A 65,636-nucleotide genomic window follows, 5' to 3' on the forward strand; every position below is an offset into this window, starting at 1 on the left:
TTTTTTGTTCGTGTTTTAAATTTTTACTTTCGGTGTTTACAGAGAATATTGTAAAGATTTTGATGAAGTTAAAGGTAATGGTTTTGTGAATTGAATAACGAATTAACAATGAGGAGGCAACAAAAAATAGTAATAAATTTAAATTTGGGTTGAGAAGATAAAGATTAATGTTATCCAATGAAAAATTAAGTAGTCTTTGTATTTAATTAATTACTTATATATTTATTTTTTCTTACATATTTGGATTTTAGAAAATTAGAATACTTATTAGTCATTTTGCACTTGGGTAATATAGTCTTTCAATAAATCAAATGTTTGTATGGTGAACTAAGAAAATAGTAGGGTGGTAATAGCCGTACCCTAAAAACAATTCGTTTAGTGAAATTTCTTCAAATTTTCATTTGATTCTTTGAAATTTTCAAAGGTACTTATTTTTCTAAGATATATGAATAGATTGAATTTTGCATGATCCAATATAAAATCATTCAAACAAGTAAAGTTCATTGCTACATAAACCCCCCAAAAAAAAAATCCTAATTTTCATGAATGACATTGGCCCTAATTTTGTTGATTTAAATGGTCTACATTTAAATAACATTCGATCGGAACTCTAGAATAAAAAAATTAGAACTAGATGCAAGATCTAAAGAGAAAAAGGAAAATACCTATAAATTGAAGGCTGATATTTGGCTTGGGATTAGAGTGAAACAAGCATGTTAGCATGAGTAATCAAATAAAATAAAGCAGCTCGATGAGAAAGACCATGACTAGTCCGATGCGAAAAGAAGATAAGATTTTTTTTTTTTTTTTTTTTTTGATTTTTGGATTTTGTGGTTGAGAAATGTTTTTATGACAGTTACAGGATAGATGAATGATGATTGGCTTATTTGTTTGTTGGTCAAAACAAAATACATTAGGACGTGATGGGCTCTGGTACAAGATGAAAGTGGGTTTAACCAAAACAAAACTGCATGGAATATAGTCCAAGCTGCCGGCATCACTTCGTCTTTCTCTGGGTCGCCATCGCCATCTCCATCTCCATGTAAACACTGGAATCTAAAATCCTAAAATATAAACCATGTATAACAATATTCTTGGGCTTGTTGGGACTAATTTGAGAAACAAAAATTAGATTGTTTGGATAGATAAAATATATACATATAATTTGCTTAGGTACGCTTTTTTTGTTTTTTGGTTTTTTTTTTGTACCGGCATTTTCATGCAGAAAAAGTTCTTGTATTTTGGGACCGAAATCCATTCATATTGATGCTCTTAAGCCCCGTTTGAGATTGTTTTGCTTTTAAAAAAATCAAATTTTTTTTTTAAATTTTAGATTTTATTGTGTTTGATACCAAATAAATAAAAAGAAGCTTTAATTGAAAGTTACAGGTCACTGACAGCGGATTTTAGAAGCAGCCCAGAGGTTGCTTTTAGAAGCTGATGTGGATCAAAACACACTCTGGAGTTGTTTTATGTACTGACAACACTTTTAAAAATATTATTTACCAAACATGAAACTGTTTTAATTCACAGCTGATTATTCTCACAACATAACAGCAGCTGTAAAAGTAAAAATGGATTGGAGTGGTCTACTCATTTCATTTCATAACCCCTTTATATAGGGAGAGAATTACAATGGAAAGAACAATTACAATGATGACATTAACTACTGATTGGTTCGTAATCCATGCTGATTGATGTTAATCTGTAATTGCTTGATTCTCTCTCCGTCAATCACTTTGACGAAGGCACACAATATGTTTTTCCTTTAACACTCCCCCTTGTGCCAAGTCAAAGACGAAATGGTGCATGAGTTGTTGCCTCACTAAAAACCTTGCCAAGTAACAATAAAAACCCTGTGGGACAAAAATACACCTTGGTCCAAGGAAAAGAGCACAACGCACCTTTTACATTTGAGTATGACATGTGTATGTTAGACTTCCCCTGACGTCTACACCTCCCCCTGATACTTACATTAATCTAGGGAGCCTGGAAAGTCTTCGCATTCCTATGCTTTTCACATGTTTCTCAAATATGTCCTTAGGCAATGATTTGGTGAACAAATCTGCCACATTCTCCTCAGACTTTACTTGATTCATTTGAATCTTGAGGAGAGTCTGTTGTTGCTGATTGTAGGACAACTTTGGCGATATGTGTTTTGTGTTATCACCCTTAATATAACCTAGCTTCATCTGTTCGATGCAAGCTGCATTGTGTTCGTAAATGCAAGTAGGCTCTTCAGTGGTAGAACTCAAACCACTAGTCCCTCGAATATGTGCAATGATAGTTCTTAACCATACACACTCAAGAACCGCCTCATGTAGAACAATGATCTCTGAGTGGTTCGAGGAGGTAGCCACAAAGGTTTGCATGGTTGATCTCCAAGATATCGCTGTGTTCCCATTGGTAAATACATAACCAGTTTGGGAACGATATGTGGGTCAGATACGTATCCAGCATCAGCAAAACTGACCAAAACGTCATTTGGCGTTTTAGTGTAGTGAGTGGCGTTTTCGCCATCAACATTTCCTTTAGGGATTGCAGTTCCATCTGCGGTCCCTCTTGTCTCTCTGTAGGGAAAGAACAGTCCCAAGTCAATGGTTCATTTTAGGTATCGAAAATGTTCTTGATACCATTCCAGTGACACTGCGTTGGCGCTGAGCTAAATCTAGCTAACAAGTTCACTGAGAATGCAATGTCTGGTCGAGTAAATTGGACTAAGTACAATAATGCGCCTATTGCAGTTAGATAGGGAATTTCAGCTCCCAATACTTGTTCGTCATCTTCCTTTGGACGAAATGGATCTTTCCTTGCATCCAAACTTCGACCGATCATGGGAGTGCTAGCAGGATGTGCTTTGTCCATGTTATATCGCCTGACTTTTGGACATATGCAGACTGGTGGATTAATATTCCACAAACTCGGTGTTCTAGTTCAAGACCTAGATAGAATCGAGTTTTCCCAAAATCCTTCATCTCAAATTCGGATTTCAAGTAGCTCGCGGTTTCTCTTACTTCATCAAGAGTACCAGTTATGACATATACTACTACAATTTGCAAATCCAGAACTTGTTTTCTTTATGAATACGCAGGGGCATAATTCATCGTTCTTATATCCCTTCCCAATCAAGTAGTCACTTAGACGGGTATACCACATCCGTCTGGATTGTTTCAATCCGTAAAGTGAGCGTTTCAACTTAATTGCAAACGCACTCTGTGGTTTAGAGTCACTTGACTTGGGTAATGTAAGGCCATTAGGCACTTTTCATATATATCTCTGAATCTAGATCCCCATAGAGATATGCAGTAACCACATCTATGAGCTGCATTTCCAGTCCTTTGAAAAACTACTAAGCTAACTAAGCAGCGGAACGTTATAACGTCCATTACGGGAAAGTATGTCCCCTCGTAGTCAATTCCAGGGCGTTGTGAGAAATCTTGCGCCACAAGGCGAGCCTTGTACCTCAGGACTTCATTCTTCTCATTACGCTTTCTGACAAAGACTCATTTCTGTCCTACAGGCTTTACACTTGGTGGGGTTAGCACTACCAGACCAAATACCTGTCTCTTTGTCAGAGAATCTAATTCTACCTGGATTGATTCTTTCCATTTAGGCCAATCTGCTCTTTGTTGACATTTTTCAACAGAGCGTGGTTCGATATCATCGTGCTCTATGATTCCTTGAGCAACAGTATATATCATCAATGTGTATGGAAGATCTTTCTATCAACTCATACGTACTCTCGTAATCCTTCGAGATTTCTTTGTTCTCTGGAATCATTTCAAACATCGGAGCGTCCTCCAGTATTGATTCATGGACAAAAATATAATCAGAGACAATCTCATGAGAGGGATTCTATACATTGATGATTGGTTTGTGCCTTACTCACCCTCTTCTTCCTTGGGTGAGTGTCAATCGAACCAAGTGACCTCCCCCTTTTCCTTGGGGAGCCACGGCCTCAACCACACCTCCACTAAGTGCGGTTGCAGTGCCTCTATCTGTGGCACCGTGCCCCTTGTTGGGGACTTCTAACCTTGCAGGCACATTTGCAGCTGGTATACGTGATCTCGTCACTTTTACGATATCAGTAAACGTATCAGGCATCGAATCTGCTACGTTCTGAAGATCGATTATTCTTTTCACTTCACTTTCACTTTATGAAGTGCGGGGATCAAGATGAGACAGAGTGGGGACAAACCACGACAATTCTTGTCGTTCCCTTGGAAAATCCGTTTTCCTATCTCCCCCTAACGACGGGAAGACTGTCTCATCAAAGTGACAATCCGCAAATCTAGCGGTAGAGAGATCGCCTGTCAAGGGTTCCAAATAGCGGATAATTGTTGGGGATTCGTATCCAACATAAATACTTAATCGTCTCTGAGGACCCATTTTGGTGCGCTGTGGGGGCGCAATAGGCACATATACTGCTCAACCAAATATGCATAAGTTTGAAGTGTCAGGCTCATATCCAGTTACCAACTGGTACGCAGAAAATGGTTGGCTAGCTGTGGGTCTTAAACGAATAAGTAAAGCTGCGTGCAATATTGCATAACCCCATGCAGATATAGGCAGGTTGGTGCGCATAACCAATGCCCTAGCCACCATCTGCAGCCTTTTGGATGGTGGCTTCTGCGAGACCATTTTGTGTATGCACATGGGTACATGATGCTCTACATCGATCCAAATAGATATGCAATAATCATCAAATGCTTTTGATGTAAACTCTCCAGCATTATCAAGCCTTATAGACTTGATAGGGTGATCAGGGTGGTGAGCCCTTAAATGTATAATCTGTGCTAGGAGTATTGCAGCATTTCTTGTGGACAATAAAACGACATGTGACCAGATTGTCGAAGTATCCACCAGAACCATAAAGTACTTGAATGGTCCGCATTCTGGATGGATAGGTCCACAGACATCTCTTTGTATCCTTTGTAAGAATGGAATGTTTTGTTTTATATCTTTAGCATAGGAAGGTCTCGATCCTGTTTTTGCTAAAGAGCAGGCTTTGCAAAACAAGTGATGTGCCTTTGAAATAGTCTATGAGGTATAATGGGAGGGAGGTAGTGCTTCTGGTACTTCATAAAGCGATGACTGCATTTGAGCAATCCTAGAATCGACACCTTGCAGTGTGGCGGATTTTTCTCCCATTTTCACTCGAAAGAAGGGATGTCCGTGTGAGTTCTTGAAAAATACGGATCATCATGTCACGACCTCGGTGCCATAAGAGGTCATGCAAAAGCCTGTATGAGTCAGTGTCCCACATTTCATTGTTGGTGACAGTATAGGATTCAATTATCCAAATCGTAGTGAGGTACAGTCCACTAAATTGACTCATAAGTTTCTCTAAGATGTGTTTCCTTCCACAGTCATTAGATGTAATATCAAGGTATTCAGTTCCATTATCACGGTGTGGTGGTGATGGCAGAGGGTGGGGCTGCTGCACGAGGAAGAATTTATTTTATTTTATTATTATTATTATTTTTTTGTGTTTACAGCTGCGGCAGAAAAGAAAAGAAAAAATTTCCTTCTTCTAGGGTTTTGGTTGTTTTTTTTTTTTTCGACGGAAAGAAACTAGAAAATTAGGATTTTTTTTTTTGGCTACTTGCTCTGAGCGTGCTGATAACGTGTAAAAGTAAAAATGGATTGGAATGGTCTACTCATTTAATTTCATAACCCCTTTATATAGGGAGAAAATTACAATGGAAAGAACAATTACAATGATGACATTAACTACTGATTGGTTCGTAATCCATGCTGATTGATGTTAATCGGTAATTGCTTGATTCCCTCTCCGTCAATCACTTTGACGAAGGCACACAATATGTTTTTCCTTTAACAGCAGCAACAATTTTTTTTTTTTTAAATCACAGCAATCCCAAACTAATGCTTAATGCCTCATCACTCATGCAGTCATGCAATTACTTTTCAAAAGCTTTTCATAACAAATATGTTAGGTAACAATCACACATATTTTGCAACTCTGGGAATGAATGGTTTATGTTATCAAAAGTTATAATGACAAATTAACAATAAATTTTAACGAGGAGTTTATTTCCAAATGAGTGTTCAGTCGATAAAGTTTAATAATTTTTTCATATATATCTTGATACACCTAGTTCAAACATGCAACTCTTTTCAACTCATTCACTGTTTTATAACGCTTAAAATATTGGTGGAAACTAAAGAGATTAACATATAAAAGTTGTTATGCTGTATTCGGATTGCATAGTATGGAGAATTACTCTCAAAGTTAAAACAAGATATACAAATCCATTCCATACTCGTTGTCAATATGCACCTCAATCAATCTTGGCTTTTGTCCTGTCATTGTCATTCTCATGTCATTGCCACCTAACCTTAACGCTATTCTTATGGCAAAGGAGGAACAAACAAAATACTTAAAACTTTGCGCTAGCTAACCATCGAGCTTTAGGGGAGGTGAGCCTATGTGTAATGTTCCAGATATTGTGTATTCATACAAACTTTGAATGTCAAAGTTATTATTAGCATGAAATCCATATTCTTCTGCCAATAACAAAGCTGATGTTTCTTCGTCTACCATGCAATTTCTGAGAGTTCTCTTGCTTTCATTGCCATGCGACAATCACTCTAAGTGTTCCATGACCACTCCCTCTACCAGATCTTCTTGGCACGAATTCAACAATTTCAATTTTGTATTTACCGTTTTCATGTGATTTTGGTTTTTGACCACCATAGTCATGCACCTTAAGTGTTCCATGACCACTCTCTCCACCGGATCTTCTTGGCACGAATTTAACAATTACAATTTTGTATCTACCACTTTCATGTGACTTTGGTTTGTGGGCATCTCCAACAGAGTAGCTAAACTCAATTTTTAGCTATATATAACTATTTCTAATGCAAAATTCAGCTCCAACAGACTAGCTATAGGTAAGTTAAATTTAACTATAGCTAAAATGGTTAGCTATATTTAGCTAGAGTATCCTACATAGCTAAAGCAAAACTTATATTTCTCTCTCTTCTTTTGTCCACATGTCAGTTTACGATTTGGTAAAATATAGTTATTATTTACAAATAGCTATCATTGCTAAAGCAACATTGCTAAATCAATACCTATATTTCACAACTTTAGCTAAATTTAACTAAGAAACAATTTCTACTGTTGGAGATGCTCTGACCACCACAATCACCGTAAGTGTTCCATGAGCACCCCCTCCACCAGATATTCTTGGCACGAAATTAACAATCTCAATATTATAGCTACCACTTTCATGTGACTGTTGCAGGGCGTAATTAGCTAAAAATATCGTATGTAATTATTTCATTAGTTTCAACAGTGCACAACATTTCCAATTAGCCTACCTACTTAATGAAAGTGATAAAGGATCCAATTAGTACTGACCATGCATTTCATTAGGCTCATCAAAAGAAATAGTGTAAACGCAAAACCATCAACCATTTTTCTTTTCCAATCCTTAAAAAGCTCACACTAGCTATCAATATAATTTAAGATGAGTGTGCAAGTAGTCTCAACAAACTACGTACTGTAAAAGTTGAATGAAATTTGAGTCATATACCATACTCTTTTTGGATCACATTGCTACTAAGTACTAATAACAGCTTTTGGATTTATTGTCAATAGATAGATCGATGGCAGAGGGGCACGAATGATTAAATTAGAATTGAAATTTTCATTCATAAGAGTTTGCAGCCATACTTACTAACTCTGATTACATCCAGAAATTTCGGGGTTTGTCAATTTATTGGGGTACCCAAATCTAGCCTCTGGGAGAATTATTGCACAAGTTGAAAAATATGAGGTTTAGGACACAAGATTAGCAAATGCTGATCTCGATAAGGTTATTCTCTTCTGATCCTTTTACTTATCCAACATTGTAAGGAACAATACCATTAAATCCATAACAAATTGTGTGAACGGTCAGAGATTTAACTTTCATGCCAAAACACACATGATAATGTATTACATGTCACATCAATATGGACTCACCATATTAATTGCATTCTGGAAGGTTAAGGCTCTTATATGTAGATATCCAAAGGGAAAATTACCGGTTACATGAGTTTTGGTGCCCATAATATAAGTTGATGAAGCTTCTCTGCTTTTTCGACATGAACAAGTGACTAGTTGCCCACACACTACGCTAGTATATGTCCTAGTGAAAAGTCCCAAAGTCCCACAAGCAACGCCTTACTTCGAATGGCTAATACAGTCCAACTTAGAACTGCTGCTAGTCTGCTACTAATTATGAGGCTTAGCCATCTCTTTCATTACTTCGACCTAAAGGAATTGCAAGCATCGCAATTTGGCTTTCCATATTGTCACAAAACTTTTTCTGCCTCTGGCATTACTCACATAATTGCGACCCATTATCCTTGACTCCTTGTCAGAAGCAAATATAAGAGAAACTCTTCAATAAAGCGTCATTGTCACGTGACATGTTCACCCCACCGATCTGGCTCTAAAAACACAATACTTCATACCTAAAACATCATGATTTGTACATGAATAAATCGTAACACACTTGCTTTCTATTTACTTAATACGTAGTGATTTTCTATTAGACAATCAGACAAATATGTTGAATAGGCCGCCTTACAGAATACCCATTTTAATTAACTATGTGACAAACTCAAAACTGAAAACTTTTTTATGGCCAACAAACACAAAAATGGCGTATATTTGAGAAAAAGGAGTTAATTTGAGTCACAAATGTCAGTACGTATACTCAGGTCACTTGCAGGGTTTCAGTTAAAGATGAAAGCAGTTACCAACTTCTCACCACTTTATTAAATCACTTGCGAAAAATCGTGGCTAAAAGGCTCCATCTACGCCACAAGCTTCGTCATCTTCCTCTACACTCTTTCATGCCATAACGTGTTGGATATGTAATCCAGAAAGCTCAATGAAAATAACCCCCCACAATCTCTAACTGCTAAAAATACCACGCTCTCTTTTCTTTTACTAAAAGTTTCAAGCCATGTATGAACTCAACTTACTAATCTAAAGGCATATATTGCTTGTGTAACAAAACCAAAACCCATTTCCCACACATCTTCTTCGGTTCTTCCCCAGTCCAGTCACCACAGATGACAGACCATATCAGATATCTGCCTCCATGATTTGAAGTTGTTCATATCCACAAGGAAACCCTGTGACTTACTCAATTTATTGTTCTTGTTTTGTTCATATCCCTCATCATCACTACCCTTCTCCTCCATACATTGACACTATATAAAGCAGCAATGGGGCCTCGTTATTCTCATCGAATTGTGTTCAACAGTACTAAACCTAGAGAAATGGAAATGAAGAAGTTTCTATTGGTTGCTGCTCTTTCACTTGCTTTGGTGATTGGGGTGGCTGAGAGCTTTGATTACCATGAGAGAGACTTGGCCTCCGAGGACAGCTTGTGGGATCTGTACGAGAGGTGGAGGAGCCACCACACGGTTTCTAGGAGCATCGATGAGAAGCACAAGCGGTTCAATGTGTTCAAGGAGAATGTCAGGCATGTCCACAACACCAACAAAGAAGACAGGCCTTATAAGCTGAAGCTGAACAAGTTTGCTGACATGACCAACCATGAGTTCAGGAGCGCTTATGCTGGTTCCAAGGTTAAGCATCATAGGATGCTCCGAGGGCAGCGAAGCGGTGATGGGGCCTTCAGGTACGCGAACGTTGACAGTATCCCGCCGTCTGTTGACTGGAGAAAGAACGGTGCTGTCACGCCGGTTAAGGATCAAGGCCAATGTGGTAAGCAATATTTCCGCGTAACCGTGACAAGCTTTACTGCACTTTCCCCCTTTTTTCTTCTTTTATTCAACTTTGTTTCTTTTTACCAGTAGTAAAATCGGACTAGCCTGTTGGACAGACAACCCCGAAAGGCTGGCAGACAACCCCGAAAGGCTGGCTTAAATCATGCCTTATATTAGGAATATTGCTTTTTGTAATAATAGAGTTTTTTGTAGATATGTATATATATGCTCTGTTAGTAGAGATCAAATACAACATTCCCAAAACATTCTCGTTCAGTTTGATATGGTATCAGAGCAGAGATCCAATTTGGAATCTGTTCCGCTGTGTTTTTTCTTTTGTTTCTCGGGTTCTTTTGAGTTCTTTTGGGTTCTTTTGTTTAATACAGATTGGTTAATACTGACACTCTAGCCAATTCTTTTCTTCTGATCAAACACACTATCTGAAACCCATAAACCCATAACCTTTTTTTTTTCTCAAGAAAAGCACAAAGCATACCTGTTGATCTCCGAGCCTCCAGTGCTACGACGTCCGTACTTCATCCTCCTGGGCTCGTATCCCAGCAGCCATCCTGGGCTCGTTTTGCACCAGCTAACTCCAGTCCTTGAGTCCTTGGTATCTCATCTGATCACCTCTGATCGCATGATCACCTCTGATCACCTCTGATCGCATCCATCCTGCCCAGATCGGCGTCATCCATCCCAGATCGGCGTCATCCATCAGAGCGGCCCCTGCAAGCCAGCAACGCACGCCACCGCAGCCTCCAACGCAAGCCAGCAACGCACGCCAGCTCCACCGCAGCCTCCAGCTCCACCGCACGCCAGCTCCACCGCAGCCTCCAGTCTCCACCCACTGTCGCTGTTACAACACCCAAGTCGGCAAAACTGCACCTGCCCACGAGCGCAGTCCACTCGGCCCCGCCTGCGCAGATCCCGGCCCCGCGCGGCTCCAAGCCTCCTGTCACCCTCCGCCTCACGCCTAGCACCTGCAAGAGAAAAAAGAGGGAGACAGAACGAAAGGGAGAAATTTATCACTGGTCTAGTGATTCTGCTTGAATTTATTTATTAAAAAAAAAAAAAAAAAAAAAAGGTAAGTAAAAAAAAAAAAAAAAAAAAAAAAAAAAAAAAAAAGGTAAGTAAGTAAGATGGTGGATTTGATCGTAAGTGATCCTCAGGCTACAGGAGCTACATCTACATCTGTGGCTCGTGAAGTTGTGATTGTTCAAAATGTAACAGATAACTCAAGCTTTGGCGTCAAGCTTGATGGCACAAATTATCAGTTATGGCACAGGCTTATGAAGATCCATATTCAAGGGATTGGAAAGTGGAGTTATGTTATTGGTAGCACTGCAAGACCTGCTGCAGGACCAAAAGCTGATGAATGGGACACAGCAAATACTAACGTGATGGGAATTCTTCTAAAAGCAATGACTCCAGAGGTAATGCAGTTATTTGCTAATTTTGATTCTCCCAGAGCAATTTGGGACTCTGTTGCTGCTACTTATTATGATGGAAGTGACTTTGCCCGTGTTCATGAATTAAATGTCAAAGCTTTCAAAATAACTCAAAGTGGACAGCCTGTTGCAACATTTTTTGCAAATTTGAAGACAATCTGGCAGGAGCTTGATCAGAGAAATCCTAATCCTATGACTTGTGAAGCAGACATCACTACCTACAGGAGTGAGCAAGATAAGATGCGTGTTCATGTCTTTCTTGCTGGTCTCGATCCTCATTTCGAAGGGGCAAAGAATGAGTTATTGCGTCTTGCAACTCCTCCAACGTTGGAGCAAGCCTTTGCTTATATTCGAAAAGATGAAGCCAACAAAGTTGCTGCCAAGGGACTTCATACTGACATTTCAGTTTTAGCAGTCCAGGCTAGATCACCTCAATCTTCGTCTCCTCAGTATGGGAGTTCATCTCATATCCCATCTCTAAATCACTATCGACCTCGGAGCCAGGTGTACCAACAGAATCAGAATTATAGCCGAGGGCTGGTTCCGGTTAATAACCAAATGACTTGCAACTATTGTAAGGAAGTTGGTCATTTCAAGAATGAATGCCCTAAGCTGCGAAGGTTTAATTCAAACAATTCCGGTTGGAGAGGAGGAAGTAATACTGGAGGAAGTAGAGGTCAGAGAGGCAAAGCAGCAATCCAAATGGTGCCAGAACCTGATTTCTATGGTGTCGAAGGGCGAGACCCCTCTAAGGGTAATGTTTCCTTGACTAAGGAAACTCGAGGTAAAATTGGTATTGCTTTACATATTTCTGACTTTACTGGTAGTGATACATGGATAATTGATTCTGGTGCGTCCGATCATATGACCTACGACAAGTCTTTATTTGTGTCTATGTCATCTCCTTCTATATCTCATGTCTCTAATGCAAATGGTGTGTCTTTTCCGGTCTTAGGTATTGGGTCTATTCAAGTTACACCATCCATTATTTTACATGATGTCCTTTATGTGCCCTCGTTGTCTCATCATCTGTTATCTGTATCTCAATTGAATTCACAGAATAAGTGCTCAGTAACCTTTTATCCAATGTATGTTGTTTTTCAGAATCTATGCAATCGGGTGATCATGGGCAAGGGAGACCTGAGGGGGAGACTGTTTCATTTGGATTGCATGTACGCAGGACAAACACAAGAACCAGAACAACCTTTAGCCCTGACATCGAGTTCTGATCGACTGAGTGAGTTATGGTTGTGGCACAGGCGTTTGGGTCACCCATCTTTTGGAGTTATGAAGAAGTCCATGCCTTCGTTATTTTTGGGAATAAGTGATTCTAGCTTGCATTGTGAAACTTGTGCTTTGGCTAAGAGTCATAGGTCTAGTTATCCTTCGAGCTTTCATTCTAGTACTATGCCTTTTGAGTTAATTCATTCAGACTTGTGGGGTCCTTCTAAACATTCTACCCTTTCTGGAATGCGATATTTTGTGTTATTCATCGATGACTTTACCCGATTATCTTGGGTGGTTCTACTTAAGTCCAAAGATTCTGTCTTCTCTGCCTTTACAGCATTTCATAGTCTTGTTCGTACTCAATATGATGCTCATGTTAAGGTTTTTCGTTCCGATAATGGGGGTGAGTTTATTAATCATTCTTTTCATGAATATTTCCAACACCATGGCATAATCCATCAAACTTCCTGTCCACAGACACCAGAGCAAAATGGGGTGTCTGAACGGAAAAATCGTCACCTTTTGGATATGGCTCGATCTCTTTTGCTTAGTGCTAACATGCCTAAGTACCTCTGGGGAGAAGCTGTTTTGTGTGCTTCTCATCTTATCAATCGCCTTCCATCTGCTCCTCTTCAAGGTTGTGTCCCACTTGAGGTCTTGTCTAACTATGTTTCTATCCCATCATCTAATACCCTTCCTGCTCGTGTCTTTGGTTGTGTTGCCTATGTTCATTTGTATAAAAATCAAAGGACAAAATTGGATGCTAGAGCCCTTAAGTGTGTGTTTGTTGGGTATGGGTCTCATCAGAAAGGTTACAAATGTTATCACCCTCAATCCCAGAAGTTTTATGTCACCATGGATGTTACTTTCAGTGAAGATGTTTGTTATTTCTTGCCTCCTGTGACTCCTAGTAAGGGGGAGAAGTCTTGTTATTATGAAGATTTGTCTAATAGGCAAAATGAGTGTCTAGCATATGAGTTCTCAGAGTTGGAGGACCCATCGTCTAATATTGAGAAGGAAAATAGGGAAAACAGGGGTTCATCCAGAGAAGAAGCTTTGAGCAATGTATTACCAACTGGTCAACCGGATCAGTCTGACCAGTCGGCTGGGGAGACAATTTTTGATCAAGTGGAGGATGAGGTTCTACCGTCTTCAGATGGTGTTTTAGACAATGCTTCAGTCTCTCCCTCCTCTTCAGCGGTCTCACCTGCTCAATCATCACCCGAGGTATGTCCCAATCCTTCCTTGTCTAAAAGTCCTTTTGTGTCAGGTAGTGTTCCTACCAAAACCTTACCCAGTCGTTCAACCCGTGGTCAACCTCCGAAACACTATGAACCTACTCTAAGTGCTAAGACTAAATACCCTGTTGCTAATTATGTGTCGACCCATAGGTTATCTAAACCATATGTAGCCTTTGTGAATCAATTATCTTCTGTGTCTCTTCCTAGTAAAGTGCAGGATGCCATGAAGGATGAGAAGTGGATGAAAGCAATGACAGTCGAGATGGATGCTCTTGAGAAGAATTGTACGTGGGAGTTGGTGTCATTACCACCAGGGAAGAAGACAGTTGGTTGTCGGTGGGTGTATACAGTGAAACATAATTCGGATGGTTCAGTGGATCGGTACAAGGCGAGATTAGTGGCTAAAGGGTATACTCAGAAGTATGGAGTGGATTATGATGAGACATTTGCACCAGTGGCCAAAATTAACACAATTCGGGTACTTCTCTCATTAGCTGCTAATCTTAATTGGCCTTTGCAACAGTTTGATGTTAAGAATGCATTCTTGCATGGTGATCTGCATGAAGAAGTTTATATGGATTTGCCTCCTGGATATGGTACTTCCACTGGAGAGCAGGTGGTGTGCAAATTGAAGAAGTCGCTTTATGGCTTGAAGCAGTCTCCCAGAGCCTGGTTTGGCCGGTTCACCAAGTTCATGAAGAAAATTGGGTATCGACAAAGCAATTCAGATCATACCTTGTTTCTTAAACATCGGTGTGGTAAAGTGACTGCCTTGATTATCTATGTTGATGACATGGTTGTGACAGGTGATGACATTGAGGAAATTCAAAGGTTACAAGGTCAGTTGTCCTCTGAATTTGAGATGAAAGATTTGGGTAATTTGAAATATTTCTTAGGAATTGAAGTTGCTCGTGGCAAGGATTGTATTGTGTTGAGTCAGAGAAAGTATGTCCTAGACTTGCTGGCAGAAACAGGTATGCTTGATTGTAAACCGGCTGCTACTCCTATCGAGCAGAACCATCGGTTAGCAGAGTATATAGATCAAGTACCTACAAATAAAGGGAGATACCAGAGGTTAGTTGGACGGTTGATTTATTTATCCCACACTAGACCAGATTTAGCTTATGCAGTTAGTGTGGTGAGTCAGTTTATGCATAATCCCAGTGAAGCCCATATGGATGCTGTATTTCGTATTTTGCAGTATTTAAAGTCTGCTCCAGGGAAGGGATTAATTTTTTCAAAATACAGTCACTTGGATGTTTCCGGATATACAGATGCAGACTGGGCAGGTAATATTACAGATCGCAGGTCTACTTCGGGCTACTTCACATTTGTGGGTGGTAATTTGGTTACTTGGAAGAGCAAGAAACAAAAGGTGGTGGCTCGCTCCAGTGCAGAAGCAGAATATAGAGGAATGGCCCGAGGACTTTGTGAGATGTTGTGGTTGAGAAATTTGTTGAGAGATTTGGGGTTCATGCAAAAAAAGGCTATGCCGCTTTATTGTGATAATAAGGCTGCAATTGAAATTGCTCATAATCCAGTTCAACATGATCGTACGAAACATGTAGAGGTAGATCGACACTTCATTAAAGAGAAGCTGGATGCACAGGTCATTTTGTTTCCCTTCGTTCCTACTGAAGAGCAATTGGCGGATATTCTTACAAAGGCTCTATCGAGTAAAGCTTTTTATGACTCACTTGACAAGTTGGGCATCCGTGATCTGTATGCACCAACTTGAGGGGGAGTGTTGGACAGACAAAGGTGGCAGACAACCCCGAAAGGCTGGCAGACAACCCCGAAAGGCTGGCAGACAACCCCGAAAGGCTGGCTTAAATCATGCCTTATATTAGGAATATTGCTTTTTGTAATAATAGAGTTTTTTGTAGATATGTATATATATGCTCTGTTAGTAGAGATCAAATACAACATTCCCAAAACATTCTCGTTCAGTTTGATATAGCCTTCACCAATAACGTGAATATGAAATGATTAATCTAATGCTTTTCTGTTACTTTTGATGATATTATACAGGTAGTTGCTGGGCGTTTTCAACGGTTGTAGCTGTTGAGGGCATCAACCAGATTAAGACAAAGAACCTTGTTTCATTGTCAGAGCAAGAGTTGGTTGACTGTGACACTCAACAGAATCAAGGATGCAGTGGGGGGCTGATGGAGTTGGCGTTCGAGTTCATCAAACAAAAGGGTGGCCTAACAACCGAGACAAACTACCCTTACAGAGCAACTGATTCAACATGCAATGCTGCAAAGGTAAAATAGATTTCATGCATGTACTTTTCAGGAAATATCTATTCAACACTTTAGGGACGACCCTTCGCAGAAGAAAATGAAATGACAAGGATTAACCTATTATGTTTTTGCAGGAAAACAGTCCAGTAGTGTCAATTGATGGTCATGAGTCGGTGCCTGCTAATAATGAAGATGCATTGCTCAAAGCAGCTGCAAACCAACCTATCGCTGTTGCCATAGACGCCGGAGGTTCTGATTTTCAATTCTACTCGGAGGTAAACTTACTAATAACAAACTATATTCACTTTAACAAATCGGATAAAAAATTAAAAAGTAGGGAAACTACTTATAAGTCAGACATCTGAATGTGGCCGACTATGATTTGCAGGGAGTATATGATGGAAAATGTGGCACCGAGCTGGATCATGGAGTTGCGGTTGTGGGATATGGAACAACACTCGATGGAACCAATTACTGGACAGTCAAGAATTCTTGGGGCGACCAGTGGGGAGAAAAGGGTTACATAAGGATGGCTCGTGGTATTGCTGAGAAGGAGGGGAAATGTGGAATAGCAATGGAGGCCTCATACCCCATCAAAAACTCTTCAACTAATCCTACAGGAGCACCTACATCCTACCCAAAGGATGAACTCTAAAACGATACACAATTTATTTTAGCTTTTCTGATGTTGCTTCTGTTATAGCATAAGGTTTCATGACTCCTGGCCTCATGACCAAATAATATGTGTCTTTCACTTCGCAGAATTGGTTTTATCTCTAAGATCTGTAGTCTGTGACTGATTTATGAAACAACTTTGTCGAATTAATTTGTTGGACAAGTCTATCACATCCTGTTCCTACTTACTTCCTACCAAGGATAACTGAAATATGATGAAAGAGAAGCAACTAAACCAGAAAACTCATACAAAGTAACTTGACAAGAACTTTTTGATATATAAAAACACGTTGCATCATTTGCATATATGATATGAGCACTGCATACACTAAAACAAATAACAGATTCTGGATCCCAATTATGATGACAATGTTTCATTCGTCCATATCCAGTCGAGTTTCAACCTCGTTTATTTGTAACAAGTACAATATTGCCAATATAATTCAAGTAAACAGTTTGGTCACTTTGGTGCCTTTAGCATAATTGAACTGACATAGGTTTTTTTCAAATAGTAAGTAAACCAGCAAAGAGTTTTAATCATGCACGATGCATTAGCTTCTCAACCATAGCATCGAATAGGATCATTGCAACCCTTTTGAGCAGATTGTTTGTTGCCATTACCTCCTCCTTTTTCCAGATATTGCTGATGGTATTCCTCTGCCCTGTAAAACCTCTTTGCTGGAAGAATCTCTGTCACCACCCTCTTGTCCTTAAACTCCTTTTGCTTTGCTTCCTTCGATTCCTCGGCTAGACGAGCCTGCGTTTCGTTGTAGTAGTATATTCCAGATCGATATTGAGTTCCCACATCTCCACCCTAACACATAATTCATCCCATCAATCATAATATATCAATACACAACTGTGACAAGCCTTCAGACATTACACATTTGTTCTTAATTCTAAATGTTCCAAAATAGTTTCTTCCCAAGATCACTTGCACAGTAAAAGCATCCTTTTGATTCACCAATATGATTAAGAACCCATATGCAAATATTGAAAGTGCTTCTTCAACTCCAGAGAACACCCTTTCACAACGCCAAAGATCCCACAAATTTTAAATGTCACTCTATATTTTCTACCCATGATCACTTGCACACCAAAAGCATCCTCCTTTCATCGACTAACATTATTGGGATTCATTAACATGCATAACCCATATGAAAACAGTGAAAGTGCTTCTTCTTCAACCCCACAAAATCACTTTTTCCAACTACTATTGAAAAAAAAAAAAAAAAAAAACTTTTGGTGTAATGTGAAAAAGATTGAAACTTTAAGCAACAAAATTCAAATAGGGACAACAAAAAAGAAAGAGAACCAAGTCTCTAGTACCTGGCGATTGAGGGTAGTTGGATCATGACGAGACCAAAAGACGGAAAGCAGGTCCGAATATGGGCAGACTTGCGGGTCGAACTGGACCCGAACCACCTCGGAGTGGTTAGTGGTTCCGGAGCAGACCAGCTTGTAATTCGGGTCGTGGATGTGGCCCTGGGAGTACCCAACCTCGGTCTTGACCACGCCGACGACCCGCTGAAACCTGAGCTCGGCTCCCCAGAAGCAACCCGACCCGAATTGAGCAAACTCGTGACCCGGGTTATCCGGAGTGTCCGAATCGGGGTCGAGAGCTGGGTTGGTAGTGGAAGCCATTCTGAGTTTGACTTCGGCAAGAGTGTTTCGGGCTTTATATGCAGAAATGTGATTGGTCTCGGAGATTGAATCTGCCCGCCAAAGCTAGTCAGATACAGACTGGTTGGAACGACGTGTCGTAGCATATCTGAAACGAATCTTCCTGGATTTTGCCGTCAGCATTAACAGTGAAGTGGACGTGCCGGAGTGGTTATCGGGCATGACTAGAAATCATGTGGGCTCTGCCCGCGCAGGTTCGAATCCTGCCGTCCACGTTTTTTTTAAAGCCCAATCCTCTTTTCCATTTTTGTAAGATTGGGTTTTGGGTAATGTACCGTATATATGTTAGGAAGTTTTGCTACCTTTTGTTTTCCAGATCAATTATTTAACAACAGGAGCTTTCTTTCACACATAACCAGCTGTTTTTTATGCAAACATAAGCTGATTCTAGCATTAAAGTAAATTTGTAGAAATAACATGTTGTCACGCATGTGGTTAAGTGACTTGTGTCGAAATTTAAAGTAGTTCATAATTAACAGTGACTATGTAATATAGATTTATAATTTGAATATATGCTCAAAATTGTAAAGAATGGGTAGGACACATGCACAACAAATTTTCGAACCTGCACATATTCCTAAGATTTAGGAAAGACGATGAAATTTTTTATAAAAGTTGGATGTATTCATTGAGAAGAAAAATTATTCAATACTTTGTAGGCTTTCGGGTTTGTGCATACCTCCAAGTCTTCCAACAAATGAGTAAACTGGCTACTTGAATTGAAGATGATATTAATATAAATATAAATTGAACAACAGGAGGCCAAAGGTACATCAACGTGGTCGTGCCGGAGTGGTTATCGGGCATGACTAGAAATCATGTGGGCTTTGCCCGCGCAGGTTCGAATCCTGCCGACCACGTTTTTTGGATTTTTGAATATCTTTTGCTTAAATGGGCTACACTTTGTACCAAGTACCAAACTTTAGCCTAATCCTGCTGGGCTTGGCCTAGGGCTAGGGCTAAATCATCTCGATCTCTACGTTTTTCTTGTTCTTGATGGTGAATTCATTTTTAAATTTTTTTTTTTTTATAAGAATTCAAAATGGTTTTGATTCAAAGAAAAAGGAGGTTCCTCTACGGCTCTACACCTCTTCAGTCAAAAATGTTTCAGGTCCCACGCATGGTATATCTTTCACGATAAAAAGTCTCAAGTTGCAAGGCCTAGCCTTTTGAATAATATTTGGACTAGTGGTGTTTGCACTATTGTGTTTGATACTTTTCTACTCCAAGAATCCAACCACTTTCTACTCCAGAATCCAACCACAGAGGTCCATGAGATGATTCCTTGTTGCCTAAGTGCTTATGACATAAATATTCCTTGTTGCATAAGTGCTTACATCTGTATATGATATCAAACCTTTGCATATCTGTTTCGCCCAAATTAACTTCCCCAAGTAGGATTCCAATTGACCCAGATGAATGCTTTGGAATTAATCATGGTGTATTGCAAATATGAAACACCAATAATTATAAATAGTCCTGTTAGAAATTTTGTTCCACAGTTGCCCCAATACTTTTCTTCAAAGTCTAACAAGGCAACAAATAATAATAAAGATGTCTTCAGTCTTTGACGCTGAATTATTAAATCATCAAGCATCTAAGTCATGGCTGCTGCTGCTTAGTACAGAGCATCTAGTCACTAAGTTCATTTCCATACACAACTTATGGTTTCAATTTTTGTAAACCTGACCTTGAAGGGGAATGGAGCACAGGTAATGGAAAATATAGAGTTCATTGAAGGCGACTTTGATTCTAGTTGCAGTAGTGTTTAACAACTTCATGTGTTTTGCTCTTTTCTGTTATGATTGTAGAGAACAGCAAATAGGGTACTCAACTAGGCATGAACAAGATTTAAGACACGTTATAGGGACTTGACATGCATAGTTTTTTGACAAATGTGTCTCGAAACAAAAGTCTTTGAATCCGCCTGCCGCTAGGGTCACCATTGATAACTCCTTTTCCAGCCAGAGAGCTCTGTAGACTCTCTAGTCATGATGTTACAACAACCTCGTTTCCTAGTGTTAGATGCGTAATTCTCCAGCACCTAAATTGGATGAAAAGATTATACGGCTTTAGAAATGTGGAAAAGACAGCAGCAGCAACAATGAGACCAAATAAAGAAAATATCCCAAGTAGATTACAAAGGAAATAATTCTTGGTTGGGTCAGAGTTAATGTTCTTTCACTCCTATAATTACGTAGAACACTATATATTTTGTCAGTCTGCTTAGTGCTTAACATTAGAGTCCTACTCCTACTTTGCAATTTGCTAAAATGAAAGGGAAATATCGTCGGCCTCCCAATAACTTTCAATCAATTTATGTTCTGTTGGCGAGGTGTACTTAGACCTTTTAACTTTTAATCACTATATCAAACTTAGGGGCTAATAGATGAAATCGGTGGAATATTTGAATTTTGTTTATGAGTTTCTTGTTTTAAAACGAGGAGTCAATTTACCTGTGATGGTTTGTTTTCACCCATTTATTGTTGAATTAGATTGTCGTAAAACAGTTCATTATTATTTTTGTAACATGCAATGCTTACTTTAGAGTGTTATTGTATAAAAAGGTAAATTGTTAGTGACCGAAATGAACGCGAGTAAATAATTTACATGCTTAGAGAGTGCATCCAAATGGCACATAAAATTGAGAGGAGTCTATTCTATCACAACAATTGAACTCAGTTTGACAATTCTAGAACCTCTGATTTTTTTCCTATCTATAATTGTGGAATATCTGTTTAAACTAGCTAAGGTGTGTATGCGAGTAACACATGTGGTCCCATATTGAACAACGGGTTATCTCCCATATTTAGTATTCCATTAAATGTATTTTTTAACCCCTTCATATAGCAAGGAAAAATAAAAGCTTATGAAAGAAAACAATAAAACAAAGAAGATTTCCAATCACCAACATTTGAATTCGATTGAGAAAACAGTCCTGGCTACTTGTGGTAGTTGAGGCTTCGACGTCAGAGCATAATACACGTTTTCAAGGTTTCTTCCTTATCGAGGTATAGAAAATGTTTTTATATATCCTACTGTTTTTTAGGTTCAAAAATATAATAGTCAGTTTCATAATGTACACGATAAAAATCATTCTCTAATAAAAAAAGAGAAAATTTTTATTTAGTTTCTCTATAAAAAATTAGAAACCACACAATATACCTTTATTGATAAAATATGTTAATAATTTATCGTTAAATCACTCTTCTAGAATTATCTTCACAAAAAATCAACTACATTGAAAATCATTGACTCTTCCAATATTTGGTATCAGTCCATATATATATATATATATATATATATATATATATATATATAAGATGACGATGGTAGTATCCGTAAAACTAAACGAATTCTGGTTTAACTAGTCCCTTTGAAGGATTACCTACATTAGCAGTTCGGATCATCGGACTACATGCCTCTGGTGAGGTTGATTGTGCTTTTCTCGTTTGCAGTAACCTTACTAGAGATTAGAGAAGCCATGGTTAAAGAAGACAAAGATGAGATGAGTGCTTCACCAAACTAATAGAATCTTTATTGCCAACAAATTACTAATATACATATCAAAAGATGACACCAACTGGACATACAATACTGCCCCAATCTTGGCAACAAAACAAAGTTCAACCCCATTCTCAAATTGGGGTTGATTTCCCTCCTCACCTTTACCCTCATTGATAAAAAGGGGGTGTGACATATTGGGACAACACTAACCAAAACTCCCACCTCAATATACAACAGACCAGAGAGACATATTGGCATTTGGGGTAAAATCGAAATGCTGTAACAATCCATTTTTCATCATCATCATCACTAACTTGTGGCGAGACCCTAATTAATTTAATCACAGTCTGAAGCTTCCAATTCCATGATCACCGCAGTGGCTTCTGGTTTCGCCGAGTTGATCCTCCTCTCTCTTCCTCTTAGCCAGAGCCAGAGAAGATATGGCTTTGGCTGATACAACCTTCCTCACCAGCAGTTTCCACCTTGCATCATCTCTCTTCTTCTCGTGTATCAATTTCAACTTGAACTGTCTGTCATATTCCGAAAACAAAAACCGAATAAATAAATATCAATGCTAGCTGGTAAATAGTAGATGCTCATAATTGACTTGATGTGCACTACCGTCTATTGCTGCAAAAGAAAGTGACAACTAGAAGAACCTTAACCCCACATTCCATGATATTTATGCAGGCAATGGGTTAAAGAGTCTAAGAAAAAAAATCAAAATCCGAATCTTTCTCGACGGCCAACATTCCTCTAAATTTTCACGTCTTAAGATATTTCTTCACTTGATGGAATCCTTTCACCAATAAAACAAAAGGGTTTGGAAGGGGAAGGGAAAATGCTCACGTTCATTTTCAACTTGAGGTGAACCTAATTTTTGGCTTCATAAGCCCACCTCCTGTCACCTTCCTTCCGATTAAAGTGTGATGTACGGGCTGTCACATATACATCATTCATTCATTGAATCTAATGAGATGACAGGAACACCGTATAAAGATGTCGACGAGAAAATTATGTTGATTCTAACGATTGATCTACTAATATCATAACATGCCAAGTAACCTAATACGAGAACATGCCATATATAGTATAGAGCTTGAGCAATTATGACATACCACCCTGCACTAAATATAGAGTCCATTTTTCACATGGAGAACACAGTACGTGGGTATGGGTTGGCATGAGTTGGGGTTCCACCACCACCATTCCCAGAAGATACCTCAGTCATTGAAGTAGGTCTCAATGATTTTATTCCCACTTTATGAGATTCCAAACCAGAAAATAGCCAACTACTCTAAGAAGTGAGGTTTTATAATTAGTCTAACTTCAGGTCATGCACCACATTTAAACAAATACTTAAGCAAACCAAATCAATTAATTTAATTAGCACATAAAATCACTCGACATCATACCTACTATTTCTTTTTGCTTCTTTACTCAAATATAGCAACTTGATGGTTAAATTACTGAAAAAGAAATAAAGTTAATACCTGCAAAGGGGAACTCGGCAAGAATCCGATTGGTCACACATCGACGAGTGAAGCCTAAGAAGCTGCCACATCCGCTTGCAACGCAAGCAACCTCCGTTCACTCTCCTCTTGCAAGTGGCGAAGTGCTGAAACAGGTGCTGCAGCCCTTGACATGTGCCGAACTTGCTACACGGGCCTCTCTTCTGACCCGGCTCCATGTCATACGGCCCGACACTAGTGCACCCTTCAGTACATATGTGCTCCAAGCACTCCATTGCCTCACTTAGCTGTAGATACAACCTCTGTTCCTCCCTATGCCTCCTTGTCCTCTTCTTCCTCTGTTTACGACAATAATTTTGGTCATTAGTGATCACAATTGACTATAAGATTAGTAAGGTAACTACTATACCAACAAATCAAGACAACTCTTATTGACGTTTTTAACTCGTGGCTATTGGGGAGTATTGGCAAACCAAGTCTTGGCACTACTCATGATAGTAACTTTATTTGGAAATGTCCGCTAAACAATCTAATGGGTTATATGTTTTGGTCAGCTATAACACTAGAAAATGTAATGTATGCTCATCATACCCCGGTGTATGGTAAAATATCCCACACCAACAAACTCAAATTACAAATACTAAAGTTAACACGTACTATAACACTACATCAAAAAACACCAGCAGATGCTACGATAGTGAGATTGACACATCAACAGTTGATAATAGTTACCGAACCAACAAGTAGTATAGAGTAAATTACCGATTCAGTTTCATCGATGAACTGCAAAATGTCGAGTTCGAGGTAAGGATCATGGTCTTGAACAAATTTCCAGCCTTCAGTTTCCTCCACAGCCTTGAAGTGATTGGCGACCAACTTCATGCACTTGAGGTAGAGATCCGCTGCGTCGCAGAGCCTGGCCAGTTGGAGCACGTCGACGACATTGTCAACGCTCAAACGTTGACCCAGCTCCTTGGTGCATCTCTGCTTCAGCTGGGGAACCAAGTACACGTGGGACAACGCCAGTAGGTGGATCGCGTACTTCTCCATGTGCTCTTCCGGGCACCTGCACCGGAGGGGCATTTCCGTCAATAAACATGATGCGTGCTAGCCGCTTATATAATCCTACGGGATTATGCTAAATCGTGCCACGTGTAGTTTGGTGGTGAGACGTACGGCAGTGGTAATATAATTTAAAACAGTTGAAAAGAAAAAGAAAAACGTGTTGGATTGTAGAAAGCGGGAAAGGGCGAGCCGGCGACAGACCTTGAGGAGTAGAGGAAGCGGGTGAAGGCGACGACGGCGTCGTTTGGGACGCCGAGGATGGGGATGACTCTTTCGGAGCTGCGGTGCTTACGTGGTCGATCTATTATGTTTTCCAGCACCGGCGACACGGAGGCCTGAAAATTTGGAAATTTTGAGAAACGAAATCAGGTTTTTGTTTGAGGATAAAAAATGAATTGATGTTGCGGAAATGATGAGAAGGATTGAGGACTTACCAGAATGCTAGCGTGTGCTGGAATGCGAACAGCATCGCGGGTGAGGATGTGGATATCGGGTTCAGGTAGCTCTCGAGGTCCGGATTTGGTTGGTGAGGTTGCCGGAAAGAGGCCGTAGAGGTCGTCGGAGATGTTGGTTGTTGCGGTATGATGATTGGTTTCCATTTGGAGAGAGCGAGGGAGAGATGTAGTCGCAGAGAGACGGAGATACAAAGAGAAATGGAGAAAGAGAGAGAATCGAGAGATTGAGAGAGACGGAGATACGAGGAGTCTTTTTGAGAGAACGAACGATGAAGAGGTTTGTGGTCTCCACGGAGTTTTATAGACGAACGAGGTGCTTGCCTATCACTAAAATAAATAAATAAATAAAAACGAGTGTGACTGATGTCTGTCCTCACCCTCACGCGCGCTGAAAGAGATGCGTATACACCTCACGGTCTCAGCTTGTTTTTTTTTTTTGGGAAAAAATCTTCATCTCTTCGATTTTGTTTTTTGTTATCTCCGGACCAAAATTATCATTATCATAAAATTAAGATATAAAGATTGTAAATTATACTTTTTATTTTATAATTTAAATTATTATCAGGTGATTGTTAGATTTAAAAGAAGGGTCGTTACAAGTAAGAAACACATTGCACATTTTAACACATTGCACATTGGATACGACATCGACGGTGGCTGGTTCACCGACGAAAGCTAGGTAGCTTGTGGTGGTAATATTGGATGGTAGCTCGGGCGCACGATAGGGAAGGCCTTGCGGCAGTGCGGGCTTACGGTGGGTGAGGCTAGTGGCCTGAAAGCTCTTCGAGGAGGTTGTGGGGTGTCCATAACGTTTTCAACAACTTAGGCTTCATGCTCTTATCCTGGGCTTAGTGTTTGGGCTGTAAGGGCTGCTAGGGCTTCTCTGGATTGGATTTTTGCCCACGTTTGGAGCTTTTAGGCTGGACTTTGGATGCTAGGCTACCTGTGGATTAGCAATTGGGTTGACATTGATTGGAGCTTATTATTTCCGCAGTTCTGATGAATGAAGATGGAGTGGAGGGTTTTATATCATTCTCTACTCCTTATGTTATTTGATTTTGATGTTTGGTGGCAAAGACCAATAGCTTTGAGGGTTTTTTATTCCTGCTTCAGAGTTCATAGATTTTTGTTTAGAATAATGGTGTGTGAACTTTCTAAAATGTGGGTGTACTGGGAGTATGTTCGGTTCTTGTTCTTGTTTAGAATAGAAGTCTTAGGGTATTCTGAGGAACGATTATTTTCGTCGACCTCATATGTGTGTTTTATTTTTATACTGCCTGCTGAATTTATATAATAGATTGATCTCTTTTAATAAAACAAAAAAACAAATAGTCTATCCCTGTATCAAAAATATTGGGAATCTCTTCTCGTTCTCGTAGAAGAACAATTTAACTTCGTAAAGAGGAAAGTACTGAAACCATTACCGACACCTCATCATTTTATTTGTTTACTTTTACCATGATAGTTTCACTTTATGCTGTTACTTTGTTTGACCGAGTTGTCCAACTGCGCGTGGGGAACATCCATGATTTGCAACCCTAATCACTGTACTTCCATGTTTACCCCACATAGCATGCCATCCAGGAGCAACTTGCCTTGTTTAAATTAAATTGTTATCCAAAAAGATTGTAATGGATGATCTGACGTGGAAGGGTAAGACCCGCCATTGGTCTCCAACTCCCCAGCCAACTCAGGTAAGGCCATTTTTATAATAAACGCCTCTTCAGACCGAAAGGCCGCTTAGCTTAACTCACTCTGACCTGTACAGCCCGTTCTAATCCTCACCACCTCATTTCGTCCCCATCGCTAACCATTATCCACGTCTACTCATACGTGTCAAAAGCTGCCTTCACTGCCAAAAGCTCCCCAATTATACGCCACAATAATACCAACAATACCCGTTCGTGGACCAACCACAAAGGACTAAACTTTGGAATTCTCGGTATAATACCGAAAAAGGTACATACGTATTGGGGTTGGAACCGCCTACCGCCACAAACGACACGTAAATTTTGGTGAGCCGCGGTGCCAGTAAGGCATGTGCGCATTGTCGTTGTAGGCGTATATTGGTTTGCGTTTTTATTTGAAATAAAATAAAAATATGGTTCTTTCTTTGGAATTTGGATAATTTCAGTCTTCTAGGTTAACTAAAATCAATGTTTATGTTATGGTTGGGAAATGAATAATTTTACTAATTTCATTGATTTTTTTATTCAAATGAATAATCTAAATTGATTTACTATGTGTCACATGTATATTGATGTACATGAGCTGTGGAATAGCAGATCTATTTTGCCGCGTGACTTATGATGACCGGTGTCTTTCTTAGAAGCTCCCAAAAACCGGGGGGGGGGGGGGGGGGGGTGGTTAGGGGAGTTGGGAGACAGTTATGTTCTGGCAAATGGGAATTACAAGGAGACTAGGAAGCGATCAATCAATGAAAGGCGGCTGGGTTGAAGGAGCTTTTTGCAATATTTTAGACAGACTTTTTACATCAAATTGTAGGTTAATTCATATACTACTAATACATAATGACGTTTATCTATAATAATAGTAAAATGTTTGCCTTGACTATAGGATTTATGGAACATATGGAAGGGGTGGTCAAAATGGAAAAAGATGGTAATACTAAAATTTATAAACTCGAACATGTTAGATATAAATCCATATGTACGAGTAGATTGAATATTTATTTGAAATGTAATATACTAGAGTGTGATATGTGTTGAGTGTTTTTCATATTTTGAGTTTTGTTGAGTACGTGGACTTTTTGCATGAAAATACTAATTAACTCAAGTAGCCTATTTAGTACGTATACAACGAAGGTGTATGCAAGAAAAGTAAAAGTTTCTTACCTTATAAAAGAATTTGTGGAATACATTATGAGGAAGTTCATATAGAATGATGGTCATGAGATTGAGTCACATGTCAAACTTTTATATATGTAACTCAATCTCTAAGAAGAAAAAGAATGAGAGATAGAAAAAAGGAAAATGATAAACTAACATTGTAGGCCATTGGATTCATTAAAGCCACGTGTCCTTATCTAGAGAAAAGCTTAGGAAGCTCAAGTAAAAAATGAGCTCAGGAGAGGATCCTCTCTCTTCAAACACATCTTAAAGATTCAAAGTTAAGCCATTTCTTTTAAGATGATTAGCATTAATGGTTAAGCCTAGTAGAGTCTGCCCTCCTCGACACCATTTTTCTTAAATCAAGATAATGTCAAGGAAAATATTTCAAGCATTGATCACGTGTAATTGTCGTAAATAAAATTTCTTTCTTTTAATTCCAGCAAAACTTATACTTAAATTTAGTCACATATATAAAAGTTTGTGTGCGTGAAAGCTAGAGTTCTACCTATAATTTGCCATGTGACTCAAGTAGAACAAAGCTAGAGTTCTACCTATAATTCTATTAACGCATCTTTCACGCACACAAACTTTTATATATGTGACTAAATTTAAGTATAAGTTTTGCTGGAATTAAAAGAAAGAAATTTTATTTACGACAATTGCACGTGATCAATGCTTGACATATTTTTCTTGACATTATCTTGATTTAAGAAAAATGGTGTTGAGGGCAGACTCTACTAGGCTTAACCATTAATGCTAATCATCTTAAAAGAAATGGCTTAACTTTGAATCTTTAAGATGTATTTGAAGAGAGAAGATCCTCTCCTGATCTCATTTTTTACCTGAGCTTCCTAAGTTTTTCTCTAGATAAGGACACGTGGCTTTAATGAATCCAATGGTCTACAATGTTAGTTTATCATTTTGTTTTTTTCTATCTCTCATTCTTTTTATTCTTAGAGAGAGGGATTGACATAGTCGATCTGCTTCAGTCAATCAATAGGGATATAGGATCATTCTCTCTTTTTGGGTCTAGCTCTATGATCCCCGATCTTCAAGAAGTATAATCATTTTCTGGGTTCGCGTCTGTTTGAGATCTGGTGGAGTATTGGATCAATTCAAGAGGGTTGAATTGGGTTTTATGGATTTGAAGAACTGACCTTTTAGATGAAATCACATATATTTCTTTGATTGGGTCTGCTCTCTTTTTGCTTCATCTTTATCTCTTATATTGTCTTGGGAAGCTTGCATAACTAGATGAGATAAGATATCTTCTCATTACCCCTCTCTCCTTTCTATACTGCTACATTTCCTTTAACATCGAAGAATGAGAGAATACATGCAATTGATAAGACTGAAATTAAATCTTACCATTATCAAATCAAGATTTTCATAAATTGAATTAAATTGGCAAATTAGCACAACCAATTACCATTGCGTTTTCTCTAAAACCTCATCTAAGTTCAATCTGGTCATATGTAAATGCTTATTTTCATATTGGATATCAAACCCATCTTCTTTTGTCCATCCTCTCCAGCCTTCGTACCCATCTTGAACTCAATCTTTGATATTTTTTTGTTTTGTTTTGAATTTTTGCTTAGATCCTCAAATTATTGCTGAAGTGTAGTTGGCGTGAATCAGTCTCCATAATTGTAAGAATTTTTGTATAATTAGGATTGTATAGTTAAGGAGAATATTATGTAGTTAAGGGAGAGAATATCACGGTGTAATTAGTTTCCTATTAGGAATGTGTATACTTCGTATATATACTTCATCTTTGGAGAAGATCAATACATCAGGAATTCCCAAACTTTCTCTTTGCCTTTGTTCTGTTTGACTTGGTATCAGAGCAGAGATCCTTTGGACTCTGTTTCATTTGTTTCCACTGCAAATTTATCTTTGTACTCCTTGAGAGTTTGTCCTTTGTCTTTGTCCTCTTTTCCTTTGGCCCTAAAACCCTAAAATTCCCATACCTCGCCATCAACCTCTCCTCCTTTTTTGTTTGTCAAAATTTGCTAGTTGAAGAAGGAAAAATGGAAGGAGAATTGACCCTTAATTCGTTGTTCAATGAAGAAGGAAACGAAGGCTCCTCTTCAACTTCTCGTGCTGTCGTTGTTGTTCAAAACGTGACTGATAACTCCTGTTTTGGTGTTACGCTTGATGGCACTAATTTTCAGCTATGGCAAAGGCTTATGAAGATCCATATTCAATGGATTGGCAAGTGGGGATATGTTACTGGCAGCATCACAAAGGCATTAGAAGGAACAAAAGCATAAGCATGGGATACGGCAAACACCAATGTGATGGGGATTCTTCAGAAAGCTATGACTCTAGAAGTGATGCAATTGTTTTCACATTATGATTCTCCCAAGGATATATGGGTGTCAGTTGCTGCTACTTATTATGATGGGAGTGATTTTGCCCGTATTCATGGATTGAACTACAAAGCCTTCAAGATGACTCAGAGTGGACAATTTGTTGCAACTTTCTATGCAAGCTTGAAGACCATTTGGCAAGAACTTGATCATAGACACCCTAATCCTATGACGTGTGAAGCTGATATCAAAACATACCAAGCAGAGCAAGATAAGATGCGTGTCCATATCTTTCTTGATGGTTTGGATTCACACTTGGAGGGTGCAAAGAATGAGTTGCTCCGCCTTACCACTCCACCAACCTTGGAGCAAGCCTTTGCCTACATATGAAAAGATGAATCCAACAAGGCAACCACAAAGAATCTACACACTAAAATTTCTGGTTTGACAGTTCAGGCCACACCTTCCCCACTCATGACTTTGTCTCCTCAAGGGGGATTTCCTCAATATCAGTCCAACAAACAAGGTTACCAATTGGGTCAGAACTATAATAGGGGAGCAGCTTCATTCAACAATCAAGTGATTTGCAACTATTGTAAACATCCTGGTCACTACAAGAATCAATGTCCCCAGCTTATGAGATGCAACTCCAATAACTCTGGGTGGAAAAGTGGTAATAATGGTCAGAAGGGCAAGGCTGCAATTCAATCGGTACTAGAGAAAGAACCGGAGTTCTATGGTATGGAGGGCTAGGATCTCACCAAGGATAATATTTCCTTAACTCAGGAAAAACGAGGTAAAATTAGTGTTGTTTTACATGTTTCTGGCTTTACTGGTAGTAATACATGGATAATTGATTCTGGTGCATCTGATCATATGATATATGATAAGTCTTTCTTTGTTAAGTTGTCATCCCCATCCATAGCACATGTCTATAATGCCAATGGTGAGTCTTTTTCAGTCTTAGGAATTGGGACTGTCCAGGTTACACCTTCCATTACTCTGCATAATGTTTTCTTTGTACCATCTTTGTCTCATTATCTCTTATCTGTGTCTCAGCTGTGTCTCAGTTGAATAGACAAAATAAATGTTCTGTAACCTTTTATCCTATGTATGTCATCTTTTAGGATCTCTGCACTCGGGTGATAATTGACAAGGGAGACCTAAGGGAGAGACTGTTTCACTTGGATTGCATGTACGCAGGACAGACACAAGCACTGCTAAGTCTGCAAAATCTTGTTGCCCTGACACTAAGTTCTGATCTGTTGGATGAGTTGTGGTTGTGGCATTGTTGTTTAGGCCATCCATCCTTTGGAATTATAAAGAAGTCTATGCCCTCTCTATTTTTGGGAATAAAGGAGTCTAGCTTGCATTGTGAGACTTGTGCTGTAGCTAAGAGTCATAGGTCTAGCTATCCTTCCAATTTTCATTCTAGTACAATGCCATTTGAATGGATTCATTCAGATTTATGGGGACCTTCTGCTCTGCTAAAAATAGCACACAATTTAAAACCCTTTTTGTTGTCAAGTTGTAGTAGTGAAAGTAAGGGATCGTTCTACTCCAAGGATCAAGGGTTCACCTTCAATTTATGTAACCTAGAAAACAAAGAAAACTGGAAACTATAATAAAACAAATTTAAAAACACGATTGGGGGGATTGTTGATTAATTTTACTGAACATAAAGTAAGACCAAAAGATGAAACTAAAGTAAAGTTTGTGAATATGATGATGAGCAGTTAGGAGTTCGTTATCCACCACTAAACACAATCCAAGTTCCAATTTTTCTTCCTATGTTTATTACTAAGTCTTGAGAGAGAGATTGACCAAGTTACAAAGCTAGAAGCAAGCTAAGTACCTTATATTACTTCCCTATAATGTTCTAACAAGAACAAGCGCCGTTATTAGAACCTTTTGAAAACATGCAACATAGAGATCACAAGCGGCTCCTACATTTAGCAAGTTCTAAAGCATTAAGCACATATGGAAGGATGTCAATCTAAGTGTACAAACTAGTACAACAAGCGTGTCTAGTTGCATTCCTCATCTTTGGTACACACCTAGGCGAGAGGTTTTACTACTTCGGTTAAAATCACAAAACTATTAGGTGAATTGCTATTTAACCTAGCACCAATTACATGCATATCCTATATGTTTGCAACCACATAAAACATACATATAAAAGACTCATCTAATCCAGAACCAAAGAACAATCTCATCGACAAAGTAACTAAAACATAGAAATTTATTATGAAACTTGAACCATAGTTTAGGGCTTCAAACTAGCCCCTAACACAAAAGTATTTAGCTACTCATTGTTCTAAGGTAAACACACAGTAACATATTGAAAATAAAAGAGCAAAGTCGCAGAAAAAGAGAGTGAAGAGGCACGGTGGATGTTGCTTGAAGATGGATGGTCACGGTGGTGGAAGATGGCGACTTTGGTGGCTTTTTTTCCTTATGCTTGTATGGGGCTTCGAAAATCAGAGAGCTAGGGTTCTTTTGAGGCGTGAAATCTGTATGGTATCGTCTCTTTTTGACGCCAAGAAGCCTCCTCTTTTATTGTTTACAAACTCCTAACTTTTCTCCTCAAAACCGGGTTGAGTTCTCCTTATTCTTCTCCAATTCCACTTGCTTGGCTGCCCCACAATCTTCTGAACCTTCCTTAAGTCTTTCTAATAGTCTCTTGATAAGTATAATGCAGCAAAAATCCAATAAAATTCGTCCCAAAATCTGCCAAGAATATCTTCAGAAAATATAGCCTTTAATTCACTTTCCTTTCTCAACTAGGACTGATTTCCCTCTCCAAGTTTGACAAGGGTTCCCAGCAGATTCGAAGGTAATATTCTGCCACATAATACTTCTGATGTCACCCTTCAAAACCGTGCAAAAACCTTCTAGAAAGCTTCTTGAAACGTGGCCCAACAACGGTCTTGAAAATGCTTCGCATAAAGACTTGTCAGAAATTCCAGATTTTCCTTATCCTCTGATCATCTTTGCAGCATCGTAACTTCTTCATTACACCACCTTTCTGGATGATTCTTGATTCTATACTGCTCTACAACATATATTCTTAAATTTTGGGTGGAGAAATTCATGATTATCATCCCTTAAGTCCAGTATAAAAGTCATTGCAAAAGCTTCCTGAAAAGCTGATGGAAACAGTCTTCTCGAGGAACCAACTTTGAGCACAGCCTCCAGCTTCCTCCTTATCATTCTGGACCAACTATTTGCCTTCAGTTATAGTAGAACATGTGATCTTCAAATGGTACCAGGCCTTTCTTCATAATTCCACTCGAAGGTTCTTCAAAACAGCTTCCCAAAACAGAAGAAAATAAGGAAGACTCTTGTACTCTGTTTTCTGCTTCTCTGCAACGGTTTTTAGCGCCAACTCTCTCCATCTTCTCTTGAGTTCTAGGACCAAATGAATCATCATAATCCATCCTTTGCATCACTAGTTCATGTGAAGTGCCTTGATTGTCCCACAATAGCTCTCTTTTCTCCTTAACTGCTTCTCAAAGTACCTAAGAAAATAACTAAGTTAAATTGATCTTTTTAAGGAATAAACTAAGCAAAAGTATAGAGGTTTGAACTATAAATTCATAGCATTTTATGCTCCTATCACCTTCCAAACATTCAACCCTTTCTGGAATGCATTATTTTGTTTTATTCATTGATGATTTCATAAGATTGACTTGGGTTGTTTTGTTTAAGTCAAAAGATGCAGTCTTCTCTGCCTTTACAACTTTTCATAATCTTGTCCGTACCCAATATGATACAAGTATTAAGATATTTAGGTTTGATAATGGGGATGGGGGGGGGGAGAGTTTGTTAATCATTCATTTTGTGATTACTTCCAATCTCATGGAATTGTTCACCAAACCACTTGCCCACAAACACTAGAATAGAATGGGGTCTCTGAGCAGAAGAATTGTCATTTGTTAGACATGGGTCGCGCCTTTCTTCTTAGTGCCAATATGCTGAAATGCCTTTGGGGAGAGGCAGTGTTGTGTACCTCCCATCTTCCTCTCTTCAATGTCGTATTCCATTTGAGATATTATCTAGTTATGTCTCTATCTCATCTCTTAATACCCTTCCTACTCGTGTCTTTGGTTGTGTAGCCTATGTCCATCTTCATAAGAACCAACGTTCCAAATTAGATGCAAGGCCTCTCAAGTTTGTCTTTGTCAGGTATGGAACTTAGCAGAAAGGATACAAGTGTTATCATCCTCCCTTTCAACGATTTTATGTCACCATAGATGTGACATTCAGTGAGGATACATGTTATTTTCCACCTTCTGCAGCTCATAGTCAGGGGGAGGAGGGTGTTTTTGATGAAGGACAATACCAAACGGGCCCAACGATCGATCGTTTAGTGAATAGGAAATGTCCATTGGCCCAGAAACCAATGACACTCCTGCAGAAACAGAAAAGGCAATTGCCGAACAGAGGATTGCGAGTTCTGAAACAGAAAAGGCAATTGCTAAATCTTCTACCCTTCGCCATGCAACTGCCGAATAGAGTATTGAGAATTCCGAAACAGAAAAGGCAATTGCTGAATCGTCTACCCTTCACCATGAAACTGCCGAACAGAGCATTGTGAATTCTGAAACAGAAAAGACAATTGCCAAATCGTCTACCTTTCAAGAAGAAGCTCCTACTCATTCAGTCTCTCCCTCTCCATCAGTGGTTTCCCCTGTTTAATCTTCATCTGAGGTACATAGTAGTTTGCCTTTGTCCCATAACCCACCTTTGGCTAATAGTGTTACTCCTTTAACTGATTCTACATATGTTCAAACATGAGTCTTACCATAACGGTCTGATCATGGCTAACCTGCCAAGAAATATGAACCAAGTTTGTGTGCTAAGACCAAATATCTTGTAGCTAATTATGTGTCTACTCATAGGTTGTCTAAACCATATGTAGCCTTTGTGAATCAATTATCTTATGTGTCACTTCCTAGTAAAGTGCAGGATGCAATGAAGGACGAGAAGTGGGCAAAAGAAATGGCTGTGGAGATGGATGCACTTGAAAAAAATCAAACGTGGGAGTTAGTATCACTGACTCCTGGAAAGAAAACAGTTGGGTGTCGATGGGTGTATATAGTGAAGCACAATTCAGATGGTTCAGTGGACAAATATAAGGCAAGGCTAGTAGCGAAGGGTTATACCCGGAAGTATGGTGTGGACTATGATGAAATTTTTGCACCAGTGGCAAAGATCAATACAATCCGGGTACTTCTGTCTCTAACAGCTAATCTTGATTGTCCTCTGCAACAATTTGATGTAAAAAATGTCTTCTTGCAGGTTGATTAATTTGAATGAAGAAGTATACATGGACTTTGCCTCCGAGATATGGTACTTCCATTGGAGTCAAGGTGGTGTGTCTTTTAAGGAAGTCCCTATATGGTCTCAAACAATGTCCAAGAGCTTGGTTTGGCCGATTCACGACATTCATGAGGAGGATTGGGTACAGGCAGAGCAATTCAGATCATACCTTATTCCTTAAGCATCAGAAGGGTAAAGTTACAGATTTAATTATTTATATGGATGACATGGTGGTGACAGGTAATGGTCTTGAGGAGATTAAGAAGTTGCAGAGTGCATTGTCAGCATAATTTGAAATGAAAGACTTGGGGAGTTTGAAATATTTCTTGGAATTGAAGTTGCTAGAGAAAAAGATTGTATTATGTTGAGCCAGAGAAAGTATGTCCTTGACTTATTAGCAGAGACGGTTATGCTCGATTGCCAACCAGCTGACACACCCATTAAGCAGAAACATCGATTAGCCGAGTATCCAGATCAAGTACCCACGAATAAGGCAAGATATCAGAGGTTAGTTGGAAGATTAATTTATTTGTCGCACACTATACCAGATTTAGCTTATGCATTTAGTGTTGTCTGTCAGTTCATGCATAATCCTAGTAAGGCTCATATGGAAGCTGAAGTTCGGATCTTGAGGCACTTGAAGTCTGCTCCTGGAAGGGGGTTGGTGTTTTCTAAGCATAGGCATTTGGATGTTTTAGAGTATACTGATAGCTAAATTTATAAAATATTGATTTTCCTTATTCACACTTAAGATTGTCAATTGTAGCAAGGGTAAACAAGGGTCTTTCCCACAGAAGACTAAGGTTCTAACTACTCAAAACAATGTCACAAAAGTGACCACTGTTCCCAGCGAACAAAAAACCTAATCTAAACTACTCAGAAAATTACAAAAATTTATAGAGATGTACTAGACACACAGGGAGTCCAGTACACAAAATTTGGTGATTTTTGGATATCATTTACTATTCAAAACAAATACAAAGAGATAGAGGACAGAAAGTAACGAAAACATATTTTAAGATGGTTTGAAAACAATATGATGAAGATAGTTAGGGAAGATGCATCCACCCCGGACAATCACACACAAGATAATTTGTTCAATCCTAATTCAATTAATCTAGCTGAAGATGCTCAGGTTGGCTCGGTACGCTTGAACACAACCTATTACCCTTTCTTACTTCGTACACTAGGCAGGAAGTGCTCTACACCTAAACTATTCCCTAACAATGCAATCTAAAGGTACGTGATAGGAGTATTTTAATGCGACGTTTTAACTGCATTTCCCTACATTTCTTACGTTATTTCCTTATTAAAATCCTGTTTAGGAAAGTTTCCATTCTTTGATTGGGAAAGTTCCTATTTGTAGAAAGTTTATATTTTTGTAGTTTCTATTTATCATTTTTAGTAAGTTTCCATTTTTCATTTTAGGAAAGTTTCTATTTTTCTTATTAGTTTCTATTTTTAGGACCTCCAAGCAAGTGGAAAATCTTGAGGAGGAAAATCAAAGTTGCAACCAAGTGGAAAATCTTGAGGAGGAAAATCAATTCAAGTTGAACAAGTGATAAACAAGTGGGAAGATATTTTTACAAATTTGTCTAACATATCTAGCCCTTCATTTATGTTCATCTCCACCCTCCATTCATCATTTTTTGGGCTATAAATACACTTCTCCTCTCACTCTCAAAATATCTTCCTTCATCCATTCCATCTTCTTTGTCTCACCATTTCCTTTCCATTTTCCTAAATCTTCCTTCATCCATTCCATCTTCTTTGTCTCACCATTTCCTTTCCATTTTCCCAAATCTTCCTTCATCCATTCCATCTTCTTTGTCTCACCATTTCCTTTCCATTTTCCCAACCAATTCCTTCATCCATCTCATCTTCTTTGTCTCTCCATTTCCTTTCCATTTTCCTTCTCCATTCTCTAGTTGCAAAGTCATGCGTTTTCAAGCAAGGAGAGGAAGAAGAAGAAGGAGCCGTGAAGATCATATCCTCCATCATCCACCTTGAAGGCTTGCTTCCAAGATTCAAGATCCAACCATCTAGCTCTCCATCTCCATCTCCACTCACGGTGTAATTCGTTCCTTTTCCTTGTAACCTTTTTGGTTTCCTTGTTTGATTTCGTATGAACTTGTTTCTAGTTAACCTAACGTTTAGGGCAAAGTTTAAGCCCAATTTCTATGTTTAAATAAAGTTTTCGAATTCCATAATTGTGATTCTAAGTTGCTTATGTGAGTTTGTTCGATTGAATTTGCTTGGTAGAAAACTTTTATATGTTTATCTTATTTGGGTCGACACTTATAGGATTTGCATGTAATTGGTGCTAGGTTTAAGAACATGAAATCGACTTTTCGTTTTGTGTAAACTTGAATCAAAGTAGTAAAGGTTTTGGACAAAAATCGAATTCAATTAAAGAGGATTGCAATTAGGTGAACTTATTCATACTAAGTTGTACACTTGAGTTGATAGCCTTTCTCTATGTGTAATGCGTTAAACATGGCATGATTGACTAGCTTTCTAGGGTTTGATTGCATGTTTGATAGGATTAATCTAGGTGCTTTCGCTTAGGTTAATTAGCATTGAAAAGTAAAATATGGGAAATCATTTGCTTTCGAATGTTTCACATGATCAACTCCTCTCTCATGACTTGGAAGAACAATTATAGGGTTTGAATCGAATTTGATTACATGGAATTGATTTTGATCTTTGTTCCTTGCGTTCCACCCTTGTATATATGTTTTTACATTTTCTTTATTTTATTTATCTTAATTTTCAATTCTATAATTCTTAAACCCCCCTCCCTTTTTATTTTGTTACTTGTATATATTTCTATTCTTTATTTTATTTTTGTAAATAATACTTTATTATTTTAATTCTTTATTTGTTTATACAATTGTATATATTTATATTCTTTATTTTATTTTTGTAAATAATACTTTTCTTTATTTGTTTAACAATTACAAGTGTACCCTCAATCCCCGGATAGAACGATCCCTATTTGCTTATACTACTAACGATATTTCAGGGTTAAATTATGCGCTTGCTTTGAGTGCATCAGTACGCTTATTAGATTTAACATACAGAGATCATTAAGATCTGAAAGAGTTTGAGACATCACTAGGCATCGCAATAATCTTAGTGCTTTGCGAAACCTAGGACTTAGTTTACTTGATAGTGAAAACTAACAATTGCTTCTCTAGAAGGTTTGAGGAGTCCAACTATATTGACACAGACATCAAACAATCAAAGCATTAGAATCCTAACATGCATACTAAGCGTACACTTAAAGCATACAAACAATCATTCATCAATGAAAAAAGTAGTAAACAAAAGTCTCATCTTGAATTAAAAGAAAATAAAATCAAAAGTCAAATCATCTTGTAGTTCATGTACAGGGGCTTCAAGCAGCCCCCTAACTAATAAAAACTTGTTAAACATAGAAGCACTACTAGAATTATAGCCCCAGACATCGGTCAAAAACCGATGAGAAAAAAAATTCCAACCGATGTCTTTGTGGGTGATGAGAAAGATCCGGAAAATGCAGACATCGGTTTTTAGCCGATGTCTAATATTCGGGTAGACATCGGTTCCTTATAATAAACCGATGTCTGGGGCTATAAATGATAACAAACTTGCATGCTTTACTATTGTTAAAATCACATTTTATTGTATTTAAAGCTTAAAGAAATATAGATTATATAACACAAGTTTGAGTTTTAACATCGTTATTGATTTAAGAACCGATGAGTAATACTGTTGTAGACATCGTTTCTAATAATAAACCGATGAGTAATACTGTTGTAGACATCGTTTCTAATAATGAACCGATGTGTCGATATGTTAGTAACATCAGTGTTCATTTCGGAACTGATGTCTGGGACTCGGTGGTATATCGTTTCTGATAATGAACCGATGTCTGGATGTTTTAGTAACATCGGTTTTCATTTCGGAACTGATGTCTGGCACTCGGTGGTATATCGTTTCTGATAATGAACCGATGTCTGGATGTTTTAGTAACATCGGTTTTCATTTCGGAACTGATGTCTGGCACTCGGTGGTATATCGTTTCTGATAATGAACCGATGTCTGGATGTTTTAGTAACATCGGTTTTCATTTCGGAACTGATGTCTGGCACTCGGTAGTATATCGTTTTTAACAATAAACCGATGTCTGGATATATTAGTAACATCGATTTTCATTTTAGAACTGATGTATCTGTATTTCTGGACATCAGTTTTTATGGCTAAAACTGATTTCAACTTTATATCTAAACATCACATTCTATAAAGAGGATTCTGTCCACAAAATAGAACTGTAATTATAAATTGCAAATTGGGGTATTATATCCGACATTCATCATCCTTAACAATTTACAAAATGGGCAAAATAAAACCCCAATTCATGCACCAATATACTACAAGACTAGCCTAGCAATTAGTATTCTTGTTTGTTCATAATTGCTACAAAAAGTTAGTTAAAAGCTAGCCTAACTCAAAATCAAGAAACTGGTCAGAACCTACAGCAGAGTCTGTAAGTAGTCGGCTACTTCAATGCGGACCTCGTCAAGTTGTTGTTGGGTATACCCTTTCCGATCCTTTACCGCCCACTACAAATACATATAACAATGTATGTCATAATGATACACCAATATTAAAAACATAGTTTTTTGTCAAATTACAATGCTTATACCTTGGTTGAAAACGAAAGCGTGTCATCATTAATAATATCCTTCATGTACCGCATAACATAATAACCACACTCAACTCCACCCGGCTGCTTAGGTGCGCCCTATTTATTCATGTTATTGAATTAGAAAGAGAATTATCATAGTAAAACATATATTGTAACTCGATCAACCACAAATACTATGCTTACCGGAAGTAATTTTAACTTAGGCACTTTGGTAACCCTCCCCTTTTCAGCATTGTAAGTTTTAACTGCACTGCATACATCACCACCAAGGAAATATTCAGCAATAATATCACTTGGTGCACAAAGACAGTGAATTAACATCAAAGACAGCAATAATATCACTTGGTGCACAAAGATAGCAATAATATCAAGCTTACTTTATCACTGCATTTTCCCATGGTTTGTAATGCACTGGTTTTGGCAAAGGGTCGACGATATAAATCTCATCTTCCCAAATGATTGTCAATATCCAATGTTCCCTACATTAATACATAACCCACATGATAATCGGTTAACTAAGCACCATGCTATCCATGACTAAAAGTATAAAATGAAAACTTACCCCGGATTGTAGGCCATTAAAAATATACGATCACCCTTACCCTCTTTCAACCGATTCACCAAGTAAGGGACAAATTCCGATCTCTCACACATATATGTGGCTGCCGGATCAATGAAGCCAAAAGTATCCAACTCATCTCTCTCACGGAGAGTCTCATGTAGGTTCCTGTGTCAAGATATATAATAAGCATGAAATTGCTGAAACTTGGGAAAGGAGAAAAAAAAATTCAAGCTTTTGGTGTCGAGTAAGGTGTTTACGCCATATATGCTGCTATCACTCCTTGGCCAATCTTATTCATTTCTAAGAGATCAATGACATTCTCAGTCAATATGAAGAGCTGTTTCTGTACCCCAAAGACACTATCATCCAACATTGTCCTTATCGACTCATTGGTTTGGCTCATAATAGTCTTGGCATGCTTGTACAACAACTTACAACGCTTGGGCACAAACGGGTTTAGCTCAGCTTTGTCAAACAGTTGTTTGACAAAATCCATCTTTCTTTTCTTTTTCTGTCAGCATAGAAATTAAACACTCACTTCAAACAACAATATATATGCAAATCAGATTTAAGTCTTTACTTTATTCACTGTTCAATTAACAAAGTCCTACTAAATAAACACATTCAATAACTCAACACTCACTTCAAACCACAATATGCAAATCACATCTTTCTTTAATCAAAACTGACTTCAATTTGCACATCCTACAGTGGCAATATCAAACTGATCCTACTAAATCAAACTCAACACTCATGCACATCCTACAGTGGCAATATCAAACTGATCCTACTAAATCAAACTCAACACTCATGCACATACAGTGGCAATATCAACCCAATTCCTACTAAATCAAACTCAACAGTCATGCAAATACAGTGGCAATATCAAACCAATTCCTACTAAATCAAACTCAACACTCATGCACATCCTACAGTGGCAATATCAAACTGATCCTACTAAATCAAACTCAACACTCATGCAAATACAGTGGCAATATCAACCCAATTCCTACTAAATCAAACTCAACACTCATGCACATCCTACAGTGGCAAAATCAAACTGATCCGATTTAGATCTTTACCTTATTCACTCTTCGAATAACAAGCTCTTCAGGCCAAGCCACATGACTTCCAACAGCTTGGCCAACCAATTCCATCTCATCACCCACTGGGAAAGGAAGTCGTGCTTCCTCTTGAATGGCACCATCCACAGACACCCTAACACACCCCTCCTTCATTGGAACTCCATGTATCACCCTACTGACATCCTCTTCATCAAAAACAGTACCAAAAGCAACTATGTTGCTAATGGTGTCCACTGCTAACTCACATGTGCCACCCTACATGAAGAACCATATGCCAAAAATACCCAATTAAAATATATTACAGAAATTCAATAAGATGTAAAATACTGGAATTGCATCAGAAAATATATTTTTACCATTTCAGTAGGGGGAGGAACAACCTCGCAGTCGTCAACCTCTTGTTTCACCTTCGGTTCATCAAGAATATTGGAGGTATTTCTTCTTATATCTTGGAAACTCCCTTTATCCGATATAGGAGAAATTGTATTCTCTCCTACAACATGCACATTCAAAGGTGAAGTGTAAGGTGTCTTCCCTGTTATTAGTGCTTCTAATTGAGCAATCTTTTTATGTAAAAGCTCTTCTGTCCTTGCTTGTTGTGCAGCGAGCATTTTCTTTGTCTCTTCCAATTCACGATCACGCTCTCTATCACGTGCTAGTAATTCTGCCTTGGTAATTCTAATCCTTTTCTGCTTCGGCATCTTAAAGTAGGTTGAGGGATTGACAAAGCCTCCAACGCCTCTCACTCTACCCGAATGTTCAGGAGTTTCTAATGCTTGAGAAAGAACATCACTATTCCCTGAGATCTCAAGCTCACCCTTACTTTTCTTTTCCAACAAATCATCCTAATAGGATACCACAAAAAATATAAGCTTCACAAGGTAATAAACAAAAAATTTGAACAACTTACTAGAATTCATTCTAATAATCAGCAGCTATGTTAAAAAAATCATGGAGGAAAATACTTACTATCTTTGTGGCCACACCTCTAGCCTCCTCATCTATGTCCCCATCTTTTCGTTGACGGGCTTTCTTCCACATAATTGCACGATCAATGACCTCTCCTTCGGGCAACGTCTTTCTCTGTGAAAAGATTAAAACTATTAGCTAGTAAATACACTATACAATTCAGTTTAACAAATTTCATTATGCTCATCAAAAATAGGAAAAAAACTTTAAAAAATGGCACAAGATTACAACCAGCTCCTCCTCTAGTCCAATATATCCTTTTCTTGATAATCGATGATGATATTTTCTCTTCTTAACTCGTTCACTTTGTTCATTATGAAGTTGCTGCAGTAAAAAAAATAAAAAAAAAAATATTACCCAACTGAGTTTCTTTGTCACATAGAAACCATAAATGCATAAGATGCTTATACATATATTCTATCATACCAGAAATTTTTCGGTAGTCCTCTCTTTTACAAAATCCTTCCATGGCTCCCTCCCAACAAAATTATATTGACTCGGTGGCTTTCTCAACTTCTTCTTCTTTCCCAAGTATGGGAGCACATATTTTCGTGTTAACATGGTCTTGAATGCTCTCCATTTAGTGCCAGCAGATGTCAATACCAGTTTCTTGCTTTCAGGGGCTACCTTGAATGTTTCCTATGCAAATATCATAAAAGCATGAAATGACTTCAGCTTAGTGTATCAAATGAAGTACAATAAATAGACTAAACTATCCATCAGCAGCATTTCAAATACAATAGGACACCGGTTTAAATGAACAAACTAATCATACGTAGCATCTCAATTAAAGAAGCTCATCAGCATCTAGATAGCACATCAAGATAACTGAACTAAACTCATAGTTCAGTTTCTGAACAGCAGCATTTCAGTGACAAGACCTTACTCATAAGCAGTTCAATGACAAAGAATACCATACAAATTTACCTGAACATCGAGCCAAAGTTTATCCTTCAAGTCACCATCCACTTCGGGCCAGCTTACAATATTGATGGGCACCTTGGTCCGCGCCAACATTCCTATGTAAGACTGCAGAGTGTGTCTGATTCTTCCATTTGGATTGCCCGTCTCGGTGTATGATACTTTAAACTTTTTTCCCAAAGCTTTCTTGACCAAGACCTTGTACAGTGCTACCACATTACGCTTCCCTCTGGTTTTGACTGATTCGGTGCTCGTGATAGTGTTGGCTGATACAGATTCTTCTTTTTCTTCAAGCACTTCATCAGTCTCAGGATGAGAAGTCTCCAGATCAGCTTTTCTCTTTAATTTTTTGCCTCTTGGTGATTTTCGAATTCCCTTCTTGGAACCCATTGCTACCTGAAATATACCGAAAATTGATAAATAAAATGTTATATAAGGGAAACAAAGGAGGAAAGTATAGTATGATAGAACAAAGTGTTCAGCAACAAATACCATCAAATACCATATATATATATATATATATATATATCACATATTTGTCCAAATTCATATAAAAAAGAATAAACCTTTGATGCTTCAGCATCAAATACCATCAAATACCATATATATATATATATATATATATATATATATATCACATATTTGTCCAAATTCATATAAAAAAGAAATAACAAAGTGTTTAGCAGCAAATACCATACAAATTTTTCACATCTTACTCTCTTGGAGCGGTGAACTGGTCAACCCAAAGCCCCTCAACATTGTCTCTTATGTAAGCAGAATCATCCTCATTTTCATCTTCATCACAATATGGAATTTCGGCACAGAATGGTTGATGTTCCATGGTGGTGTCCCCTAGATCATCGTCATAGAAAGAATCATGATAATCTCTATTTGGGGTAGTTAACACAACTGACCAGTTGGCATCAAGGGGATCTTCAACATAGAAAACTTGCTTCACTTGACCAGCAGAAGCAAATTTATCTTTTTTCTGACCTTGTCGATTAAGGTTGACCAATGTGAAACCAAACTCATCTTGTTTAATTCCTTTTTCATTTTCTGCCCATCGACACAAAAACAAAGGGGCTTTGAAATCATGATAATCGAGCTCCAAAATCTCTTCAATAAACCCATAAAAAGTCATATCACTCTCCACCGGATTTTTATCCTTGGCACTCGATAGCTGCATTGTCTTAGCCACCAAGGACACCCCACTATTTTGGACAGCTCTAGCGTTGTCCCGGTGCTTTGTGAAGTATTTAACTCCATTATATCGATAGGCTTCATAAGTAAAAACTGTAAAACTAGGTTTTCCAGCAAGCCACCTCACTGTTTGAGTAACATTGTTAGGTTTTTCCTTAAGTTCTGCGGACACCTTGGATTGAAACCAATCGGCAAAGGTACGATTGTGCTCACTTTGTAGCCACTTTTTGCTCTTCTTCTTCCCTCCCCAAAGCTGCTCCACAATCTCCTTATGTGCCCTACAACAAGAGTTATAAAATCAAAAATGTGCTTATAAAAATATTCGAACATGCGAGAGAAATCATACTTGGCTGAAAGTACTTACTTTCTATATGGATCCACCTCAGCATTATTGAACAACACATGAAGATGTGCCTGGTCTCTGACTTCTTCATCTATTGACTTCAGCTTCGCACCCGAAAGTGGGCCAGAGAGCTTAGATGGACCCTTAGGAACACCAACTGAACTACATTGTTGTAAAAACTCCGAGCAAAACTCAACAGATTCTTCTCCAAGATAGCTCTCAGCTATGCAACCCTCAGGATGAAAACGATTGCGAACATAGCCCTTTAGTACTTTCATAAATCGTTCAAATGGGTACATCCATCTATAATAAACAGGGCCACATAATCGAACTTCTCTAACTAGGTGCACAGTTAGATGTACCATTATATCGAAAAAGGACGGAGGAAATATCTTCTCCAGCTCACACAACGTCAACACCAAATCAGATTGCAGCTTATCCAACTTGGACACATCGACCACCTTGGTGCACAAAGCATTAAAGAAGAAGCACAGCCTCATTATAGAAATTCTGACATGTTTGGGAAGCACCGAACGAATGGCCACGGGAAGCAATTGTTGCATCAACATATGGCAATCATGAGACTTCAATCCATACAATTTCAAATCATCCATGGAAACCAGATTTTTGATATTTGATGAATGACCATCAGGGACCTTCATAAACAATAGGGAAGTGCAAATTTTTATCTTCTCCGCCCTCGACAAAGTATATGGGGCAGCAGGTAAATATGTTCTTTTCTCCCCAATTTTCGGACCCAAATCAACTCTTACACCCATTTGAACCATATCTAAGCGGGCAGCAACACTATCTTTTGTTTTAAAAGGCATGTTTAACAGAGTACCAATCAAACTTTCGCAAACATTCTTCTCAATATGCATGACATCAAGAACATGGCGAACATGAAGCGACTTCCAATACTCCAAGTTAAAGAAAATTGACTTTTTCTTCCAACAAGAAGGACCAGCTCCATTTGCAGCCGAGCTCTTCTTTTTTCCCTTCCCGAACTCATAGTTTAGATGCTCAAGTCTCTTCAACACTTGCTCTCCGGATAGTGGTGCTGGTGCAACTTCAAATTCTTGCTCATTATTAAATGCCTTCTTTTGTCTCCTATATGGATGATGGCGTGGCAAATACTTACGGTGGCTGCCATAAGACATTTTTCTACTATGGCCCAAATGCACGGCAGAAGTTTTGTCCCCGCATATTGGACATGCTTTGTACCCTTTTGTGGTGCACCCCGATAAGTTTCCATATGCGGGAAAATCATTTATGGTCCACAATAAAACAGCTCTAAGAGTGAAGTATTCTTTCTTATGTGCATCATAGACATCACTAACCCCATCCCACAAAGATCGCAAATCATCAATCAATGGATCTAAGTAGATATCTATGTCATTGCCTGGCTGTTTTGGACCAGAAATTAATAAAGATAACATCATAAACTTCCTCTTCATGCATAACCAGGGAGGAAGATTATACGTCACCAATATTACAGGCCAGCAACTATATCTACTACTCATAGAGCTATGTGGATTAATACCATCAGCTGATAATGCTAACCTTAGATTTCTTGATTCAGAAGCGAAATCGGGCCACTTATAATCAACCAACTTCCAAGCAGGAGAATCGGCTGGATGGCGCATGTATCCATCTTGAGTTCGCTTGTCTTCATGCCAGATAAGCATTTCAGCCACTGAAGCAGATTTATACAAGCGCTTAAATCTGGGAATTATAGGAAAGTACCACAAGACTTTGGCTGGTTGCCCCACTTTTACAGATTTATCCTTCTTCAGCTTCCAACGAGAGAGACCACACTTGGGACAAATAGTTGCATCCGAAAACTCTTTCCTAAACAATATGCAGTCATTAGGACATGCATGTATTTTCTCATATTGCAGGCCCAAATTGGAGAGAGTCTTCTTTGCCTCATACAGAGTTTGAGGCAATACATTATCTTTCGGAAGCAAAGACCCAACAGTGGCGAGTAACTCAGAAAAACAAGTATCACTCATACCAAACCTAGCTTTCAAATTGTGAAGTTGCACTAATGCTTCTAACTTGGTGTGTTCACTATTGTGAAATAATGGTCTTTCTGCTTCCTCGACAAACCTACTGAACTCATACGACTCCTTATCATAATCACCTTCATTGAAGGCAGCTTCACACATATTAACAGTTTCGGAACAAAATTGAGGGTTTGGAGGGCCGCCAATAGGTATACTGGCACAGGAGGACAAAGTAGGTTCTCCATGCCAAATCCAATTTGTGTAGCTCAAACTAAAGCCATAATCAAACAGGTGTCCCCTAATGACTTTAATCGACTTCATTTTAAAGTTTACACATCTTGAGCAAGGGCATGGAATTCTTTTTGGGTCAATGGCATTATCTTCGGCAAATATCAAGAAAGTTTCAACACCCATTTCATACTTTAAAGTGTTCCTATCTTCATTAATCCAAGATTTATCCATGACTGAAACATTTAAAAAAAAAATTAAAAAGAAAACACTCGATCAATCAAGTCATGACATCAAACAACAAACTGGAAATCAATAATTCATATAAACAATACCGAAGAGCAATGCGAAAATAATGAAAATCTAACCTGACTATGGAAGCGTCAACAAGGATTAGCCCTTCCCAAAACTGCTGCTGCCAACTACCTCTCCTTGCTATTCAGCTGACCTGAAATGTCATAATAAAACTTTAGTTTATGATATAGGGTAGCCCCTCAACCCTCATAAATTCTGGAAATTCCAAAATGTGATTGGCCTTTTCGGCTGCTTTATGTGTGAAATAATTTGACCATGCAAAACCACATACTAACATGTATTAGACATGCTTATTTCAAAGAGGTGGTTAACTCCTTAACAGAAAAGAAGTCATTCTGGGTTCAACTCCCTTAAACCTTAAAGTCTGAAATTTTTACATTGGGCAATTGTAACTCTACTGCACAGTATTTGAAATAGTACAAAACCCAGATTTATCCAATACATTCTGGAAAGAAAAAATTATAATGGTGCATGCTTCTCTCTCAACTAAACAAATGGTGCCTAGAACTGAAAATTTAAATGAAACTTTTTAAAGGTATAAATCTGAGTATACATAAATATATACCAAAGAGGGTGGTATATATCAGTTTGACCCCTTGCAGGAACATCAGACTTTATTTAGGTAACGTGCTCTCTCCTATGAAATTTATATTATCATGAAAGCTCCATATTTACGACTTATTTCAGTTTGGTTGAATTTAACCATTTGGATTACATTCTCATGAAGTCTATTATGAACACTATAATCCAGACTCATTGAAACCAACAAAGGAAAACAATGCTAATGAGTATATTTTTTGGTTTTGATGAGGTAAAGCCTGCAATTGCTATAAACCAAAAAAGAGGTTTTCATAAACCACAGATATTTTAACTAACCCAACATTCCAGCTGCCCCAACACAAAGCAAGATATACACGACAATACTAAAATTAAGAACTAAGTGAGAAGTGGTGACAACAAAAATTGATCTCAATCCTTTCCTAAAAAAGAAAGCAAAAATAGCAATCAAACTTAATTTCATGTTACCTTTAGTAAGCCATGTTTAAGGGCTAATGGAGGATCATAACTGAAACCTTTACTGCAGAGATAAAAATAAAAAATAAAAATTAAAATATTATCAAACTGAATTTGTATCAGAAGCATAAGTCTTCTTCCAAGATTTAGAACAGGTACATTTAACAAACATAAGATGGACCTGTAATCTTATTTGATATTAATAAATGTATGTACATGTAATCTAACAGTAAGCATTACTATTCTAAAATGAAATAACTTACATATATATTCTCAGACAGTCAAATAAGAACAAAGACAATGCATGTGTTACGTTGTATTGATTAGAGAGAAAAGGAAGCAGAAGCAGGACACTATTCACATTTTTCATAGTAAATGAAAACAAACAAATAGTTGAACAATTAACTTCAAAATTCACTTATCCATAGTTCCATACTGAAATAATAATCTTTACTTTACTGGGATTGCTATTATTCTACTCAAATGGAGATGCCAACTACCAAATTGAGTTATGCGGCCCCAGAAATGTTTGAAAAATGTTCATGAGGTCATTAAGTGTCAATGGAAGAGAAAAAGACACCAACAATTAAAATACAAAGCTGTGAATTCCAGGTTCCAAGTTTGTTTTTTGTTTTTTGTTCACTGTTTTTTGTTCCAAGCTGTAAGTTCACTGTTTTTTGTTTGGTTTTGTTTCTTTGTCTTATTTTTGTTTTTGCGTAGCAAACAGAAAAGATATCAATCAAGGGAAAGAGGACATCCATCTCCCCTGTTTCTTCATGATGCAATTTTGAATTATCTGTACTGTTTCCATCACAGTGCGAGGTCCAGATTGTGCAATGTGTTTGGTTCTAAAGCCTGTAGAGAGAAAATGCGGAGGGACAGACTGAATGACAAGTATGCTCCAGTTTCATCCTTAATGTTCATGCTCTCTCTTTGTTCGGAACATTTTATCTAAATAGCAAGGATTCTTTAGCTTTCATGAAAATGTTCATCTCTTTTTGATTTGTATACAAGCTTCTAGGCCAAAGTTGAGTTATTTTGTAGTTCAAGTGAGCGAATATTGAGGATGCCAATATAGTTCTATTATTTCATAGGATTTTCAAAGCCTTGGAGAACCTATTAACATTACAATTTTAATGACAAGTTAACAAATTAAAAGATGACAATATAAACAGTGGCCAAAACTTAGCTTTGCGACATATGCAGCATGCAACATGATCATTTAGTTTGTTAAGTTTGCCAAAACAAAGCCAGCTATTAACTGATTTTCAGAAACAGGGTTTTCTTTTGTTTGTTTTCGGTTGTGTATAGTTTTGTGGAATTTGTACTTAATTTCTTAAAATATTCTTCATGGTCTTTGATTGTGGATATGTTTATCAAGCATTAATAGCTGTTTCTTACATGTTTGGTTTACGGATTTGTTTTTGAAATTTCAATAGTTTTCAATAGTAAAGTCAGTTAAAATATTGTACTATGTATTTCTGGTTTATCAGTTTGTTCCCTTTACTATATTCGTTTATTTCATTCGAGCAATTTCTGGGTATGTATTGCTGTTTCAATGCATTCAAACTGTGACTCTTTGTTCCCTTTTGCCGAAATTTACTGATCCTCTCTTTGAAAATGGGTTGATCTCAAATTGGGTTTCTGTGGCTTGCACTTTTTCATTGATATTGATGTAAAGGTTTGTAATTTCTTGCAGAAAGTCACAGACTCATGTTTAGTTTTTGACTTGGAATCAGTTTGTATAGTATCTGAAACAGCTAAACATAAAATCTATACAAAGTGATTGCATTGAAACAAAGAGTATAGCTGTTTCAAATACTATAGAAACTAATAGATTTGATAGATTTTATGTTTAGCTGTTTCAAACTGTTTAGGGTTTAGGACTTTGGAATGAGTTTGTATAGATTTGATCTGTTTGCTTTGTTGTTTTTCAAAATAAATGCAACATCCAACATGTTTTATGTACATCTCAGAAATGGAAATCATATGAAAATACGGTTACGATTCAATGAAATAAAGATTTTGATTCTAAGTGTGACCCTTGCATCTTTGAACAAATGATGGTACAAGTATGGGAAGACCAAGTCTGTCTTCTTCTAATCTCCTATCTTTCTTTGATTTTCTTCTCTCATTTTTTATGATTATTACGATGTTCCAATTTTTTAGATGTTCTTCCGAATATTGTTATTGAAAGTTGGCCTAAGTTTGGATTAAATTTTCTTTAGCAAGATCCAGAAAATAATAGCTATATAAAAGATGAATATGTGCAATGTGTTATGTGTAAAGATATGGATGTTAGTAATGGAGACCGAAATTGAAAACAAGAACTTTCGTGTGTACTAATCTGTAGGTGATCAGAATTAGGATTTTGTAAAGTAAATACTTGGTTTCACTCTGTGGTGATGTTTGCTTGATACTTAACTAATTTGCAGAGAACATTTGTGGGGGTGGACTTCTTTAGCGTATATCAAAAGGTTTGTCTTCAAACAAAGGATCAGCGTGTATCTAATATTGTAGAGTTCTCTGATGCAGTAGGTGAGCTGAAAGTAGAGGTATGACTTTGCTCTCCCCAACTGCTTAATACTTTTCATTTGGGTTTTATAAAAAATTTGGTAGTTTGTTCTTCTCCTTTATATTCGAATCTTTTGTTTTTGCTTCTTTCTTTAACTTCCTGCAGTCTTATGTGTTTTGTGATGTCTGTATTGATGGTTATTATTTGTTGGACAGAAAAAGAGGGTTTCTCTACTAATGGCGGCTGCAACCTTTCAAGTGGCTACAGCTGGTTCTCTCATTGATCTGGCCACTACCCAAGGTATCTACTGTTATTAGGTTTTTTCTGTGCATTTCTTTGTTTCACAGTAATTGCAAGTTACTTTAGATTGAACTATATTGTTATCTTTGAGTAACAAATCATGCAATTATGGAACTGAGTTCTCAATCTTGCTACTTTTCATTTTGATTTTCATATCACTGCTCAAATTCCTCAATTTTTTATTTATCTTGCTTGCTTCCTGGGTTCATAAAGTAATTGCTCCTGTTTGGTTTTGGTTTTGGTTTGTGGGATCTGTGATATTTTGCTATTGCATACAAGTCATCAATGAATGAATCAAAAGTTAAGTAAGGCTCTTACAGTGATTAATTCCTACCTCTAAAAAATTGATGCTGATGTTGTGAAATTAAGTAAAAGAAAGAAGTACTAGATATAAAAAGACTACATGCTCTGATTGACAAATTGAATATGTAGAGGAAGCCAAGACTGTAACTTTCTTTCTATTTATTGCAGGAACAGTGTAGAGAGCTAGAGAATTAGTTCAGTGGGGGATTTTCAGATTGTGAGCACATGCAGATGACGTTAGCCAAGGAATTTCAGCACATGGAGTCTTAAGTATGCAAAGGTTTAGAGAATTGATTACTGTAACTTTGGTGATTGTTATCTCCCTGTCTATGAATGTTGGATTGTGTTAGTTATGACGTCAATATGTTCAACTTCACAACTTATTGTTCTCTCCCCCTGATTTGGTTCTCTGCAAATTTTTAGATCAGAGTTTTTTGTACTTCATATTTTTTATTGCTTCTGGACTTTAGGTGATATTGTTTTCTGATTTGTTTTAGATTGGTTTGATTGTTTTGTTTCTTAATAGGGATAGGTACTTCCATGTACATTTGCGGAATAATGTATCTTGGCTTCTACACCATCTTTTTTCCTTTTCTTTTTCTTTTTGGGGTTCCTATTTCATTATACACTTGAATTCAGAAATATGTATAAGAAAATTCAGACAAGATATTATAATGTTGGATTAGAACACCGCAACAAGCAAACAAACCCGCAGCAGAGCGCGGGCTATTCTGCTAGTTAGTATTAGACTTAAGAAATTCTTATGAAGTGTATTTCAGCAAATTAAACATGTAAAAAGAAATCACTTACTTGTTTCCTTGTGGATACACTCATACTGCAACCCTTAGATCTTGGTCACTAATGAATGTTGACCTGCGAATAACCAATTGCTAGTTAATATATACCTTCACATTCAACTGACAGCTTTAATGCTAGCAAATGATCAGTGTAATAATCATATTTTTCTTTTGGGAAAACAATCAAAGCAAAGTGGACAAGAGCTCCACAAGCAACAAGAAACAGAGAAACATAAACTTGAAAGAGGAGCATATCAATTGAGGATTAGATAAATTTAAGTCTAGCAACGCTTCATTGAAGCAGCAAATGAAAGAGGAGCATAACCATAGTATATAGTGCCAACAGGAGAAGTAAAAAAGAAATACAAAGTCATTATTCACAACTCAAAATTCATACAGCACAAAGAAAGTGATAACATGATTTCCAGATTTTCATGAATAACCTGTGCAATGAAAAAGAAACCAATGTAATAGCGATTGGACCCCAAATAGATTCAACGGTACTTGAGAATAGAAAAGTTAGGTTCAGAGTTTTAACTCAAGTATACTGACTCTAAACCTTAAGTCTGAAATTCGCCTGAATTAATGTTTCTCAGTATTGTTCATTGTGCAAAACATGCACAGTATACAGTATTGAAAGAACTTCAATTCAGAAAACAATAGCTCATATTCACGGTTTAGAGTTTAGGGTGGAAGGTTCAGGGGGTTGCAATCTTGGGTGATCATAAGGCAATGTTGACTAACCGCTGCAATTACATGACAATTCAACACATCCAATAAAACATCAAACAGTTGTACCATGAATGCTTAAATGCCTAACTGCCTACATCTAACTACATAGATACAGATTGCTTCAAATTCACTTCAACATAAATTTTCAGTGATACAGATTTCATTTAATAATAATGACTTCAAGAGCAGAGCTCCAGAATAACAAACCGAAAATTCAAAACAATAACAAAAGGTAAATGCAGAACAGCATCAAACAACTACCATGAAAACCAAAGAACAGGATCAAACCACTATAACAAAAGCAACAAACCAATGCATGAGAATTCGGAAGGACAAAAAGAACAGAATGGGCAATCAAATACCCAGATTGATGCTCTTCTTTCCATTTGACTAGAAGAAGAGGAAAATTACAATAAACCATAGCTAATAAACTCATAACACACAATGATGATCATTATAAGCAAGAATAACTACCGATTTGTATAGTGATAACCCCAGAAGAGCAGCCAATGTCAAGACAGTCCTTGCCTTCAAACCACTCCTTGAAAACCTTCAATCTACGATCTTCCTCTGCAGATTGACAGCCAACATGTGCAAGAACAAAAATCAAACACAATCAACACATTTAAGCCATTCAAAGACAAACCCAACTCAAATACACAAGAATTAAATAAAAAAGACTGAACTTTAGATCAAAACCAGACAGAAAATCAGTACTGGTGGTAACCAAGAGAAGAGAGAGAGAGAGAGAGAGAGGACCTACGAGACTAGACGTTGGAGAATGACAAGCTCAGGTCGGCTAATAAGCTCGAGGTCAGATCGGAGCTCAAGCTCGAGGTAGGGGAACTCGGGGTCAGAGCGAGGCAGGGGAACTCGGGGTCAGAGAGCGAGGTCGGGGACTCGGGGTCAGAGCGAGGTAGGGGAACTCGGGGTCAGAGAGCGAGGTAGGGGACTCGGGGTCAGAGAGCGAGGTAGGGGAACTCGGGGTCAGAGCGAGGCAGGGGAACTCAGGGTCAGAGAGCGAGGTCGGGGACTCGGGGTCAGGTTGGAGGTGGCTCCAGTAGGCTTAGGTTGGAGAATGAAGTCGGGTGTCGACGCAGGTCAGCTTGGAGAAGGAGATCGGGAGTCGATGCAGTCAGCTTGGAGAAGGAGGCTAGGTCTGGGGTTGGGTTCCAAATTTTAGAGAAAGCGGAAAAAATACTAAGTGTTGGACTGTTGGGGGGGAATGAAATTTTAGTCCCCGCGCGTTCTCAAAATTTTTAAAGTTAGTCCCTCCGCAGTTTTAAAAATTTTTCCAACAAAACCTTTCTCATCGGTTCAGTTAGTGACTGATGTCTATAATAACAATAGAAATCGGTTTTTTCACAAACTGATGTTAAAACGATTTTTAACATCAGGTGCAATCCTGACCGATTTAATAGTGGCGATGTCTAATGACATTATTCTAGTAGTGAAGAAACAAAACAAACTAAAGAAGGGGAGGAAGAGAGAGAGAGAGAGCTGCTGCCGATTGACCTCCCTTTTATATGCTTAGAGGTTGCCTTCATCTTTCTTGTTGCGTAGGAAATCTAAAACCTAAAAGAATTAGGGTTCACGTGCTTAGGTGGAGTTTTTCTATTGACTATTGAACTTGATGACTTATTCCAACCATTCACATCATGCCATTTGGTCAGAATATGATGCACAAACTCTTCCTCGGGCTTTTCGGTGTGATTTGGGCTTCGAAACATAAATTCCCGTCCAACCTCAGATTCTTGCGCAGCCTGACCTTCTTGCACTAAATCAGTAATAACGTCTTCTTGAAAAATGATATTGACAAGCCGTAAAAAAATGTGAAAACTAGACATCCGAGGCTTTCCATCAATATAAATTTCATTCTATGGATCGTTGTGATCTGGTCTCAATTATCTGTCGAAATTGACTGATCTGCACAGGCAGATTTGCCGATTTTGCCTTTCAGTCCCTCTTTTACTTCTTTTCTCCTTCTTTGCTCCAAGATACCTATAAAACAAATAAACAACTGTTCAAGTAAACTTTAATTTGTGTTTGGCCTAAACTCTAGGCTACTTGACCTAGTGGTAATAGGGTTAAATTAGAAAGATCTAGATTCCTATTCAATGTACGATTACTTTCCTTGTATGATTGAGATTCTATACATTGTAATCCTTTATATAAAGAGGCCCCTATTATCAATGAGAATACACAGCGATTTCCTCTCAATTTCAGTTTATCTACAACACGTTATCAGCACGAGCCCTAACCCTAGCCCCAAAAACAAAAAACCCGAAAACTCTTCTCACCAAAACTACCACAAGCTCCTAGCCCTTGTTATCCATGCCCTATGCTGCCCGTGCAGCCCTTGTGCACCCGTGTGCCTCCTACTGCCCCTGCAGCATTGTCGCGTGCCTGCTGCCCCCTGCAACACAGCAGCACGCTCGTTTATGTGCAGATCATCCTGCTTTCACGCACTGAAACGTCTAGTTTGGAACCTCTGATCAAAATACTTTCTTCATCAAAGTTGTTCATATCTATCTCTTCTATCTGACCTCAAAATTTCAGCCCTATTGGTATCGTTTTGAGACATGTACACCATTTGAGGTGGGAGCTGTTCAGCATGCTCGTTCCTGTGCATATCAGTCAGTTTGAAATCCCCGAAACGCCTAGTTCAGAACTTCATATCAAAATTCTTCCTTCATCAAAGTTGTTCACGTCTATCTCTTCTATCTAACCTCCAAATTTAAGCCATATTGGAGTCGTTTTGAGACCTGTACACCAATCGGAGTGGGAGCTGTTTAGAAGCGAATTTGCTCCGAATTTCAACAAGTTTGATTCGCCTAGGACTGAAGCTCGTCTGCAATCCTACAACGAGGATCGAATACGCTCTGCAATCCTAAGAGGTATGGTTTACTAAAAGTTCCCGTTTTTGAAGTTTTTTATTCTTTTTGCTTCTTTTTCTCGGGGACTTGCAACCTCCCTTCTTCTACCCCCCTATTCTTTATCATAGGGGAGACCAAATTAAACTGAACTGTGGGGGTTCGTACTCACTCCAAGCTTGGAGCCTGTAGAGTTGATACGCTCAAAGCAAGCATATAATTTAACCCTATAAAATGTCATCGTTAGTATATGGTAAATAGGGATCGTTCTAACCGGGGATTGAGGGTACATCTGTCATTGTAAAACAAATAAAGAATTAAAATAAATGCAAAGTATAATATTTACAAAATATATACAAATAACTAAATAAAAGGGGGATTTAAGAATTAGAGTTTTGAAAATTAAAATAAATAAAAGAAAGAAAATATAAAAACACATATATAAGGGTGGAACGCAAGTAACAAAGATCAAAACCACAATCATATGCAAGAAATCCAATCACAATTCCTATAGTTGATTATCTATGTCATGAGAAAGAAGTTGACAATGTGAAACGTTAGAAAGCAAACGATTTCCCATATTTTACTTTCCTTCAATAATTAATCTAAGTGAAAGCACATAAATTAATCCTATTGAACATGCAATCATTGTCTAGAAAGTTAGCCACTCAAGAACATATTCAATGCATGAAGAACAAAGAAAGGATGTTAACCAAAGTGCACAACCTAGTTATGAATAAGTTCACCTATTTGCAATCCTCCTTAATTGATTTCGACTTTTGTCCAAAGCCTTCACTACTTAAATTAGCTCCAATTACATGCATATATCCTAAGTTGGCCACCAAAGAACACATACATAAAAAAGTTTTCTATAATCCAAAATCAATCAAGCAATCTCACATAAGCAACATATCAATCAACATAAAGAAATCGTAACTTTATTTCAAAACATATAAACGGGCTTTAAACTTTGCCCTTAATGTCATGTTAACTAGAATTCATAACTCTACTAATCAAACAAAGGAAAAGAAAAGAAAGTATGAAATACACCGTGAAAGATGGATGACAAAGCCCTGAGAAGAAGAACTTGAAGATCCTTGAAAACAAGCAATCTTCTAGGGATGACACAAGGGTGGATGGTGGCTAGAATCTTGATGTACTGCATGACTTCTCCTCCTCCTTGGTTGAGACGCAGAGCTTCTGAAAACTAGAGAATGGAGAGGGAGAGAGAGCTTTTATGTTTGGAATTATTTTCTGAATGAAGAGGTGTGTTGTGGTGTGGTGTGGTTTATATAGGGTAAGGCAAGGCTTCATGAATTTAATTTCTAAGGAATTTTCTGGTTGCACCACACAGCTCCAACCAATGAATTAATGCCACGTCATCTCTGCCATGTCACTCAACCAATCAAAAAGCTCCAAAATAAATCCATAATCTTTCCAAATATATTATTGCTGATTTTCCCAAGATTTGATCTGATTTTATTCACCATTTTCGGCCAAATATCTAGGCCTGAACCTAGACAACGTATCTGGACTCATTTTAGACATTTTCTCCCTTAAATCTCTGTTTGGACCTGAATTTAGCTACCTCTCGTGTACGACCATGTTGAGAAGAAATGGGACTGAGTTGGCACCCATTCAAGATAAATAGTTCGTGAAGTCATACAACCAAGAGAAAAGTGTCGGTCGGTCACCCAGCTTGATTTGAGGTTTTAGGAACGGACGACCGAGGGAAAAGTGAAGTCATACAACCGAGGGAAAAGTGTCGGTCGGTCACCCAACTTGATTTGAGGTTTTAGGAACGGACGACAGAGGGAAAAGTGAAGTCATACAACCGAGGGAAAAGTGAAGTCATACAACCAAGGGAAAAGTGTCGGTCGGTCACCCAGCTTGATTTGAGGTTTTAGGAACGGACGACCGAGGGAAAAGTGAGTCATACAACCGATGGAAAAGTGTCGGTCGGTCACCCAGCTTGATTTGAGGTTTTAGGAACAGACGACCCAAAAATCAGTGAGTTGGACCATGCAGCCATATGTTTGGTTTAGTCCCAGTTCAAAAGGGTGGTTACGCATGTGGGCCGAAATGAGAATTAAAAGTGTTCGGCCAAGTTTAGGCAACAATATCGATTGAGGAATCCTCGCATGGAAGGAGTTCGAATCAATTATAGATTTCGATTGTGAAGATTTCAGATATCAGCCAAGTCAGGATTTTATGAGACGAATCAATTCTAGAAGGAAGGAGAATCCTACTTCAATTCCACGTCTTGGAGGACAAGTTAGCTAGGGTTTTTGACTTGTATATATAGCACATTGTAACTCATTGTAAAGGGTCCTGCACCACACAAACAAATCAATATACAACTTTTACTCGAACTTTTCTCTTACTCTTTCATAGGTACTTTGCCTTCTATTCAACTTTCATAACTTGTTTTCATTTTTAGTTTCTTACTTTTATTTCAGTCGTTACATTCAAGCATTTTACTTTCTTGTTCTTTATTTTATATGCACTTTACTTTTCGCACTTAGGAGTAGTTCGTAACGTAGAGTTATTATCCATTGATCTCTTTCGGCCAGTCCGGATTTGATTGATGCGATTCGCCTTTCACACACATATCATCTCACAACGTTTTGACAACCGAATCCACTTCACCTTCGTCTTTACCTTGATTTGCGAGTATCTTCACCCAATAGATCTCTCGCTTGTCACCTGAACCTTTGAGTTTACCCAAGAAGTGAGTGTGATAGAAGATCTCGGTCAGGATTGACGCCTAACCGAAGTCCTTGCAACAGAGGCATCAGAACCTAAAGGCCGAGAGGGTTCCTTCCTCGGCCTACAATCATTTGAAAGAAGTCAGATCACGCACCATTCAAATCAGAAACCTCGCTCGGCCATTCGGCCGCGAGTTGGCACGCCCGCGCAATTTCAGAAGGACGATTCAACCACAAGTCCCTCGGCTCTCATTTCGGCCGAGACGATTTTGAGGCAAACAATCTCTCCATGGCTTCATCCTTAATGTCCTCTCCTTGATTTTCTCTTGATTTTCACATTAAAATTGTAGATTTTATTCTCTAATTTCAGCCAACATATCTTGAGGGAATTAAGGAATGAATCTGGACTTGTTTTGAATCTTTTCTTCCTTAAAATTCTCCCTTGATATTCTCCACGTAATGTCCTTGATTTTCCATGCAAAAATCTGATTTAATCTCCCAAAATATCTCCCATGTCATCATGTGGTCTCCTAATGCCTTCAGGTTTCCTAGCTTCATCAGGATTCCTGCGTTGACTGAGATTCCTAGTCGGACCAGGAAAACTTCATTTCTTCATTTCATCTCCATTTATTCCAAGATACCTAGAAAATAGAAACTTTTATTAAAATTACTAAAAATAGAAACTTTCTAAAATGGAAACTTTCCTAAATAAGAAGGATTTATTTAAGGAAATATCTAAGTAAATATGAGGAAATAACAGTTAAAACATCACATTAAAATGCTCCTATCAAGAGTTCTCCAAACTTAGAGTTTGTTGAGATAAAACGATCGACTGCAAACATCATTGTTTAAATCTAATCCAACCCCTCTTGGAATTGAATTTCTTGGAAGCGACTACGCTCAGAAATTTTATTTGTTTTCGTGGTAGCCTTTTTCGCTCCGAAACTAACCATAATTTCTTGTTCTCTTTTAGGATGAGTAACCTGAACAAATTGGACTTTGCTCCATTGGGAACAACTGACTCTGAATATCACATGTGAGTTCGTGATATCTACCAGCATCTCAATGCCGATGGAATCTTGGATACATTTCTCGAGCCTAGCCAGGACGTGTTAACTGTTGAGCAAGCCCATGCTTTGGAAGCAAATAGAGCAGCCTTAGAGGCAAATAAGGCGAAAACCATCATCCTAATGACTCGTCATATGGATGATTCGCTCCAGTACGAGTGTATGAATGAAAAAGACCCCAGAAGGCTGTGGGTCTCACTCGAAGATAGATTTGGCAACTTCTGTGACTCTCTGCTTCCTGACCCAGAAGTGAGATGGCATGCCCCTGCTTCTGTGATTTCAAGTCAGTTCTTGACTACAACTCGGAAGTACTTCGCATTAAATCCTTAATGAAATTCTATGATAAAGAGATCACAAATGTGATGTTGATTGAGAAGACTCTCTCAACTTTCCCCGTCTCTGCATTGATGGTTGCTAAGAACTATCGAATCGATGTTACTGCAAGACAAATCACAAGGTTTCATGAGCTCATTGGAGCTATGAATGTCGGTGAAAAGCATGACAACATCCTTGTGAAGAACTATAATTCAAGATCCGTGGGAACATAGCATATTCCGAAATCCAATTATAGTCACGCCCCAAAGAGAGGGCGCCAAGAGAAAAACCCTAATCTTAGGAATATATTTGGACGTTCTGGTCCATATAATTGTTCTACTTGGGAAGGTAATCGCCCAAATAGGCGAAAACGGAACTGAAGAGGTAAACGTGGAAAGAGAGAGGGAGGTAACGCCTCTGGCCATGTTGGTGGCGCCACCAACACTAAGAGCCATCTAAATGATGCTTTCAAAGTGCCTCAATCAATGGAGTTTGAGCAAAGAGATGTATGTTCTCGATGTGGAGCGTCTGATCATTGGGCACACATTTGTAGAGCTTGTGAAGAAATTGTCACCGCCTACAAAGCATATTGTGAAGCAAGAGAAGCTCAATATATGGAACAAGAAGATCAAGAAGATGATCTAGAGTAAAGGGTTGAAGACTACAAATCTGGCTGGGATCAATAGATCGCCAATTCTGTTTAAGTCTTTATTTTTCCAAGAGATGTAATAAGCAATTGCCATATATTTTTGTAGTAAATGCCAATGGTTTAGCTTTTCTTCAAAGTAGGCTCGCTCAAAGTAAGTGTGATGTCTAAGAAGGTTCTGAGATTAGTGGAACTTAAGCGATCCTTGCTCCACCGACATCTTTCTACTCACCTGGTCACATTTATTTTGGAATTACCGAAAGAAGTTAGACGACTACCATTGTTTTGCATTAGCTATCATTTTGGATTAGATTTTGTTTAGTCAAAGAGACAATGATGTAACTCCGTTGGCTTATGAATAAAATTTCGAGTTCTTTATGACTCCATTTTGATTCTGGGCATATGACTTTTGTGACTATGATGGCTGGGCCATCAGTATTAATTCAAGGACATGGAATAGGCCAAGTTCCACTTGCCAAATGACACCTTAATTACTGTCACAGAAACTCTCTACGCTTCTAGGGCAAATCACACCTATGAATAGCCGACGGATTCTATGCGAAAACGCATGTAGAGAACGGAAATGAGTTCCTTTGCAATACCTCTAATGATTGCGAATAAAGGCGCATCTTAGAGAAGTTTATGTGTCTCTTTAGTGGATTTTATGTCACTATTCGAGCTATTAAATCCAATAAAGTTGCGAGAGAAGATCTCTTGGATTTAGACACATATTGGCTTTATCACAACAAGATAGGTCATCCTGGTCATGAAATGATGATCCGTCTACTAAAGACTTCACATGGACATCATTTCCTTCGAGCGAAATGAAGCATGAATCAAAAGTTGAGTTCTGGACTAAGTGTGACCGACGCAGCTGCCTAGGGCACCGCCTCCATCCACCACCAGCCTAGGGCTGACGCATTCTCTATCCATTACGCCATGGATAGCGTCCATCATGGTGATGGCATCCCAGGTGATGTTGCAATCACCAACTTGCTTCAAATAGCGTTTCAGACGCTCAGGCCTAACCAAAATACTCATTGGTTGCTTCTAAAGCCTCTCGCTAGTTTTACAAAGCCCGTTCCTTAGGGAAATTAGGACTAAGACCGTCCTACGCAAAGGAAATTAACATACTCATTCTGTTCTTACATAGAATCCATGGGGATTTTTTGGATTGATTCAACCAACTTGCGAACGCTTAAATATTTCATGATGTTGGTTGACACGCAAACACGCTAGTCACGTGTTGTGCCAATTGAGTCGCCACAACGCTCTATGATGGGTCCTTACAGACGAATGGGCAACTACGTTGGATTTTAGACTCCAACAATCGTCCGCCACTTAATGCCATTGCAAGACGATCTCATTACTGCTAGATTTACGGGTTGTCACTTTGATGAGACAGTCTTCCTGTCGTTAGGGGGAGATAAGAACACGAATGTTCAGCAGGAACGACAGGAATTGTCGTGGCCTGTCCCCACTATGTCTCATCTCGATCTCTGTTAAAGCGACGAGATCACACAAATATGCTGCAAACAAGCCTGCAAGGAAGGACGTCCCTACGAGAGGACATAACGCCACCCTAAATGGAGGTAGGCATGGTGCCAACGCCAAAGAGAGTGGCACTCTGGCGTTACAGGCTGTGGGAGGCCCGTAGGTTCGAAGGACACTTTGGCACATTCCAATCCTTTGATCATCAAGACTCAAAATCCGTCTCATGAGAATCTTCCGGGTTATGGTTATTGTTGGGGGACGCCTTAACATCAGAACATATTCCCGAGAATATAGAGCTCTATGAAACTTACACTAGTGTACATGAGACGTGGGATAGAATCTCCATCATAATTGATGATGTAGTTGTGCATGAGTTTGTTGAGTCAGATGATATCGAACCATGCTCCGTTGATGAATGAATGCCAACGTAGAGAGATTTGGCCTAAATTGAAAGATGCGATCCAGGTTAAGATGGATTCTCTAACGAAAAGGAAGGTTTTTGAGCTAGTGATGCCAACACCTCCTAACATAAAACCTGTTGACTAATGGGTCTTGGTTAGAAAGCGTAGTGAGAAAAAGAGATGGTAATCTCGCCTTATGGCGCAAGGCTTCTCATAAAACTCCCTGAAATCGACTATGATAAGACATATTCTCTCGTAATGGATGTCATTGCACTCCACTACCCTGTCAGTTTGGTAGTTTCTGAATAACTGAACATGCAGCTTACAAATGTGGTCACTACGTATCTCTATAGGGATCTAGATACGGAATATATATGAAGGTTCATGGTGAACTTCATTTACCCAAGTCAAGTGGCTCTAGACTACGGAGCGCATTTACAAAGAGGTTGAAACACTCGCTAAAATGACTATTTGATTGGGAAAGGATATGCCCACGCATTTTCAAAACAAGTTTCGGATTTTATCGCTGTTCATGTTAGACATGATATTCATTAGAAGTCCTTAAAGAGTTCAGGAAAACCGCTGAATACTTGAAATCCGATTTTGAGATGAAGGACTATGGGATAACACGATTATGTCTTAGTTTGGAACTTGAGCATCGTGTCGATAGATGCTTAGGCATTTTCACAAGGTCAAACCTTCAAGCACCCCCATGATTGTTCGTAGTCTTGATCCTGAAAATGATCCTCTTCGTCTGAAGGATGATGACGAAGATGTGCTAGAGGCAGAAGTGCCTTACTTGAGTACAATAGGCGCATTATTGTACTTAGCTCAATGCACCGAACCGGACATCTCGTTTGCAGTGAACTTGTTAGCTAAAGTATATCTCTGCGCCAACGCGGCGCCATTTTGATTGGTGTAAAAGATATCTTTTAGTACTTGAGGTGTACGATTGATATGGGCTTGTTCTATCCCTACAGAGAGAAGATGAATTCGAACCCATCACACACCAGAAAAGCCGCCAACACTGGCCTGCGTTCTCTATCCCCATCCCAAAATGATACAAGTGTTTTGGAAGGTTTTGTTGATGCTGGGTACCTCTCTGACCCACACAAAGGTCACTCCCAAACTAGTTAAGTGTTCACCATGGGAAAAGACTGTGATATCTTGGAGGTCTACAGAACAGACCGTATTCACTATATCTTCGAACCATGCAGAGGTTATTGCTCTTCACGAAGTGGTTCATGAATGTTTATGGATTGGATGCATAATCACGCATGTTCGAACAATTGTGGTTTGAAGTCTACCACAAGATGAGCCTACGAGCATTTGCGATAATGCTGTTCGTTTTGAACAAATGAAGCAAGGCTACATCAAAAGCGACAACACCAAGTATAATCAGCAACAACAGACTCTCCTCAAATACCAAAATGAACTAGGTTCGATCTGAGGATAATTTGGCAGACTTGTTTACTAAGTTATTGCCCAAATCCACGTTCGAGAAACATGTGGCAAGAATTGGCTTGCGAAAATTATTTGAACTCCCATGATCGTAGTCATCAGGGGGAGATGCAGACATCAGGGGGAGATGTCTATATGTTCATCTTTAAACGTGAAGGGTGTGTTGTGCTCTTTTTCCCCTTCGACCGAGGTTATTTTTGTCCCACTGGGTTTTTGTTACTCGACAAGGTTTTTAAAGAGGTAACGAGAGAAGCACCATGTTTGGGCAACACAAGGGGGAGTGTTCAAGTAAACTCTAATTTGTGTTTGGCCCAAACTCTATGTTACTTGACCTAGTGGTAATAGGGTTAAATTAGAAGGATCTAGATTTCTATTCAATGTACGATTACTTTCCTTGTATGATTGAAATTCTATACATTGTAATCCTCTATATAAAGAAGCCCCTATTATCAATGAGAATACACATCGATTTCCTCTCAGTTTCAGTTTATCTACAACAACAACGTAAATAACGAGAAAATACACTAAACTAACAAAGAAAGTATAGAGATTAACGTTATTAACATCGCATAAATATGCTCCTATAAAATACCCCCACACTTAGACTTTGCTAGTCCCTAGCAAATAAAGAACTAACTAGAACAAAAGACACGGACCTAACGTCTTTCAAACATCTCAGAGAATTTATAATGGCCACAACTATGGTCAACAAGATTCAAGCAGTCATGAAATCAAACTCATAATCGGACTTAAGAGCTAATTTACTTTGATAACCATCATGATAAAAATATAATGCAGAGATAATAAAAACCAATGCAACAAAAGAAATCTCCAGATTTGCTCACCTAAGGGACAATTTTAAGGGACTGTGAGAGACAAATGCATCTCAACCACATGTATTAAATATAAAAGCAGAAATTATAACAACTTAAAATTGTGCATTTATTTTTAGTCATCAGATTCACTTGTCCCTCACAATCCCTTAAAAACTGTCCCCTAGGTGAGCAGGCCTTAAGAAATCTCAACATCTTCATGTTTCAAATAAGCTTCAACTTAATTTCTCACAAACATGCTCTCAATTTATTTTCACTCATGATTTTTTGACTTTTAATGCACACAATCCTAAATATTGCTACGTGAGAGAGATAATATATATAAGGCAACAAAAAGCTCATGTAGATAGTATGACAAGGAAAGCTCTTTCTGATAATACATTTTTTTATAAAGATTTCACGAACGATACTAGCATAAGACCAAATAAACCCAAGCCATAGGCTCATCTCCATGCACAAATCTCCACAGACCAACTGCCGTCCCCAATGATCAAATATGTCTTTTATTCAGGGCTATAATGGGGCCAAGGGATAAGGTTAAAAGAAAGAAAGGATAGGGAATAACAAAGATCCTAAAGAACCTAG

General features: G+C 38.3%; 7 protein-coding genes and 2 non-coding genes across 10 annotated transcripts; 5 read left to right on the forward strand and 4 right to left on the reverse strand.

The window, feature by feature from the left end:
* The first annotated feature begins 9,132 nt into the window (after positions 1-9,132).
* Positions 9,133-16,639, forward strand: LOC121048763 (vignain-like). The gene is made up of 4 exons (XM_024314808.2): positions 9,133-9,754; positions 15,707-15,942; positions 16,056-16,196; positions 16,310-16,639. Exons 1-4 carry the CDS (start codon positions 9,250-9,252, stop codon positions 16,574-16,576), a joined length of 1,149 nt encoding a protein of 382 aa, XP_024170576.1. The 5' UTR covers positions 9,133-9,249; the 3' UTR covers positions 16,577-16,639.
* LOC112176750 (retrovirus-related Pol polyprotein from transposon RE1) lies at positions 9,761-15,630 on the forward strand. Of its 2 annotated transcripts, XM_040510567.1 has the most exons (2): positions 11,096-11,192; positions 11,416-15,630. In XM_040510567.1, exon 2 carries the CDS (start codon positions 11,448-11,450, stop codon positions 15,411-15,413), a length of 3,966 nt encoding a protein of 1,321 aa, XP_040366501.1. In that variant the 5' UTR covers positions 11,096-11,192; positions 11,416-11,447; the 3' UTR covers positions 15,414-15,630. The 2 variants fall into 2 exon arrangements, with proteins under 2 accessions (XP_040366500.1, XP_040366501.1); XM_040510566.1 differs by having other exon boundaries at positions 9,761-15,630.
* Positions 16,640-16,855: 216 nt separating the features above from the next.
* LOC112177391 (peptide methionine sulfoxide reductase) lies at positions 16,856-20,759 on the reverse strand. Its single transcript, XM_024315684.2, has 3 exons — positions 20,736-20,759; positions 17,926-18,324; positions 16,856-17,410 (listed from the first exon to the last, which is right to left on the reverse strand). Exons 1-3 carry the CDS (start codon positions 20,757-20,759, stop codon positions 17,156-17,158), a joined length of 678 nt encoding a protein of 225 aa, XP_024171452.1. The 3' UTR covers positions 16,856-17,155.
* On the forward strand, positions 18,413-18,494 carry TRNAS-AGA. The gene has a single exon. It is a non-coding gene; the product is annotated as a tRNA-Ser (tRNA).
* On the forward strand, positions 19,058-19,139 carry TRNAS-AGA. The gene has a single exon. It is a non-coding gene; the product is annotated as a tRNA-Ser (tRNA).
* A 1,033-nt stretch (positions 20,760-21,792) lies between the features above and the next one.
* On the reverse strand, positions 21,793-25,136 carry LOC112176835 (BTB/POZ and TAZ domain-containing protein 1). The gene is made up of 6 exons (XM_024314923.2): positions 24,994-25,136; positions 24,758-24,959; positions 24,525-24,658; positions 24,021-24,324; positions 23,280-23,596; positions 21,793-22,316 (listed from the first exon to the last, which is right to left on the reverse strand). Exons 2-6 carry the CDS (start codon positions 24,920-24,922, stop codon positions 22,127-22,129), a joined length of 1,110 nt encoding a protein of 369 aa, XP_024170691.1. The 5' UTR covers positions 24,923-24,959; positions 24,994-25,136; the 3' UTR covers positions 21,793-22,126.
* A 9,189-nt stretch (positions 25,137-34,325) lies between these two features.
* On the forward strand, positions 34,326-35,982 carry LOC112177392 (uncharacterized mitochondrial protein AtMg00820-like). Its single transcript, XM_024315686.1, has 4 exons — positions 34,326-34,415; positions 34,914-35,182; positions 35,247-35,409; positions 35,848-35,982. The coding sequence occupies exons 1-4, from the start codon at positions 34,326-34,328 to the stop codon at positions 35,980-35,982; spliced, it is 657 nt and encodes a 218-aa protein (XP_024171454.1).
* Positions 35,983-39,714: 3,732 nt separating this feature from the next.
* LOC121050598 lies at positions 39,715-43,887 on the reverse strand. Its single transcript, XM_040511320.1, has 12 exons — positions 43,504-43,887; positions 43,003-43,215; positions 42,808-42,900; positions 42,577-42,690; positions 41,964-42,452; positions 41,605-41,862; positions 40,780-41,033; positions 40,523-40,687; positions 40,338-40,439; positions 40,144-40,210; positions 39,958-40,056; positions 39,715-39,874 (listed from the first exon to the last, which is right to left on the reverse strand). The coding sequence occupies exons 1-12, from the start codon at positions 43,885-43,887 to the stop codon at positions 39,785-39,787; spliced, it is 2,328 nt and encodes a 775-aa protein (XP_040367254.1). The 3' UTR covers positions 39,715-39,784.
* Positions 43,888-44,209: 322 nt separating this feature from the next.
* LOC112177393 lies at positions 44,210-47,511 on the reverse strand. Its single transcript, XM_024315687.1, has 2 exons — positions 45,062-47,511; positions 44,210-44,975 (listed from the first exon to the last, which is right to left on the reverse strand). The coding sequence occupies exons 1-2, from the start codon at positions 47,509-47,511 to the stop codon at positions 44,210-44,212; spliced, it is 3,216 nt and encodes a 1,071-aa protein (XP_024171455.1).
* Positions 47,512-65,636: the final 18,125 nt, after the last annotated feature.

Source organism: Rosa chinensis, chromosome 7, assembly GCF_002994745.2.
Source record: "Rosa chinensis cultivar Old Blush chromosome 7, RchiOBHm-V2, whole genome shotgun sequence".
Classification (NCBI taxonomy): domain Eukaryota; kingdom Viridiplantae; phylum Streptophyta; class Magnoliopsida; order Rosales; family Rosaceae; genus Rosa; species Rosa chinensis.

Coding starts and splice junctions, on each gene's coding strand:
- LOC121048763 (XM_024314808.2), top strand. CDS start 9,250: ATGGGGCCTCGTTATTCTCATCGAATTGTGTTCAACAGTACTAAACCT. Junction 9,755..15,706: donor TAAGGATCAAGGCCAATGTG/GTAAGCAATATT, acceptor GATATTATACAG/GTAGTTGCTGGGCGTTTTCA. Junction 15,943..16,055: donor CAACATGCAATGCTGCAAAG/GTAAAATAGATT, acceptor ATGTTTTTGCAG/GAAAACAGTCCAGTAGTGTC.
- LOC112176750 (XM_040510566.1), top strand. CDS start 10,899: ATGGTGGATTTGATCGTAAGTGATCCTCAGGCTACAGGAGCTACATCT.
- LOC112177391 (XM_024315684.2), bottom strand. CDS start 20,759: ATGGGTGAAAACAAACCATCACAG. Junction 18,325..20,735: donor GTGAAAACAAACCATCACAG/GTAAATTGACTC, acceptor GTATCTGACTAG/CTTTGGCGGGCAGATTCAAT. Junction 17,411..17,925: donor CAACTACCCTCAATCGCCAG/GTACTAGAGACT, acceptor ATTATGTGTTAG/GGTGGAGATGTGGGAACTCA.
- LOC112176835 (XM_024314923.2), bottom strand. CDS start 24,922: ATGGAAACCAATCATCATACCGCAACAACCAACATCTCCGACGACCTC. Junction 24,659..24,757: donor CAGCACACGCTAGCATTCTG/GTAAGTCCTCAA, acceptor CCAAATTTTCAG/GCCTCCGTGTCGCCGGTGCT. Junction 23,597..24,020: donor TCATCGATGAAACTGAATCG/GTAATTTACTCT, acceptor TGTCGTAAACAG/AGGAAGAAGAGGACAAGGAG.
- LOC112177392 (XM_024315686.1), top strand. CDS start 34,326: ATGTCCATTGGCCCAGAAACCAATGACACTCCTGCAGAAACAGAAAAG. Junction 35,183..35,246: donor AATACAATCCGGGTACTTCT/GTCTCTAACAGC, acceptor GTCTTCTTGCAG/GTTGATTAATTTGAATGAAG. Junction 35,410..35,847: donor ACATTCATGAGGAGGATTGG/GTACAGGCAGAG, acceptor GTTGTCTGTCAG/TTCATGCATAATCCTAGTAA.
- LOC121050598 (XM_040511320.1), bottom strand. CDS start 43,887: ATGGGTTCCAAGAAGGGAATTCGAAAATCACCAAGAGGCAAAAAATTA. Junction 40,440..40,522: donor TTAATGGCCTACAATCCGGG/GTAAGTTTTCAT, acceptor GTATTAATGTAG/GGAACATTGGATATTGACAA. Junction 40,057..40,143: donor CTAAGTTAAAATTACTTCCG/GTAAGCATAGTA, acceptor ATGAATAAATAG/GGCGCACCTAAGCAGCCGGG.
- LOC112177393 (XM_024315687.1), bottom strand. CDS start 47,511: ATGGATAAATCTTGGATTAATGAAGATAGGAACACTTTAAAGTATGAA. Junction 44,976..45,061: donor GAGGTGGATCCATATAGAAA/GTAAGTACTTTC, acceptor CTCTTGTTGTAG/GGCACATAAGGAGATTGTGG.